The sequence below is a fragment of the Ambystoma mexicanum genome, chromosome 8, assembly GCF_040938575.1.
Source record: "Ambystoma mexicanum isolate Mex_15411 chromosome 8, UKY_AmexF1_1, whole genome shotgun sequence".
In the NCBI taxonomy this organism is placed as follows: domain Eukaryota; kingdom Metazoa; phylum Chordata; class Amphibia; order Caudata; family Ambystomatidae; genus Ambystoma; species Ambystoma mexicanum.
Genome location: NC_090929.1, coordinates 807,517,445 through 807,589,533, shown reverse-complemented (window position 1 = coordinate 807,589,533; position 72,089 = coordinate 807,517,445).

Here is a 72,089-nt window from a genome sequence, read left to right as displayed (position 1 = left end):
TAATCCTTAAAAGCACTAGAAGGAGGAGAGAAGCGGGGAGGAAAAGGTATGATGAATACTCCGGCCTAGGGCTAGATACAATAGAGGACCCCAGACACCCACACCAGTCTAATAAATGGTATGCATACATGAGGTCCACAGCAAAGCAAACAACAAATGAGAGTTGCTATGTGTGCTCATTGATCCCCATGCCTCAGGTACACCTAAGGTCTTGCTGCCACAAGAATTGCCTCTCACAGATGCCCAATGTCTCCTTCATCTTATCCTGTGCAGAATTAAGAACACCTTCCAGGCACACACGGTATCTTTCGAAATGATGCAAAATGAGAAAACATGCTACTCCAGAGCAAAAGAAGTGGTGTGCATGAAAGAACCTTTTTTCGTCATAAAAGGAACATTGTTTTCTGAAAATGCAAAGCAGAAGCGCTGCGAGGATTGCCAACGAAAAAATTACAGTGGATTGAGAAAACATGCACCCCGGTCTGGATCGAACATATCTCTAAGCTAACATGGGTGAGCGCAATCGAGAAACCATTCAAACTGCAAAAAGAATTGGACTATGAACTGTGCTTCCAAGGGGAAGGAAAAATGGACATGGGAAGAAACAAAAACTGCAGTAAAACCCACACGATTCCTGATATGAGGAAGGCAACGTCAGCACTCATGGACACTTACTGGGTGTGCAGCAAACGAGCATACCTGCACCTCCCGCCATCTTGGAGGGGCACATGCTCTCTTGCGACGCTGCACTCTGCTCTAATGGTAATACCAGAAAGCCACATCGGAGAAGGGCGAACACCAGCAGCTCGAGACACAGAGAGTGTACGACCAACTGAAGAGCCACCACTGTATGCCCTGTCGAAGGACAACATCCAAGAGGTCGTATCCAGGAAACGAAGGTCATCTAACTACATATCCAAGGCTTCATCCGAGCTACTGGCACAAATCCCAGACTGGTACAGACTGTTCAGCTCTGCCGAAACTTTCTTTGTATCCCTTGTCCCAAGCATCCAGGCACGAACGAATGCAAAGTGGCTCCAAATCACACGTTGGGAGCTGATCCAACTAGCCAACAACACTGAAGAAGGGTTCAACGTGATCAAGGTGGAACTAAGGGCTCTGAGGCTAATGACGATGCAGAACAGGTATGTCCTAGACCTGTTGACGGCGATGGATGGAGGTGTTTGCCGAAAAATCGGGAGCGCGTGTTGCACATTCGTGCCTTCTGAAGACGCAGATAATGGGACACTATTGCACGTTATCACCGCCGTGCACAACTTGGGGGAACGCATGAAGAAGGAAGGCGGCGCGGAGACAAGGACATGGTTCGACAATATCTTTTCATGGGTGCCTTCCTGGATGGGACTCGCTGTCAAAATGCTGATGCCCCTCATCGTGTTTTTTCTCTTGATATTTTGTGTGTGCCAGCTGGGTCTTCGCTGCTGTGCAGGTGCAGTCCCCAATGGAGCAATGATGATGGTGACAATGGGCAACGCTAGAGGAGTGGCACGACCGCAACAGGAGGCACACGTGCAGACTGGTGAGAACTCCGAGCCAAAGTATAGGATGGTCCCGATGTACTATGATGGGGATATAGTGGATAGGTTATATCACACTACGATAAAGGAGCCTTTGGAACTAGAATGGTACACGGAGGTATGGGTAGACCTGGAGGGAACAGGGGACTGTATATATATGACCTGCATGCCAGATGAATACGCTAGAAGGGGGGAAAGCCTCCGGGGAGTCTGCAGAGCCTGGATGCCTATAAAAGGAACATCAGCATGGGAGGAGGCAGTGTTAGATGAGAAGGAACGTGAACGGTTGGGGGAGCTGCGTTATTCGTTACTTATGTACCAAAAGGGGGAGATGTAGGGGAGGATAGGTCATTAGAACCCCCCTCACATACATCTCCGACCCAGGTGGAGACTCATGACTCGTCAGCGGCCCCCTCGCCCGAAGGGCCCAGGAGGAGGGGGGCTGCGGATCGACACGTGAGGCTGCACGACTACAATATAAGACATAGCATAGACCCCATTTTATATTAAAACAACTCCATTTTGTGTAAAAAGGCGCTAGAATCTAGTCCATGCAAAGTTACTGGCACACACAGAAAGATGCAGCCTGACCCATGCTTGACTGTGCTCACAGGAGCATACGCTCCCCCCCCCAGCCTCCACCTCATGGTAGATCCGCTGAAAGCCTGTTCTCACGAGCAACCAGACACGAACAAACAACAAAATAAACACTGTATCACTTGGCCTTCCGCAGTACATCATTTGCCCCAGCCGTGACCGGGCATGTTAGAAGGAAACTAAAACCAGCCCAATCCTGCATGCCCTGACCCTGTATCAAGCCCTCTAAGTTGGACTGTGTGGCGCCCCTCACCCCCACCAACCCCCGAGGCACCTTGCATAACGAAATAAGCATTTGTGTAATATATGTCGTGTTGAATAACGTTTGCTGCTATTCTGGAGACGTGTGATTTGAGAGTAATATGTGATCACTCCTGTACATGATGTAACAAAGCGCATTTGTAATGCACGATGATCAGCCGAGGCAGTGGAGCCAGATTGTACTGGGATGTAATATGCAGTGCTCTCTCTTACACACAACCCAACCTAATGCTACCTCATGTTCGTATGTCAACTACTGATGTGAAATGCTGTGTTAAATAGCAAAACCCTCTCCAGCCTGTGTTCCCATATTAATGTAAACATATGTGTATGAGACCAGAAGCTCCAAGTGTCGCCACCCACCCTTGCCAAAAGTACGGGGAGCTGCACTGTGCAGGGAAACAGGCCCAGAGCTGCAAGGTCGTCTCCCCCCTCCACCCTCCCAGGCCCGCCAAGGATAGCTGGTGTTCGAACAGCACAGCCTCGCCTCCCCTCCCAATCTTGCTGGACCCGCTTCAAGCATCCACCTCCCCCATGTCAAGTTGCCGCCACAGCCTGACTCTATGAATTACAAGTTACCTGGTCCTAAATCCCACCATCTGCCGGGCACCGGTTACATGCCCCCCACGGCCCATTGGTATCCCCGTTCACCCAAAGTTAATGGCCCGCGAAGGAGGGCGCCCACCCTTGTACTAACAGATCATAATACCATCGTCCATTATAGCCGCCAGGACAGGGCGATCGAGTAACCCCCCTCTGTACCCCTGGCCCTGCACATGGACTCATGGGACTACCATACTTGAACCCAAATGTTACTACAACAGATGGATAGGGATACCCCCTATCACATATCCATATCCCTGTCCCCCCCTTGGGCTAAGGTCAATGTGTCACAGGATTTACCAGACACCTGACATTGTAGAATGTGATGAATGATTGCGAATGTGTGGCCACAAGGGCAAGTGTTAGAGCAGCCACCAATCATCAATACATGTTATGTCCGGCCAGCAGCTCCACCCCAAAGAGCCCAGCTGACCCGTCTACCCCGCGTGGCACCGCACGGATGTCCGCCAATACTGGAACAGCAACTGTATACAATGTATATCACCTAGCTTTCACCACCCAATCCCTAAGACTATGTGCCCCCTATAGCTTGTGTCATGCGTGACGTTAGTTCTGTAATAAGTAGGACTGTCTTTGCTATTGTCAGACAGAGTGCTCTCGGAGTTTGCAGAGTCCTTTGCATGCCCTATATTGATTTATATAAAACCCTTTTTGATCCCACCCGCACTTGGTCCTGGTCTCATTCTCCTCCTGGGGTGTGTCCTTATTGCCTCTCACTAAGGGGGGTGTGTTTTTGGGGACGCTCACATTCAGCGGGCAGGGACTCGCAACCCACACAGAAGGAGGGCTTCTTGCTGCCAGAGCGAAATATGATTGTTGTATACCTTTTATCCTCATCGCCAGTTGTTAGAAAGGATCGTTACGCACATACAATGCAAAGGAAGACTTCCTCAACGAAGCTCCTCTTCCTCCTCCTGCCTCTCGGTCACGTTAACCCTCTCCATGCCGTTTCCTCCTCCCTCACAACAGTCCCCATAGGCGTCCTTAGTTGTTAGATATTGCTTTGCGCCCTCATGGAGCCCTGGGTGCAGGCCCTCCCATGCTGTGAATTACTACACGCACACATGTCTGCTGCCATTGGGCTCCAGGCGCATTCTGAACTGTGAGCACGGGAACGCCCCCTTTATTATCCATTGTGCGACGGCTCAATGCATGTGACCACATTACATTCCTCCCTTTTTATAGGGAACAAACTGAACATAATACATATCAGTCACAAACATAACCCTGCAATAGCTGGCCCAACGTGGGCAATAAACATGGTATGAGCCAAAATGGCTGTAGCCTTAAATGAATACTACATTCCCCTGGGTGTCCTGCTCAGTGCAAGGATCATCCAGTCCCCCTACACCGACATCACATAATCCTCAAACTGGGTCGGTCACCTTCTTCTCTTCAACGGGGGTACTTGCCACCTCTGCTCTCTGCCATTGCCTGTTTACTTACCAGGAGCGGGGTGTCAAGCTCTCGGGTGGGCTCTAGATTGCCATCCCTCTCAGGGCTCTAGGCATCTATTCCCTCCCTTACCTCTCCAGATGACATGATACTCTCCCACACCCTCCAAAACAAACGGAATTGCGTGTCACCGCGCCTCTGGCATCCGCAGGTGTGACCATGGACCCTTTCACTTGGACAACATCCATGGGGCACGGTTCATATGTGAGGGAGAGCTTCCCTTCGGGGTGTCTGTTCTTTGCCAATACTGTCTCCCCCACCACCAGGTCAGGTGGCTTTAGGTGTCTCCTCATGTTCTCTTTCTCATTTTGTATTCTCCTGTCCTCGAAGACTCTCTCATTGTCATTTTCACCAGGGACTCCTCCTTCTACCGCAGGAATGAGGCCTTGAGAGCACCTTTGTATGTAACAGTGCCTCAGCTGGTGTGTCTCATGTGGCCCTGTGCGGCCTAGATCTCTACTCCTGCAGAAATTGATACAGAATTCTTTTTGGGCAGTTTCCTTGTACTTGAGCAATATGGAAGACTTTGTTTAGAGTGTGCATAAAACGTTCTGCCTCCCCGTTGGCACGTGGCCATACCGGTGATATCTTCTGATGTATTATTCCACATTCTCCTAATAACTCAGTGAAACATTCCCCTTGGAATGGGGATCCATTGCCTGAATAGATGACCCGGTGGGAACTGTGTGTCACAAATATCTTCTCCATCACCTGTGCCACCTGCTTAAATGACATGGAATCTACCAGCTCCAACTCTGGGTATCTGGACCACTGGTCGATCATGACTAAAAAGTGTGACCCTCGGCCCGTGGATCCGAAGTCTATGTGTACTATGTCCCACGGTTTGTCACTCTGGGGCATGGACTCGATTTGTGGTTGTCTGTTGGTATGTGCTGCAGCCTGGCACCACACACACTTGCTGATGAAGTCATCTATGCTCCCTTCCAGATTGGGGAACCATACCTTCAGGCGCAATCTGGCTTTGGTCTTTGCCAATCCCTGATGTCCGCTGTGTGCCAGTTCAATCACCCTCGGTACAAGTGTCATCGGAATCACCACCCTACTTCCTCGCAGAAGGAGCCCCTCCTCGGTGGTGGGGAGCTCATGGTGTATCCTCCAGAGCTGTTCCAGCTCCAGTTGGGCCCCTTGGACTCACCTATTCCACAGCAGTCTGGACTAAGGCAAAGGACTCATTGCGATCAGAAGTGTTTATCGCCTCCTGGATTGATAGCGACACTGGTTTGACTGCTTCAACCACTAGCTGGACGTGTTTGTTGGGCACTCTCCATATCTTATTCTTCCCGGGGGTGCTGTGAGAGGTATTCCTCCGGGTTGTGTGACCCCGATCTGTACACTAGCTTTACCACATATTCTAACAATGCGAGCATCCACCGCTCAATTCTTGGGGGTGGTTTCGATGAAGAGCCCGCCATGATGGGTAGCAGCGGCTTGTGGTTGGTGACTACTGTCACTGGCTTGCCCAGAATGTAAATTAGGAAGTGGCAACACCCTCACAGGACTGCCAATGCCTCACGCTCAGTTTGGGAGTACCGTTGTTCTGTGCTAGACAGGGCCTTACTCACGTATGCCACAGGTCTCACTTTCCCTTTTGAGTCGCTGGCGTCCACCACAATTAATGATTCCTTCTGTGAATTTAAAAAAGCCATGGTTTCTCCCTGTTCAGGGTCTTCTTGGTGAGTAATCTAAGAGGCTTGGATATGGTCGCGAGGTTCGGGATGAAACATCCAGAGTACGTGACCATTCTGAGGAAGCTTTGGATCTCCGATGCATTTCCTGGCAGCCTCGCCTCTTGAATGTCCTGTACCTTGCGTGGATCTGGTGATATGCCCCATTCATGAAAGATGAATCCGAAGAATCCAATGCGCTTTTGCAAGAATTCACACTTTTCCTTGTGAAGGGTAAGACCCAGCTGCTGAATCCTCTCAAATGTCTTTTCCAATCTTTCCATGTGCTCTGCTTCCGAAGCGCTGAACACTAATATGTCGTCACTCAAATTAATAATGCCCTCCAGTCCTGCCAAAGCTCCTCGAACCACATTTTGAAACACCTCAGCCGCGGAGGATATCTCGAAGCTGAGGTGCTTGTACTGGTAGAGGCCTTTGTATGTTGTAAATTTCGTGATATAGCGGGAGTCCGGGTGGAGTGCCAGCTGGTGGAAGCCTGCTCTCAGTTCAAGCCTCGAGAACACACAGGCTCCCTGTAGTTCCCCCACCACATCGTCCAATGTTGGGGTCAAATGCATTCCTTTTGATGGCCAGATTGGGGAACCTCATATCTATGCAGATTCGTACCTACCCCGGCTGTTTCGGCTTCTGCGCCACCCCTATGAGAGATACCCACGGTGTTGGCCCTACCACCTTCTCTATAATACCTAGGTTCACCAGGTTTTCAAATTCCTGCTCCACCCATCCACTTAGGTTAAATGGTATTCAATGGTGTTTAGGTGCTACAAGGTGGACCGACTCGTCGAAGTGCAATTGAATGGGTTCGCCATAAAGGTTTATGGGGGATCTGAAGTGTTTTGCAGTCTTTATGAATCAATGTAATTTACATTTCCTGTGTCGACCCATTGTCTTTCCTTCAGATCAGGCTAAATTGGCATTTGTGTTATCATATTTGGGTGGACATGCTGCTGATTGGTCCATTCCCTTAGTCAATCGAGATGACCCATTATTAAGAAACTTCTCTGGTTTTCGGGAGGAATTAGAAAAACTCTTTGCCCATCATGCACAGGGACAGGCCTTGCATAATGAGCTGCTCTCTTTACGCCAAGGTAATCAAGAATTGTTGGCTTACATAGCTTCTTTTAATCGATTAGTAGCAGACACTAATTGGCCAGAGGAGAAGAGAACAACAGTCTTTTATCGAGGATTACAAGGAGAACTCAAAGACCTATTGGCCCAGGTAGTGAACCCTCCTACAGGTTGTGCCGAATTCATTGGCCTTACTATACAATTGGATCACTGGTTGCAAGATCGACGAACTGATCGTGCCAGATCAGAAAATAGATCACTCTATGTCCATTCAAAAGACAGTGGAATGCGCCAAGTCGCTCGCTAAAGGTCATTCAGAACCAATGCAGTTGGGCGGTATTTAGGGTCCTGTTAGGGAGAATTTTCATTCAATGGCTAATTTCCCTTACCTATAGAGTCCCCCAGCAGCTTTGCTGGATTTGAAGGGTTTGTTTCTTTTTACCTGCTAAGATTGAGACTCTTTTTCCCACTCTTAGGCATTTTTGCTATGTGTGTTCTAGGCTATTTTTGTTTTTAATGCCTATGGGATTTTCTCTCCCCCATAGGAACTATCTTTATTCACATGTGTTACACAGCACCCTCAGTGCAGTGACACAGGGGTGTCGTAGCGACCCCCAAACATAGACTCCATACCCTGGCACTGACTGCTGTCTCCCAGGGCATGTAAAGTCCCCATTGACTTTACTAGTCAATTTTTATGAACTTAACCAGTACAACCCATCTTACTATGGAGGTACTGGGAGGGGTTAATAGCTTTTCCCCTATGTTCATTTTCGAGGGGGTACCTTAAAGTCCCTCTCTCTAAAGTTTCTGGTGGCAGTGGTTACTACCATAAATATTCGACCATGAATATTTCTCTATGGGATTTTCCCATTGTTCGAGGCTACCACTTTTTCTGACAGCCTCTAACATACCGCCGGTGCACTTTAATATTAACTTTGCTCTGGTAGGTTTTATTTGCCAGAACTTTAATATAACTTCTTTCTCGAGTCTTTCTCTACAATCCTAACCCAGGTCGAGGATCCTTTGTTCGTCTGTTTGGCAGGCTTCTGCCCAGAAGCCCTCCTTCCGGCGCCACTGAGTCTGGGGTGGGTCCATTGTGTGGGAGGGGGAGTAGGACCCCTGGACAGGGTTGTCTCCGCAACCCATGTCGCACTCTATCCTGATAGGCTGGAGGGTCTCCCGCCAAGATGACCACTCCACTGTGTGAGTGACAGCTAGGCTGTATGAATGGGGATCTTTTTGCATAAAAGCAGGGTCCTGAGGACTGGAAGAGCAAGACGTTGCCACTGGAACTAAGAAGCCGAAGAGGAGAGAAGCCAAAGACATCTGCAACGACTGAACCACCAGTGAAGCCCTGCTGCAGCGTCTCACCACTTTTCTCCACACGACGAGAGAAGATCTTCACTTGCAAGAGCCTTCTTCCCTTGAGCTGGTGGGGCCAACCAGTTTGCCAATCGCCTTCCCGGACCTGCCTTGGTCGAATCTCCTGTACCCTTTACTCGGAGGCTGGATAGCCAGGCACCAGTCCACCCGGACTGCGATTTAAAGGAGCGTACCTTTTATTTGTTGGGCAGCACCGCGGCTAGTTTCATCCCTGGGTAGTGCAGTAACTCGAACCTTCCTCCACGACGAGAACCTCTCTTCCTCTGCTGGATCATCCGAACTGCAGGAACTACCAGGAACAATCGCCACCGCAGGAGCCACTTCTTCATTTAAGGTACATTATTCTGCCAGGCCGCACTTTCTTCGCGGTAGTGCTAAAGGTGTTTTAAATCCTTTACCTGCCTGTTGGGTTGGCCGCCCCCTCTCTCTTAACATTGTCTTGTCAACCTTTGCAACCACCATTTCGAATATTGTTAACCAAAGACTTGACTGCAGCTACGAGAACATTTTGCTCCTGGGCCCTTGCCCTGTACCACTAACTCTGGCATAGGCCTACTGACTCTGGTCACATTTGTTAGATCTGCCTTCTCAAGATTGATTCTCCATTCGAACTGTGTGGTGCACCCCTTTCTTATAACTACTCTTTCTTCCCACTGCATAATCATTGTGAAATGCCATTTTGCTCAGTTTTCATTCTAAGTATTGCTTATACTGATGCACTGTCTTGCTGAATTGGTTCACAACTGATTGGAAATGTTGCTAGGGTGTATAAGATCCTATTTCTAAATAACTTGTGCTTTCCCTCCCTTGTGAGGAATTTTTAGAGGATCCCTTGTGTGTAGTTTTCACTGGGCCGTTTTGCTCAGTTTTCACTCTGGTTCACTTGGTCTACAATTCATATAGTGAGTGTGTATATTTTTCCTTGACTTAATTTAACTTGCTTGATACTTGTGATACATGTGTTTGATTAGAAGTGTAAAAAATAAATATATATCTACTTTTTAACTACAAAGCTTTGGTCAGTGTTTCCTTGTTCCATAGTCTAATAGGCCTAATGTGTAAACCTTGAAAAATGCTCATCTCCCTCTTGAGATAAGTCTGACTGCTCAGCCACAGCTACCAACTAAATCTTTGTGGTACAGACTGACATCAAAGGGGATTTATTGCTCTCACCTGTAGTCCTAATCTGGTGTAGTGCTCCCTAAGGGAACCGCACTGGATTCTGCCTAACACTGGTGTACAGCGGTGAGGAAAAAAGTATTGGATTTACATTTTAGAGTTCTGCTAGTGCTTTGGTTCAAATAACTACAAGGCTAACTATCACAACAAGTTTATTTTAAACAAAAGTCAAAATCATGGAAATTTACAGCCAGGAGACCCTCCTTACTAATACTGCTGATTATTTAAGGGATCTGTGTAGACAGAAAGGTCTTCCTGTCAAACAAGAAATGATTGACAGACTGTTAGAGAAATAAAGACTGGATAGCGGTGCGGTAGTGCCCACTACTCTAGCAAATGTAGCAAACAGTAATTAGGATAATGTTGAAGATGTTATTATTGAGACAGATGAGGAAGAGGAGGATAACAATGTCACCCCCTCTGGTCCTCTGCCTTCTCAAAGGCCTCAGCCTGTGGCTACTGGACCCTTATCAGGTCCCACATTAAGTCCTGAATTTTTCTCTCTAGAAAAAATGAGACTTGAACTTGAATTCAAAAGAATTAGTGCCCAAACTGAACAGAGACATCAAGAACTAAGGCTCAAAGGAATGGAGCTCAACCATGAGCTTGAGATGAAGAAATTGTCTTTTGAAAATGCTTCTCTCCCCGAATCTTCTAGATCTTCCAGTCCAAAAAGACCTTGGATGCCTAAAGAGATTGTGGGTATGTATGAACCTAAGTTGGATGTATTAGATTGGCTTGCTATGTTTGAATACAATCATGGGCTCCATGATATTACAGGGAATCAGTTGATCCCCTGGTTATTCTCTAGGCTCCCCCCTGTTGCATCTGATGTGGTAATGGAGTTGGGGGAGGTGGATAGGATGGATTATGAATGTGTAAAGCTAGCTTTGATAGCTAGATTTGGGAAGACTCCTTCCCAGTACCTTAAGAGGTTTAGGACCCAAAAAAAGCATGATAGTACCCCTTGGGCTACCTGGGTGAATGAATGCTTGAATAATTTAGAGGGATGGATTAAGGGTTACAGAGGAATTATGAAGGAATGAGAAATCTTGTCATGATGGAGTCTACCCATGATGCCTGCTCTCCTGAGCTCAGACAGCTCTTGGCTGATTCAAAAGAATTAGATTCTAAGGAACTAGCTAAGGCTGCTGACTTGTGGGTTGCCAACAGGGCCATTCACGAGGATTCAGGGGTAACTCAGAAAAAGGATGAGGGAAAGCAGCCAAAGAAAGACAACAAAGAGAATTCAAATAATTCCAATTCCAAAGAGGGCCCCAAATAAAATTGTAAGGGTAAGCCACAAGGCAAACCAAATCAGGCTAGTGTACTTTCTGGTCCCACACCAGAAGGATGCCAGAACATGCCACCATTCATAAAGACATTTGGAAAATGTTATGTTTGTGGCTCTACTGATCATGTGAAAGGGTGTTACGTTCACCTGGGTTCCACAGAGGCGTCAAACGAAGCTGGACTGCTGCAGTCTCCAACAGTGTGACTCGTAGCGAAGTGATGATCGACTGCACTTGCCCACTCAGTTTCGTCTGCCTGGCCCGAAAGAATATTTTCCTAAAAGCAGTAAAGGGGATTAGCCTCCCGTGATAGAGAGGTTACACTAACACTATTTTCCCTGAAAACATCCATTATTCCCCTTCATAAAGATTCACCTTATTGTTTGGAAGGATGAACTCTCCATCCTGCGTGGAGTGCAGGGGTGCATAGAAGTTCAGTTACTTCACTGATCCGAAGGTATTTGGCAGAGTTCCAGACAACAATGACTCCGAGGTAAGTAGTGTGTAAACCGAATGTATAGTTCTTTTAGAGTTCAAATGTCTATTAGTTCACTCTTGCTCCTTTCATACCTTTTCCCTTGCAGCGTGATCCAAGGAGTGAGTTTGCCTCGATGGATGAAGGTAGCGCTTAGGTAAGAGTCAGTTTGTAGCAAGCACTGTCTAGCAAGTAATATTGTTCCAAATGTAATTAACCAATAGTTCTCTATCTTCTTTGCAGGTGCGGCGCCTTGCCGAAAATGTCTAACGTAGGATGGTGACCAGCGCTGCCTCGAGCGGTAAAATTCCGAGTAAATATCTTGCGGTAAGTAAAAGAATGCTTGCGGTAAGTAAAAGAATGTCTTTGGCGGAACCCCACTCACCTTTTGTTTGTTCTTGTCTTTTCAGATGCTGATGTTTCGGGCGGCGATTCAACGGGTGCTGCGCCGGGTCGTTGAGATCCTCTGAAGACAGGTGAGTATGGCGCGGCGCTGCAGCTGGCAATGCGACACGGTTTATTTTAATGTCTTTTTCCTTTATCCACAGGTGCGGCTGCTCCAGGAAAAGATGATGACAAAATGGAAATCTCCTTGTTCTAATCTTCTCTTCTTCTTTCCTTTTCTCTAGGATCGGCTCCGGACACAAGACGGGTGTGGCTGTAGACTGGATGCTGGACTGCAGACACAGTGAGCGTTATGCTGCTAAGATGCAGAATAACGCAAAGCGTGTGCTGCTCTTCGGGCATGGTTTAAATAGCATCAAAAAGTCGTTCCCAGGTAAGAAGTTCCAGTACCACACCCAAGCAGCAACATAGTTCCTAAAGGAAAGTAGTCCCTTCATGGCCCCATGATGGCCTGTACATGAGTTCTTTGCAGGATGACCTGCATAGTTTAAAGTTGGCAATATGAGCCTGGCGCCTACGCATCCCAGCTTACCCCCCTTAAATCCATTTACCACTCTGCTGTTCGTACTCTTTGTCTCCTTACCTCCCGTGATTCCATCTCCTCCTCGCTCTCTCATCTTCGTTGGCTACCTTTCCACTTTCAGTTAAAATTCTGTTTTCTCTGCCTTGTCTTTAAATCCTTACATGGTCTAGCTCCCCCTTATCTCACCTCCCTTCTCACCTTTTACTCCCCCTCACGCTCTCTTCGTTCTGCTGACCGTTTCCTCCTCACTGTACCTCCTTCCCCTTGTGCTTCTTCCAGGTTCCGCTCCTTCCAACTCCTAGCTCCTCTTCACTGGAATGCACTCCCTCTCTCAATCCGCTCTTCCACTACCCTTCCCTCATTTTGCACGTCCCTTAAATCCCTTCTCCTCCACTCTCTTCCTTGAAGATCTCCCTATTCTCTCTTCATCCCCCCTCTCTCCCTCTTCTAACTCCTTAATCCCCACTCCCTTCTCGTTCTCCCACCCTCCTATTCTTCACTTGTTGTATCCTTCTCTGTTCCCCCACACCAATCCTACTTCCTCTCCACTTCCCCTTCTCCCCAGTTAATTGCTTTTTGCACTGTTTTGCTGTCGAATGATTCATCATGTAATTTTGCTCACATTGTTTATTGTTTATTGTTGTTCACTGTATGAGTTGTTCCATTGTACATCGCCTTGGTATAAAGCGCTCTATAAATAAACAAATCAATCAATCAATCAATCAATATAGCCCCTAGGCAGGGTTTTGGGAATTCCTGTGTCTTCTTGGGTGCCTGTTCCCTGGACAGATGGACCTGTTCCGGATGTCTGGGGGCAGGCATCGTGACAGCACTCCCCCCCAAGACCCCTCCTAAGGCTGTTCTCCTCACTGGTCTCGGTTTGTCTGGGAAATTCTGGTGGAACCTTTTCACCAATCGAGGTGCATGAACATTGTCACTTGGTTCCCATGACCTTCTTGTTGACCATCACCTTTCCAGTCAACTGATAAAAAAGCCTTGATTTGACTACTTTTGAGTCCAAAATATTCTTTACTTCAAATTCTGGTTCCCCGTCTATTAGGATGGGGTTAGGTGGTTTAGTTAGCCTTGTCGCTGATTGTACTGGCTTAGAAGTGAAACATAACATGAAAGACTGGGTGAATTCGCATATTTGACGGTAACTCCAATTTGACGGCCACAGGATTAATAATGGCTTTAATAGTGTAAGGTCCCAAAAACTTGGGGTTAAAGGTTCGAGTCCCCGTTAAAGGTATGTGTCTTGAAGCCAGCCAAACCTGGTCTCCTATCTGATATTTCGGAGCTTTGCTTCTATGTTGATCTGCGGTTTCTTGTATCTCTCTTTAGCCTGTTCAAATGTTCAGTTGCCTTTTTAAAAGCTTGTGTAATAGTGGCGTGTAGATGATCAAGTTCAGAGGTTCGAGGATGTCACCCATATATAGTATAAAATGGACTTTGCCCTGTTCCTGAGTGCAATGAGTTGTTGTATGCATATTCGGATATCCACAAAATGTCTTTCCAATTGCCTTCGGTTTGGTGTAACATGCACCGTAGGTATTGCTGTAGTGTCTGATTGGTCCTCTCAGTTTGACCATCGGTTTGAGGATGGTGGCTGGTTGATAATCTAACGTCGATTTGGGCCAATTGACAGCATTTCCTCCAAAACTGAGAAATGAACTGACTTCCCCGGTCGGAAACCAATATGGAGGGGAATCCATGTATTCAGACGATATGTTCTAGAAATTCCTTGGCCAAGGTCGAGGCTGAAGGTAGACCCTTTAATGGAATGAAATGAGCCATTTTGGAAAAAAAGATCCTCTATAACTAGGATGGTGTTATACCCATTACATGGGGGAAGGTCAGTAATAAAGTCAAGGGATAAGGTATACCAAGGCGTAGGCAGAAGGTCCAAAGGTTGTAATAGGCCTGCTGGTTTCCTTTTCTGGGTCTTATTTTGGCCGCAAATACCGCAAGACAGTACAAATGACTTAATGTCTTTACGCCAAGTAGGCCACCAGAATTGTCTTTTGATCTTGGCCTCGGTTTTAGCAATCCCAGGATGTCCTTCTATCAAAGACTCATGGTAATTGGAGATAAAATGTTCTTGTAATTCTTTATTTGGTAGGCAAAGACGTCCTTGATAGTATGGTAGGTGATCGGTGACTGAATAATCTTTGCCTTTGTTCAACCAGCTTTGTAAGGCTGCAGGGTCGAAAAGCTGTTGAATTTTTTTTTGGATGTCGTCCAGAGTCTGTAGAGTGGTTATACCAAGAATTCTTCTCTCCGAAATTATGGGTACTGGTTCTGGATTTGAATATGCTTCTCCCATTCCAATACGAGATAAGGCATCTGCTTTGCCATTTCGACAACCGGGTCGGTAAGTAATCACAAAATCATATTCCGCAAAGAATAAGGCCCATCTAAGTTAGCGTGATGATTGAGCCTTGGCTGTCTTTAAATATTGTAAGTTCCTGTGATCCATGATTACGGTGATGGTGTGCCGAGCTCCGAGAAGATAATGCCGCCAGGCTTTGAACGCCGACTTGATGGCCAGTAGTTCCTTGTCGGTAACTGCATAGTTTAACTCTGGTGCTGAAAATTTCCGTGACCAGAACGCCACCGGGTGAAGTTGACCAGTTTCAGGATCCTTTTGGGAAAGGACAGCTCCCATGGCTAAGCTGGATGCATCAGTTTCAACCACGTACGGAAGTTCTGGAAGTGGGTGAGCTGAAGTAAATTTCTGTTTTAGGTCTTGGAAGGCCTTTTCAGCTTCTTCTGTCCACTGGAAGCATTTATTTTTCTGCAAAAGAGCTGTGATGGGGTGTACAAGATGTGAAAAATCAGGAATGAATCTGCGGTAAAAGTTCGCAAATCCAAGCATACTCTGTACCCCTTTAATCAAGGTAGGTTAGGGCCACTTGAGGATTGCATCCACCTTTCGTGAATCCATTCCAACTCCATTTGGGGTCAGGATAAATCCAAGGAATTCAACTTCCGAAGTATGAAAAATGCACTTTTCCAATTTCGCATATAATTTATGTTGGCGTAGTTTTTCTAGTATAGCACAAACATGCTTCACATGGTCTGATTCAGATGAAGAGTATACTAAGATGTCGTCTATGTATACAACAACACAGATGTCTATGAGTTCGCGAAGGACATCGTTCATAAAATACTGGAAGGCTGCCGGTGCGTTGCAAAGCCTGTAAGGCATCACCTGGTATTCGAACAATCCGTATTTGGTACGGAAGGCAGTCTTCCATTCGTCGTCTTTTTTCACTCGTACCAGATGATACGCCCCACGGAGGTCCAACTTAGTGTAGATATGAGCATCCTTTACTTGGTCCAGTAGTTCTGGGATCAGAGGCAACGGGTATCGGTTTTTTACTGTTATTTGGTTTAATGCGCGATAGTCAATACAACTCCTAAGGTCACCTTCCTTTTTAGGGACGAAGAATAAAGACGATGCTGCCGGAGACTTGGACGGGCGAATGAAGCCATTAGCGAGGTATTAATCCAAATATTGCCGTAAATGAAGATTTTCGGGTTCAGTGAGGGCGTAGATTCTGCTGCATGGAATTTGAGCGCCGGGTAGGAGGTCGATCTGGCAATCATATGATCTGTGGGGTGATAACGTGTTTGCTTGGTATTTCTGGAAAACATCCTGAAATTCCTGGTATTCCTGGGGTAGCTGAGTTATCGGATTTGTGACCATAGCCAGTCTTTTGATCAAAGTTCTTTCAGGGTAACAAGTGTGTGCACAATCCGAGAAGGTCACTCTCTTTTCTCACAGGTTAATACAAGGATTATGAGTTTCCAACCATGGCATTCCCAGAATTATTTGGAACTGTGGGGCCTTGATTAAGTCAAACACAATGCTCTCTCGATTCCCATCTTGACCCAACAGTGTCATCTCCATAGTTGAATGAGCTACTGGACTGGAAGCTATTCTGGTCCCATCGACGGTGGGGATTACATCAGTTGTGGGTTTTTTGCAAAGAGGCAGGTTCATCCTTGTAGCCAATTCTTGATCCATGTAGTTTCCTATGGCTCCGCTATCTATGTATGCTCTCACTGCGTGCATACGAGATGGTTGCCTTTGATCTATAAGGACCATTGGTATAATTAGGTGCGAGGTCTGAGTGTCCTTCTTCATGCTCGGCAAGCGGACCTCTATGCTTGTCGGGCGTGGTCGTTTCCCGGCTCTGATTCCATATTGACTTTGTCGGCGACTCCTACCACCTTCTTAGGTGGTTTCACTGGGCAATCCCGTAAAAAATGCCCTGAGGTTCCACAATACAAACACAATTGTAACTGCCGCCTCTTGTCCCTTTCTTTTTGAGTCAAAGGTCCTTTAACCCCACCCCAATTTGCATGGGTTCGATACATCAGTTCCTTTGGGGGTGACGTTGTCCTTAGGTCTTACCAATACTCGATTCTCGAATCTACCCTGTTCAGCCTTCAGATTCTGAAGTCTGTGATCCAACTGGACAACCAGGTCTATGTATTCAGCACAATCTTGAGGTGGATTCACTACTTGTGCCAAAACGTCTTTTAGTTCACCTCTTAATCCACGATGAAATAGCGTAATCCGCTTGACCTCTGGCCATCCGGTTTCTACCACCAACCTATTGAAGGTTGCGATGTAGGTCAGCAGATTCTGGTTACCCTGAAGCAAGGACAAAAGTTTGTTATCCAAAGCTTGGCCTTGGGAATGTCGGGCAAATAGTCTTTCCATGCTTAGTTGAAAACCCTGAAAATCCTGAAGAAGAGGGTCATCCTGGTTGACTAGTGGAATAGACCAATCGGCTGCACTGCCGCTGAGATACGATAGTACAAAGACTACCTTTGCTTGATCATTCGGAAAGGCTTCAGGTCTACATAAAAAAAGCAGGCGGCACTGGTTCATAAACACGGCAAACCTTTTGGGGTCCCCCGCAAAGCGTTCTGGCGGTGCTAAAGGAACTGTCCCTGGTAAAATTACTTGCACTGGATTACTTGATTGAGCTTGGGCAGAAGCTCCCCCAAGTCCAGGTAAAGGTGTGTGCCCAGCTTGAGCTTGAAGTAATTGCCTGGCGAGATCATCTGTACGTTCTTTTGCCACAATCAGTTCTCTCCTGAGAGCATTAGTCTCTTGACGAGGGGAATGCACTTCAGCCCTTAGTTCTCCCAGTAATTGGGCTAATTGGTCAGTCTCTGAGGTCTCCATAATGCCCGGGTGGAGATTTGTAGTAAGGCTTTGCATTCTGTTACGCTCACCTGGGTTCCACAGGGGCGTCGAACGAAGCTGGACTGCTGCGGTCTCCACCAGTGTGACTCGTAGCAAAGTGATGATCGAGTGCACTTGACCACTCAGTTTCGTCTGCCTGGCCTGCAAGAATATTTTCCTAAAAGCAGTAAAGGGGATTAGCCTCCCGTGGTAGAGAGGTTACACTAACACTATTTTCCCTGAAAACTTCCAGTATTCTCCTTCATAAAGTCTCACCTTATTGTTTGGAAGGATGAACTCTCCATCCTGCGTGGCGTGCAGTGGCGCGTAGAAGTTCAGTTACTTCACTGATACAAAGGTATTTGGCAGAGTTCCAGACAACAATGACTCCGAGGTAAGTAGTGTGTAAACTGAATGTATAGTTCTTTTAGAGTTCAAATGTCTGTTAATTCACTCTTGCCCCTTTCATACCTTTTCACTTGCAGCGTGATCCAAGGAGTGAGTTTGCCTCGATGGATGAAGGTAGCGCTTAGGTAAGAGTCAGCACTGTCTAGCAAGTAATATTGTTCCAAATGTAATTAACCAATAGTTCTCTATCTTCTTTGCAGGTGCGGCGCCTTGCCGATAATGTCTAACGTAGGATGGTGACCAGCGCTGCCTCAAGCGGTAAAATTCCGAGTAAGTATCTTGTGGTAAGTAAAAGAATGTCTTTGGCGGAACCCCGCTCACCTTTTGTTTGTTCTTGTCTTTTCAGATGCGGATGTTTCGGACGGCGATTCAACGGGTGCTGCGCCGGGTCGTGGAGATGCTCGGAAGACAGGTGAGTATGGCGCGGCGCTGCAGCTGGCAATGCGACGCAGTTTATTTTAATGTCTTTTTTATCCACAGGTGTGGCTGCTCCAGGAAAAGATGATGACCAAATGGAAATCTCCTTGTTCTAAGCTTCTCTTCCTCTTTCCTTTTCTCTAGGATCGGCTCCGGACACAAGACGGGTGTGGCTGTAGACTGGATGATGGACTGCAGACACGGTGAGCGTTACGCTGCTAAGATGCAGAATAACGCGAAGCGTGTGCTGCTCTTTGGGCGTGGTTTAAATAGCATCAAAAAAGTCGTTCCCAGGTAAGAAGTTCCAGTACCACACCCAAGCAGCAAAATAGTTCCTAAAGGAAAGTAGTCCCTTCTTGGCCTCATGATGGCCTGTACATGAGTTCTTTGCAGGATGACCTGCATAGTTTAAAGTTGGCAATATGAGCCTGGCGCCTACGGTGCCAGGACTGAACCCATATAGCCCCTAGTCGGGGTTTTGGGAATTACTGTGTCTTCTTGGGTGCCTGTTCCCTGGACAGATGGACCTGTTCCGGATGTCTGGGGGCAGGCACCGTGACAAAGGGTATCCCAGGTGTAAGGGTAAACCTTCAGGGGTCCACACTGTCTCCTTAGCCTTCGCTCCAGAGGAGGAAGTACATATGGTCAGTGGAAACTTTCAACTACTAGCTGATGATCCCATTGGAGTCTCAGCTAGTGTATCTTTAGTATCTCTTGGGTTGTGGGAACAACAGAATTTAGATGTGTATAATTCTATCCCTCCTAATACTAAAGAGTATTATAAAGACAGTGTCCTAGTCAATGGACAGGAAACCCCTGTCATTAGAGACACTGGGGCCAGCATAACTGTGGTGGACAAATCTTTTTTCAAGGTGGGGGATGTTGCTAAGGCACCCAAACGCCTCACCAAGTTAGCTGGAGGGCCTGTGCAAATGATTCCCCAATTACCAGCTCTCATCCAGTGCAATGAAATGACTGTCAGGATACCTGTGAGTGTACAATCTGAAGTACCAGGAAGAGTGCTGTTGGGCAATGATCTGAAAGACCTGGGAGTAGTGTCCAGTACTCCCAGACCTCCTAGTAAGAGATTACAGGAGCTTACCAGACCTGCAAGGGAGATGACCTTAAGGGGCTCTCCTGAGGAGATGATAGAATAATAAATCACTCGTACTCCATTGCAGTTACTAACTGCTATTTCAAAGCAACCAGAAGCAAAGGGGAAACCCAAGGCTTCCAAGATGAAACCAGCAGAAGGCACTCCAGTGCTGCCAACCAGGAAATCTCCTAGGTTGTCAAAAATCACACCTGTGATTCCTCCTCCAGCTGAGGCTGAGAGTGAGGTACAACCCTTTGTGGTTGAACTAGAGCCTGAAGATTCAGATCTAGTAGAAGGCCAGAAACTCATTGGAGATCTTGACCCTGTGGACCATCTTGAGCTGCAGTCTTTACTGGCAGAAGGTGGAACCCAAAGAGCAGACTTCAGTAAGGGACAAAGAGAATGTCCAACTCTGGAAGGTCTTCTCCACCAGGCAGCTTCTCAGCTTGACGGACAAGATCCTGGGAAGTACAGGTTACACTGGGAAGATGGCCTCTTCTATAGTGAACCAACAGAGTCACTCCCTGGGGACTACAAAAGACTTGTAGTACCCCAAGTAAACCGACTCCAATTCTTGTAACTAGCCCATGAGATACCTTTGGTTGGTCACTTGAGCTTCAAGAAGACCAAGGAAAGGCTCTCTCTCTCCTTTTTTTGGCCTAAAATGGGGGCTGAGGTAGATAGGTATTGCAAGAGTTGCCACACTTGCCAAACATCTGGTAAAAGTGGCTCCAAGAATGTGGCACCTCCTAGTGCCTCTCCCTGTGGTGGGAGTACCATTTGAGAGGGTAGGAATTGACATTGTTGGTCCCCTTGATCCTCCAACTTCTTCAGGCAACAGGTTAATACTTTTTGTAGTAGACCATGCTACTAGGTTCCCTGAAGCCATTCCTATGAGGATTGTTACAGCTCCGGCTGTAGCTAAGGACCTCCTTGGTATTTTTACCAGGGTTGGGTTTCCTAAGGAGGTAATATCCGACAAGGGTTCAAATTTTATGTCCCACTACATGAAGGGCATGTGGAAAAACTGTGGAGTTACCTACTAGTTCTCAACAGCATACTACCCTCAGACAAATGGGTTGGTAGAAAGGTTCAATAGAACCATGAAGAACATGATAGGAGCTTTAGAGGATCCCCTTGAGAAAATGTGGGATCTTCTACTGCCATGCCTTCTCTTCGCATATAGAGAAGTCCCTCTGGAGGGAGTGGGTTACAGTCCCTTTGAACTTCTCTATGGCCATCCGGTCAAAGGTCCATTGACCCTGATCAAGGAGGGGTTGAAGAGTGCTCCTTCCCCCACACCAGTCAGAGCCACTGACTATGTGATAGGACTCCGGAAGAGAATGTCACACATGATGGCTGAGGCAAGTGATAACTTGAAAGTAGGTCAGGCTCTGGTCAAGCATTGGCATGACCAGAAGGCCAACATGGTTGAGTTCGCTCAAGACCAGCTAGTTCTTGTTATGCTCCCAACAAGGCAGAGGGCCTTACAGGACGAATGGATGGGACCCTTCAAGGTTGTGGGGAAACTTGGAGAGGTAAACTATCTGGTGGATTTATGCAATCCTTAGGAGGCTCCTAGAGTCTTTCACATCAACCGTCTAAAAGCTTATGTCTCGAGACCAGAACTGGGAGCGTTGCTTCTAGCTTCAGCTCAAGAGGAGGAGGAGAGTGAACCTCTACCTGACCTCCTCAGAGGCAAACCTTTAGATGAGAAAATAGAAGGAGTTAATCTCTCTTCTAATCTGACACCTCAGCAACAGGAGGAGTGCAAAGTTTTGTTAAATCAATTTGCCCCTCTGTTTTCTCTAGCACCAGGCTTGACCCCTTGGGGCCAACATGATATTCAAACTGGTGACTGTTTACCTGTCAAAAGCAGGGGCTACAGGATGTCAGAAAATGTAAGAACCCACATCCAAGGAGAGGTCAACAAGATGCTTGATCTCGGGGTAATAGAGCCCTCTACTACTCCATGGTCTAGCCCAGTTGTGTTAGTAGCAAAGGCAGGATCCAAGGAGTTGAGATTCTGTGTGGACTATGGCGCTCTAAATGCAGTCACTAAGACTGATGCCCATCCTTTGCCAAGGACAGATGAGCTGGTGGATAGACTTGGTTCAGCCAAGTTCCTCAGCACATTTGATCTCACGTCAGGCTATTGGCAAATAGCCCTGACTGACCATGCCAAGGAGAAAACTGCATTCTCCACCCCAGTTGCCTTATACCAGTTTAAGGTTATGCCTTTTGGATTAAAGAATGCACCTGCTACATTCCAAAGGATGGTTAATCAGGTTCTGAATGGGATGGAGGACTTCTGCATGGCATACATGGATGACATTGCAGTGTTCAGCCCTACTTGGAAAGAACATGTTGACCACCTAGGATATGTTTTGCAGGCTCTGGAACAGGCCCATCTGACCATAAAGGCAAGCAAATGTCAAATTGGTCAGAGTAAAGTGTTCTACCTAGGGCATGAGGTAGGAGGTGGTGAAATAAGGCCTTTGCACAGCAAGATTGAAGCTGTGCAAAATTAGACAACCCCTTCTACTCAAACCCAGGTGAGAGCCTTCCTATGCCTCACTGGGTATTACAGGAATTCCATTGAGAACTATGGATCCATAACTTCTCCACTGAATGTCATCTCTTCTCCAAAGTTCCCTAAAAAGGTCAAATGGAATGAGGAGTGCAATCAGGCCTTTGAAAGCCTGAAGAAAGCCCTTTGTCAAGCTCCAGTTCTCAGAGCTCCTGACTACCACCAACCCTTCATTGTACAAACAGATGCTTCCAATATAGGTATAGGTGCAGTACTCAGTCAACTGTATGAGAAAGGTAGGGAACATCCCATTTGCTTCATCAGCAGGAAATTGAAGGAACCCGAGACAAGGTGGGCAACTATTGAGAGACAATGTTTGCCATTGTGCAGGCTTTGAAGAAGTTCAGACCATACTTGTATGGATCTACTTTCATCATTCAAACAGACCACCAACCCTTGAGATGGTTAATGCAAATGAAAGTGGAAAACCCCAAACTGCTAAGATGGTCAATCTGCCTCCAAGGGTTTGATTTTACCATTGAGCACAGGTCAGGATGTCACCACCAAAATGCTGATGGTCTCTCTAGGATGTTTATAACCGACTAGAGGTAAGAAACTCATCCAGGAGTGGATTAGATCCTCCTGTCCCTTAGTCTGGGGGTTTAGGGGGCGAGTGTTAGGGAGAATTCTGATTCAATGGCTAATTTCCCTTACCTATAGAGTCCCCAAGCAGCTTTGCTGGATTTGAAGGGTTTGTTTCTTTTTACCTGCTAAGAGTGAGACTCTTTTTCCCACTCTTAGTCTTTTTTGCTATGTGTGTTCTAGGCTATTTTTGTGTTTAATGCCTATGGGATTTTCTCTCCTCCATAGGAACCGTCTTTATTCACATGTGTTACACAGCACCCTGAGTGCAGTGACACAGGGGTGTCGTAGCAACCCCCAAACATAGACTCCATACCCTGGGACTGACTACTGTCTCCCACGGCATGTAAAGTCCCCATTGACTTTACTAGTCAATTTTTATGAACTTAACCAGTACAACCCATCTTTCTATGGAGGTACTGGGAGGGGTTAATAGCTTTCCCTTATGTTCATTTTTGAAGTGGTACCTTAAAGTCCCTCTCTCTAAAGGTTCTGGCTGGTGGCAGTGGTTACTACCATAAATATTCGACCGCAAATATTTATCTATGGGATTTTCCGATTGTTCGAGGCTACCACTTTTTCTGACAGCCTCTAACATACCGTGCACTTTAATATTAACTTTGCTCCGGTAGGTTTTATTTACCAGAACTTTTATATAACTTCTTTCTCGTGTCTTTCTCTAAAATCCTAACCCAGGTCGGGGATCCTTTGTTCGTCCGTTTGGCCAAGATGACCACTCCACTGTCTGAGTGAGAGCTAGGCTTGTAGGGTATTTTGTGGAGATTTGGGGCCTGACGGTATTTTATTACCGTCGAAAAATAACTTAGCAATAATCACTCTTTGTATTCAGATTTGGCCATGTGCAACAATAATACAATGGACATGCATTATTTCAGCACCCAGACCTGCATATTTGGTATACGTGGTTGGTGGTATTTTGGTGAGCATAATTCCCTTGTTTTATTTGTGGCCCCAATGTCCAGAATCCCTTATCTTTGCTTAGATTTTTCGTGTGATCACTAGAGAGACCTCAGACCTGCATTCTAGGAATACCACATTTTCCAGTGATAGTGTTGGTGTGCCACCATGGGCGAACTCACTGACTTATTTACGACAGAGAGCTATATATGGTAGTCTTGTGGTAATTTCCACTACCTTATATACGGTAGGGAGCTATGTTCAGAGAGTCTCTCTTCCCGTTGGCTCATGTACCTCCAACGAGCTATGCTACAGTCACTCACAATTATTCATACTGATTCTGACATGCACACATCTGTCTTAAAATGACCATTGCACTGTTTAAAAATCTCCCCACATCATCAGCATTGTAATGGTAAACAATAAACATCACCCGTCTGTTTTCAAATATTTTTCTGTATTATAAAAGTTGTATTTAAACACGATCTCATTCTTTACAGAAATAAAATGGTACAGTCAAAGCATTGTCTGTGACACACTGCAAAGAGAGTGGCGGAGAACAGAACTCAAATTGCAACATTAGCACTTGATTAAGACACGCACAGGAATCCTACACTGACTGCATATTACCGTACACACTCAGCTCCCACACTTCTCATTACCTTATCTTTTTAGTTGTTCTCTTTGGCTGTTCTCTTTGTGAATGTGGCTCCCTTGGATTAACTCCAGCAAAAAGGAACGCTTGCCTTCTCAAACCGGGGTCATTGCCTGGAATTCTCAGCTTTTGCAGATAGGAATGCCTCAGCCAGTGGAAAGGTCCTTCTTTCAGCTCTCCCCAATCTCGACTGCAGCAGGACACAGGAATCTGCATTCAGTCAGGAGCCCCACAGCCAGGTCTTCTCCCCAGTAGTGCAGAAAATGTCTCCTGTCTTTTTCCCCGTTACTGCCCACTAAAACTTTCCTCTCAGCCCTCTGTATGACGTGTCCCAATGAAATCCATCATCTCTCATCCTCCTACTCTTCAACAATAGCTTCGCTTATACATTTGCAATTGTTGCAAATCTGACTTCCTTCTTCCTGCAGTTACTGTGCACAAAAACACGGAGAATCAAGCAGAGAAGAGAAGAAAAAAAAATCTGCACACACATTTAAATGGTTTTCAGAGTATGCCTAATTCTGCAGTGGAGAACACATTTTATTAGTGGGTTATGTTAAATAAGGTTTTATTAGTCAGGTTAATGGTTAATAGGTTAGCTGTTAATTTTCAAATGTGTCTCTCGCACCATAGGCATTTCAGGTGAAAAATAGTGTGCATTTTTAAATGAGCACGTGTGCTTTTAACTGTAAAAATAGATTTGCATCTTATATGTTAAAATCGTTTTTGACTGAATAGCCTGTCTTTCCTTGTTAATCTGGTAACCCATATAGCAATGCACCGCACCCTTGTGGTGGTGCTGCAAAAAAAATGTGCTACTTGTGCAGTAGTGCTGTACTCTGTGCTGTAACATGCCAAATATCCTTACATATACCCTCCTTTTGTTTTTAGAACTTGGCTATAATCCAAGCCAATTCCTAAAAACAACTTGTTCTCTCTTTTTTTTTTTTTTTACAATATAGCAATCCAACAAAATGAATATTCATGTGCATCAATTAAAAAATTTGCAATCAACACTTCATCTGAGTCCATCAGTTCATAAAATGTTTCACATTTGCCTTCTCAGTGGAAGTGGCATTACTTTAAGTTTAAATTTTCCAAGTCAATTAAAAACAACGAAATAAAACAACTAACTAAAACAAATTATTAATATAACAAATTAAAATAAATAATTAAAATAATAAATACGTGGAACTTCATATGCCGGAACTTCTGTTTTGTCTCTTTTGGTATGTCCCGACCAGCGATGTTATTCGGTTCATTCGAGTATTCTTTCATCTTGGCAATCTTGAATCCACAGCAGTCATCTCTTTTGGCATTCCGGTTATTTTGTCTTCACCTCCACCTGGAGGCAGGCATCTTTTGGTCTTCATCCAGGGGACTCCAGGACTCCATCGTCTCCCGTGGCCTCTGATCCCGGAACCTCCGACCAAATAATGTTAATTGTCTAAATCAAAATAGAAAATAAACAGATTAAGTACATAGCACAATACTAACTTCCACCTTTTGCCAAAAATAAAACATGCTTGGTAAAAATATTTCGTTTATATTTTTTTCTGTTTTTTTTTCTGAAATCAAATACAAGTTAAAAGAAAACAAGCATATATAAAACAGCATTCAATATTTAATACACTTTCTCTCTGCACACCAACCACGAGCTTCCGTTATATGTGCATTTATTTATTTATTTATTTATTTATATTATATATTTTTACATATATTACAGTGTTTATGTGCCATCATAACAATCAACTTTTTTTTAACTTCTTTGTCACTGCCTCCTGATTACACCCATTTATTTTCTCAAGGGACTCTATCTGTTTCTACATGCTCAAGCTGCCTGATCTCATGCCTGGGATGGCATGGTTTGATTTGATTTACATGGACAAACTGCTCTATTGCTGTTTCACCTTCATTTTTCAAAATTTTATACACTACAGGAGAGACCTTATCTGTAATTCGAAATGGCCCCTGCCAGGCCGCTAGAAATTTAGAATTTTTCTGTTTACTTTTTCCAAAATGAAACTTGTACACCTGATCCCCTACACTGTATTCCTTTACTGATGTCTTTTTATCATAATATGACTTTGCACTGTCAGCAGCTCTTTCCAGATTTCTCTGCACAAAAGCAAATGCATGTTGCAAATGCCTCCTCAGTTCATCAATATATTCATGAACTGTGGATGCACTCACTAGAGTTTGCTCATGTGTTCTGTATAGTAGGTGTTGTGGTAACACCATTTTCCTACCTGTCAAGACCTCATGAGGGCTAACACCTGTTGCTTTGGCAGGAGTCGACCTGATTGCCATCAGAACCAACGGTAAACGTAAATCCCAGCTGGAACCTGCTTCTGCCACAAATTTCTTTAAAATATCCACAACAGACCTATTGCTTCTTTCAACTGTACCTGAAGACGCCGCCCGATATGCGATATGTAGTTTCCTTTTTACACCTAGTATTTGCCATACCTTACTCATTAGAGTACTTGTGAAATGACTTCCTCTGTCTGACTCAATTCTTTGTGGCAACCCAAACCTTGAGAACACATGGTTCACCAGCAATGTGGCTGCTGTTTGCGCACTACAATCTGGTGCAGGAATGCATTCAATCCACTTTGACATCAAACATACCACACTCAAAATATAACGGTGTCCCCTGCTCGACCTTTTTAAAGGACCTACATAGTCTATTTGCAAATCTGACCATGGGAGAGTTAGGCCTCTTTTCATCAATGTTGCTCTATGCATTGGTGAAGCAGGTTTAAATTGGGCGCATACTAGACATCCTCTAGTATATAATTCCACATCTTGGGACATATGTGGCCAGTAAGCATAATCTTTTAGTATTTCTAATGTTTTTTGTGAACCTCTATGGCCTGCAGTTATGGCATCATGTGCATGGTGTAGCATTAGTCCTCTGAATGAAAGGGGTACTACCCACTGTATTTGCCCTGTTATGGACTCTCTAATCATGAGTCCATCCTGTAATCTAATTCGTGTTTTGTTCTTTAATAACACCCTCAACTCTTCTTTTCCCATACAATCATTTTCTGTTAAAGGATTTTGTTCAGGATCTATCAAATGATTATAATAGATTCCCAACATTTGATCATTCTTTTGTGCCTCAATCAAATCTTGGTCTGGCGTGTCATGACTCCACTGCACCACCGGTTGATCTACCTCCTTTGGTGCTTTAGAACGTGTGACTGCATCAATTTGTATTTCACCCATTAAATAATCAATAGGTAGCAATTCTCCCATCACAGCCCCAATCTTAGCCAGATGGTCTGCCTTATCATTTCCCTCCTTATCCTCTCCTGGTGTTTTTAAATGCCCACGAATTTTTCTCCAGTATATTGTTAAATTATTTTCTGACACCAATTTGTCTATGGCTTGTATCATTTTTCCATGTTTAAGTGGCTTTTTGTTGTATGTAACCATGCCTCTTGCTTTCCAACCAGGCAAATACTCCACAAAGCTATTCCGTGCATAGTCAGAATCAGTCACCAGGACAATTTCACTGAACTTTTTATCAACTGCAGTAGCAATTGCTTTATAGATGGCTGCCAATTCCGCCACCTGACTGCTCCTATCTCCAATCCTCATCCCTATACTAGGAACGCCTTCACATTTCAACCAGACATTTCCTATTCCTGCCACTAATTGTTTATTATTGTCATTTTCAATGTGAAAAGCACAACCATCCACATATACAGTTGGCAAATCCTTGCATGTTTTTTCATCAAAAGCTTTGTGTGATGATTGTTCAAATTCCTGCAAACTAGTTTCCACTTCCATTTCATTTGGTATTTGTTCAGCTGCACAGTCATGTAAGTCAGCTAACCCTTGAGCAATTGGGCTCTTTTTTTTTTGTCCATATCTCACTTCTACGGGAAAACCTTGTAATGCCAGCGTCCATGAAGTGATTCTGGATTGCGCTAGATTGCCTGATCTAATCCTTTTACTCTCTAAAAATTGCAAAGGTTGATGATTTGTTTCAATAATCACCTTTTCTCCCTGAACAATGGGGCGGAAATGTTGTAGCGCCCACACAGTGGTTAATAGGGCCTTTTCACATTCATTAAATTTCATTTCAACTTGGGAAAATGCCTTACTTGCATATGCAATGGTTTTGTGATTCAAATCGTGTTTTTGTGATAACACTGCTGACATACAATGTTCAGAAAAACCTATTTCTATGAAGAAATCCCTGTCCTTTATGGGGTATGCTAAACATGGTGCCTTTACAAGACATTCCTTCAATCTAGCCACTGCATCAGACTGCTCTCTTTCCCATCTCCAGGGAGTATTTAGTTTAAACAGTTTAGTCAATGGTTGAGTGATTTCTGCATAATTCTCAATGAACTTTCTGTTATAGCCTGTCATCCCTAATAAACTTTTTACTCCTTTCACATTTTTAGGATCTTTTAATCTTTGTATGGCCTCTATTTTCTTCCTTTGTGGATTTAGCCCATGTTCAGTCACTTCATGCCCTAGAAAGTTCACTTTTTTCTTGCACCATTGTGCTTTTTGCAAAGATACTTTGGCGCCTGCTTTCTGCAATTGGCCAAGTACATGTCTTATTTCATCAAAATGGCTTTTTAGGCTTTCATTTTTTATCAGGACATCATCCACATAAACTATTGTTCCTCTTTCCGCTGCATCCGGCATGGCCTTTCTCAAAAATATGCCAAATTCACTCCCACTATTGATGTACCCGAACGGAGCTCTAAGCCAGGCATATTGAGTCCTGTCAAATGTAAAGGAAAATACGTGTTGTATCTCCTCTGCCAATGGCACACACCAATATCCAGATGTGAGATCTAACGTGGTAAATACATTTGAACCATGTATCTGAGCTAGGCCCTGATCAATGAATGGTAGTGGCCATCTAGATACTGGTACTCTTTTATTTAACTCTCTTAAGTCTGCACACAGCCGCCATTGACCATTTGGCTTTAACACACCTAAAATAGGCGTATTGGATGTGCTATGAATGGGCCTGATTATTCCCCGTGATTCGCAATTTTTAATAATCTCTGCCAATGATTCTAAACATGCCATCGGTAGTCTATACTGGCGTACAAACACTGGATTTCTGCTACAACCTTCTGGTAGTGTGGCCACATGTAAATCAGTTAAACCACAATCATAAGCATCTTTTGCAAATACATCCTTAAACTCCATAAATATTTCCCTCAGGTTGCGTCGATCCTCATCGCTGCCACATGCATCCGCTAAGGAGATCTGCTCTTCTACCATTCTGGAAAATTCTGGAAACTCTTCTGGTAAAGGAATCTCAGCGCTTTCCTCTAACTGTGTGGCTGTATCTTTTTGTAGAGCTGCCACTTTTAAATATTTTGACATATCAGCTTCCACTTCAATGGGCTGATTTCCTGTTTCATTTTCATTTAAATTAAATATTATGCAATCCTCTTGATGGCAGCACACTGTCTCATTTGAATCATAAGGATACACAGAATGAATTTTAAATATTCCTTTGGGCTGAGAGTCCAGGTGTTCTGGCAACTCGCCCTTGGCATCTACATATTTTTCAGGAATATTCCCAATCACCATGTTATTTAAATCTGCCGTATGATGTGATTTTTGTATGGCCATTCCTAATGGGGAGTTTTCCTCTAAATGAATATCCTGACAACCTTTGTTATTTACCATGATTTTTACAGATCCCTCACCAATGTCTACCAATGGAATGTATTCATAATCCAGGCCTTGCTGTTTTATGGATTCATTCAGGCATACAAATGCATCAGAGCCTTTCATCTGCTGTCCATTTTTGCATTTCAGTGTTATTGCAAACTGTTTTGTAAATGCAGGAATAATAGTATTTTTCCTCATTTGTAATTCGACTGCATAAGGAACTAGTTGTGCACAATGATAAGCCCTTCTTTTGTCTTCAAATTCAGGTGCCGGACCACCTAGGCGTGACCATATTTTTTGATTAAGGAAATCTAACACCATACACATTCTGTGCATGATGTCATTGCCCATGTAAAATTCATTTTGTGCTCCACTCACTATCCATACATTATGGTAAATTGTTTTCTGCCCAATGCTAATTTTAAGCATGCATCTGCCTGCAATTCGGTTTTCAAAGTCTGGACTGTCCAACCCAGAAACATATTGGTTTTTAATCCTAAATTTCGGGATTTCTTCCCTCTCCATAATTTTTTGCAACAATTTCTCATTAATGAAACTCCTTTCATGTTCAAGTGCTAAAGTGGCTTTTATTGTTTTAAGATAATCATTTATACCAACATGAACCCATGGTTGCTCATCTTCCATGTGTATTTCTGCCAGAGTGGTAATGTGCTTTTCTGAATCTGTTTTAGGAATAATATTCTGTTTGCATGTTTTCTCTTTTAAATAGAAACGTAATGTGTGCTCATCTATGGCAGTCTGCCAATCTTTCCTTGGGTCCAAGTATATTTGTACAGGTAGTTTTTCATTGTCGCTCTGATCTTTGTCTTGACACATTAATATAACAGTGACACTAGGTATGCAGCTATTCTGGAGATATACCTCCACAGCATCATTTGTTTTGCCAACGGTGTGACATTCATTTATATTGCTGTTTTGTGATTTTAGTTTCTTAGGCCTCAATGGTTTTTTGGTTAAGGACCACAGCACTCCATTCACCCCATCTATGAGAGGAGACAATCTTTTCAGGCAATCTGTCCCCATCAGAAATGGAATTTCACAAATAGATGTGATCAATACCTCTTGTTTCATTCTGTGCTTTCCTATTTTTATGTCAACCTCAGTTACACCTATGATGGGCACCTCCTCCCCATTAAAGTTATGCACTGGGCCTTGATTTGCCTTCACTGTGATCTGACTCTGTGGAGGCCTCCCTTCATTGATACTCTTTACCAGCTCCTTGGACATAATTGTGGCCTGTGCGCCAGTGTCAATCATAGCGAAGGTGTGGCACTTTTCTTCTACAGTGATGGGTGCATAATATCTGTCCGAAACTTCCTCTAATACACATAAGAAGTGTGAATTCTTACTGAGTTCAGGGCTCACCTTTCTCAGATCTTTCTCACTTTTGGCTAAGCACATTGGTAAATGAAAAGACATTTTTCCCTCCTTTTTACCCATTTCTGTGCGAGATATTTTATTCATTTCTCCATGTTCAGAGGTTTTTTGGAGTGTGGCCACTGTTCGCCCATCCATCTGGGTAACATCAGAGACCACATTACAATCCTCCAACTGAACATGTGTAATGACATCATTCAGCAATTTGCCATTTTTTAATTCTGTGTGTTTGTAATCATTTAGTGTCATACCAGCCCTTTCAGCCTCTTCAAAAATATGTGGCTCAAAGAATTCTTCAGGTGATTGACTTGTACCCTCCTTTTGAGTATTTCCTTTTTCTGTCTGTGTTTGGTCATTGTTTTGCTTGCCCAGGGAAGGAGCTATGGCATCCCCACTTACTCCCTGTTCACTGGTATTCCCCATGCATGAGTCATTTTTCTTAAATCTGTTCCTTTGTTCTTTTGGAATTCCTAATGTTTCTTTTTCATTTGTGCAAATCTTTACTGTTTTATTTAGCTCTAAGTTAAACCGTACCTCTTTTTTAGAAGTATTTGCACTTTCTATCACAATTTCATTTACTGGTACTTTCATTTTTAATCCATTAGGCATCTCAGAGTCGTTATGCAAAATTATATCAGAGCAATCTGTCATTTTGGCACTGCGATTATCATGAGTACTTAGTCACTTTTCGGAAGCCCCCCGGTCATTGCTATGGCCATCAGCCCCCTCTTTGGAAGGTTGTTTTTGCGCTGTATAGAGCTTTCCTATTTGCTCAGCTAACATTTTCACTTGGGCCTCAAGGCACTGGAACCTTTCCATCTCTCTAGGATCCTCTTTCTGTGGCCTAGGTCGATATTGGTTGTTTTCCCCCTGATTGGATCTATTCTGATACCTCTCAGGTGATTGATGCCGGTTGGGATGGTTTCTGAACTCTTGATTCATTTGTGGAGGGGAGCGGGTTGCACCCATCCTTTGATTATAGTCCCCTGGTGGGGAATCATTGTACTGGCGTGGATTGTAGTTCACGTTTTGCCTCATGTCCTGTCTCTCAGATTGTGGGTACTGGCCCCTATGTTGATTTCCATTATCAGTAAATCGATCCACATATCGGGGCCTATCCTGATTACCATATATCATGGTGTTGGGATCAAATCTGCTCTGTGTCCCCAATGACTGGTAGGGACCATCATTTCTTTGATCTTGATTTTGTCTCTGGTTATTGTTCATACCTGCCATATCAGACCGGTATCTTACCCGGGGTCTATCCCCTAAATACCTAGGGCTGATGTAGCTCTCTCTATTACTAGGATCATGTGTTTGGAATATTGGTACAGGAAATGGCGATCTTTGTTGATTACCCCTTTGTTCAGGTGTCACATTATTTTTACCTTGACTTTGAGCAGACTCAAGGGACATTTTGGCTGACCTGATTTCCATTACTGTGGCTGAGGGTTCTTTAGATTTAGGCCTGGTATCTTTCATTTTATCACTTTCTCTACCCTGACAATAGAGTACCTCATATAGCTTTGTGCTTTGATGTACAATCCATTCAAGGGACTTGTCACGGTCAAATTCACGGACCAATTGGGATATGATGTCTTTCTGTAGCCCATAGAAGTATGCAGTTTTAAACTCATTGGAATTTGAGTCAAAAGATACATCAAAGCGAGAGAATGCTCTTTTTAAGTCTTGTAAAAATTGGCGAGGGGATGTATTAGGTCCAGCAGTAATTGTGTACGCGACTTTCTTTGCCTCCTGCAATGACTGAAAAGGAGAAAAATGACGCCTAATTTCTTTTTCAAACTCCAGCCATGTCATATTCTGCTGTTCATTTAATCCCCTTATGATGCTGGCCGTCGGGGCATCTAAAGTTAAATGAAAATATTGTCTGTACTGTTCCCTAGGTATCTGGAGTGCTTTAAAAATGTCATGCACCGCTTCTAAGTGATCCTCAATGCAGCATTCACCTCCCCTTTTAAATGGTTTGATCAGGGCTTTAATGGATTTCATTATTTTTATGGGGCTACTTGTTGCAATACATGGAATTGCACTATTTTGTGAGTCAATCCTGTTTTCAGGTGTATGAGATTGGTGACTGCCCCCAATGGGAGTATCAAATCCCCCAAGGGCGCTGCAACCAAGTTCAGTCACCGGCCCAGTCACTGGGGCACTAGCTCTTTGGGCAGAGCTAGAATTCACCTCCACTCCATTGAATGTGGTACCCTGCCGCCTCTCCTGGGACCTGGGAATGCACATTTGCTGTTCTAAGTCCTTACACTTTTTAAGGAGTCTGTTGGCTTCATCATGCAAATAATTATTTTCATCACTCATTTTATTAATCACCTCCTGCATTTCGCATTTGCATTTGGCATTCATTGAACTCTTTATTTCTTTTGTCTCTTTCTTGAATCATTTTAATCATTTCTTGTTCTGCGCTCTGGAGATCCCGTTCTTTTTCACAGTGTTCTTTTTGTAAAATCTGCATTTCTGAAACAACCTCATCTTTATCCTGCCTAATGTGATCCACTAAGGCTTTTAAGTGTGCCAATTCTTGCTCACTATCTTCAAATTGTTTCTTGCTTTTGGATAACTGAGTATCAAAGTCTCTGCATTTTAATTGCATGTCTTTTTGGCATACATCCAATTCTGCTCTCAACATTTCCTGATTTTTACTTGCCCCCTCTAATTCAGTCTTTAACCTGTTAATTAGCTGAGTATCATTCTCTTGCATTCGCAGGGACTTGTTTAAAATAAACCATATTTTGCCGCATAGCCGTATTAAACAGTCTTTCTCTGCACTTTTATCGGCTGCATTCAATAATCTTGTAAGGCAGACCTGAATTATGCTGCCTTCTGTAAAAATACTGTCTAGTTTTTCTTTCTGCACCTCACCCTGAATGCGGTTACTCCATTCTAACGTGCTATTCGAAGACCAATTCCCATGTGCAAATAACTTTGCCTCTAAATATTGCACTAGATCTGAGAATGTGGTTTCCCTTTGTGACATTCTGAAATTCGTTTTTAGTGGCACACTGCTATTATAAAATGGGTTCCCTTTAATGTGCAAATGGCAGTGTGAGACACGCTTGCCACGCCCAGTAGGTACTCTATGATCACTTTCCCGGCCTGCAACGCACCATAAATATGTAGGGTATTTTGTGGAGATTTGGGGCCTGACGGTATTTTATTACCGCCGAAAAATAACTTAGCAATAATCACTCTTTGTATTCAGATTTGGCCATGTGCAACAATAATACAATGGACATGCATTATTTCAGCACCCAGACCTGCATATTTGGTATACGTGGTTGGTGGTATTTTGGTGAGCATAATTCCCTTGTTTTATTTGTGGCCCCAATGTCCAGAATCCCTTATCTTTGCTTAGATTTTTCATGTGATCACTAGAGAGACCTCAGACCTGCATTCTAGGAATACCACATTTTCCAGTGATAGTGTTGGTGTGCCACCATGGGCGAACTCACTGACTTATTTACGACAGAGAGCTATATATGGTAGTCTTGTGGTAATTTCCACTACCTTATATACGGTAGGGAGCTATGTTCAGAGAGTCTCTCTTCCCGTTGGCTCATGTACCTCCAACGAGCTATGCTACAGTCACTCACAATTATTCATACTGATTCTGACATGCACACATCTGTCTTAAAATGACCATTGCACTGTTTAAAAATCTCCCCACATCATCAGCATTGTAATGGTAAACAATAAACATCACCCGTCTGTTTTCAAATATTTTTCTGTATTATAAAAGTTGTATTTAAAAACGATCTCATTCTTTACAGAAATAAAATGGTACAGTCAAAGCATTGTCTGTGACACACTGCAAAGAGAGTGGCGGAGAACAGAACTCAAATTGCAACATTAGCACTTGATTAAGACACGCACAGGAATCCTACACTGACTGCATATTACCGTACACACTCAGCTCCCACAATTCTCATTACCTTATCTTTTTAGTTGTTCTCTTTGGCTGTTCTCTTTGTGAATGTGGCTCCCTTGGATTAACTCCAGCAAAAAGGAACGCTTGCCTTCTCAAACCGGGGTCATTGCCTGGAATTCTCAGCTTTTGCAGATAGGAATGCCTCAGCCAGTGGAAAGGTCCTTCTTTCAGCTCTCCCCAATCTCGACTGCAGCAGGACACAGGAATCTGCATTCAGTCAGGAGCCCCACAGCCAGGTCTTCTCCCCAGTAGTGCAGAAAATGTCTCCTGTCTTTTTCCCCGTTACTGCCCACTAAAACTTTCCTCTCAGCCCTCTGTATGACGTGTCCCAATGAAATCCATCATCTCTCATCCTCCTACTCTTCAACAATAGCTTCGCTTATACATTTGCAATTGTTGCAAATCTGACTTCCTTCTTCCTGCAGTTACTGTGCACAAAAACACGGAGAATCAAGCAGAGAAGAGAAGAAAAAAAAATCTGCACACACATTTAAATGGTTTTCAGAGTATGCCTAATTCTGCAGTGGAGAACACATTTTATTAGTGGGTTATGTTAAATAAGGTTTTATTAGTCAGGTTAATGGTTAATAGGTTAGCTGTTAATTTTCAAATGTGTCTCTCGCACCATAGGCATTTCAGGTGAAAAATAGTGTGCATTTTTAAATGAGCACGTGTGCTTTTAACTGTAAAAATAGATTTGCATCTTATATGTTAAAATCGTTTTTGACTGAATAGCCTGTCTTTCCTTGTTAATCTGGTAACCCATATAGCAATGCACCGCACCCTTGTGGTGGTGCTGCAAAAAAAATGTGCTACTTGTGCAGTAGTGCTGTACTCTGTGCTGTAACATGCCAAATATCCTTACAGGCTGTATGAATCGGGATCTTTTTGCATAAAAGCAGGGTCCTGAGGACTGGAAGAGCAAGACGTTACCACTGGAACTAAGAAGCCGAAGAAGAGAGAAGCCAAAGACATCTGCAACGACTGAACCACCGTTGAAGCCCTGCTGCAGCATCTCACCACTTTTCTCCACACGACGAGAGAAGATCTTCACTTGCAAGAGCCTTCTTCCCTTGAGCTGGTGGGGCCAACCAGTTTGCCAATCGCCTTCCCGGACCTGCCTTGGTCAATCTCCCGTACCCTCTACTTGGAGGTCGATAGCCAAGCACCAGTCCACCCGGACCGCAATTTAAAGGAGCGTACGTTTTATTCATCGGGCAGCAGCACGGCTGGTTTCATCCCTGGGTAGTGCAGTAACTGCAACCTTCCTCCACGACGAGAACCTCTCTTCCTCTGCTGGATCATCCGAACTGCAGGAACTATCAGGAACATCCGCCACCGCGGGAACCACTTCTTCATTTAAGGTACATTGTTCCGCCAGGCCGCCCTTTCTTCGCGGTAGTGCTAAAGGTGTTTTAAATCCTTTACCTTCCTGTTGGGTTGGCTGCCCCCTCTCTTTTAACATTGTCTTGTCAACTTTTGCAACCACCATTTCAAATATCATTAACCAAAGACTTGACTGCAGCTACGAGAACATTTTGCTCCTGGGCCCTTGCCCTGTACCACTAACTCTGGCACAGGCCTACTGACTCTGCTCACATTTGTTAGATCTGCCTTCTCGAGACTGATTCTCCATTCGAACTGTGTGGTGCAGCCCTTTCTTATAACTACTCTGTCTTCCCACTGCATAATCATTGTGAGATGCCATTTTGCTCAGTTGGTTCACAACTGATGGGAAGTGTTGCTAGGGTGTATAAGATACTATTTCTAAATAACTTGTGCTTTCCCTCCCTTGTGAGGAATTGTTAGAGGATCTCTTGTGTGTAGTTTTCACTGGTCCGTTTTGCTCAGTTTTCACTCTGGTTCACTTGGTCTACAATTCATATAGTGCGTGTGTATATTTTACCTTGACTTAATTTAACTTGCTTGATACTTGTGATACATGTGTTTGATTAGAAGTGTAAAAAATAAATATATATCTACTTTTTAACTACAAACCTTTGGTCAGTGTTTCCTTGTTCCATAGTCTAATAGGCCTAATGTGTAAACTCTGAATACTGCTCATCTCCCTCTTGAGATAAGTCTGACTGCTCAGCCACAGCTACCAACTAAATCTTTGTGGTACAGACTGATACCAAAGGGGATTTATTGCTCTCACCTATAGTCCTAATCTGGTGTAGTGCTCCCTAAGGGAACTGCACTGGATTCTGCCTAACAGGTCCAATTTCAAAAGAAGAAAGAGAAAAAAGAAGACAGCAGAATTTGTGCCTCTATTGTGGTTCAGCTGGTCATCATCTTCATAATTACCCAGTGAAACCTCCATGGAAACCAGTGGGAGCCATAGACAAGACTGACAGGAATATAACAAAAAATGAACTGACGGAAAAAACCAATGCCCGACAAGTGTAGAGGTCGACTTGTCGGGCCAGAAGAAGGAAATTCAGATCTCTCATTTCGTTGTTCCTGCTATCCTAAGTAGTGACCTTCAACCTTCCAAGGTATATGCTCTTGCAGCATATGTGGACAGTGGTGCGATTGGAAACTACATGGATTATGAACTAGCAGGCAAGATGGGTATTGGTATGCATCCAAAGTCTGTGGTAGAGAATGTCACCGCAGTAAATGGTAATCAGCTAATATCCAGACCAGTGACGAAGTGTACATCTGTCAGACTTTTGGACACATAAGTGACGATGACCCTGGGACTGTCCCTACCGGGCTTATGCTGTGCCAAGATGGCTCTCAGACTTACTGGCCTTGCGTCCACCGTCAGTTCAGTACATTTAGCCAGGTCAAAATAGGCCATGCACTCAGCAGATTCAATGGGCCTTGTTACAAGTCCAGCTGAACCCATAGACCTAGGGCCCTTTAAGACGAGGTTGCAATACTTGGAGATAGATGGGGTTACAGAATTTACCCAAACATCAATAATCAAACCGACTCAGGAAGTTGGGAAAACCTGGTCTGTTTTATTTGCAACTGTCTAAAACAGGGAGTTACAACGGACATCAACGGACGTTCGCTCGATTTCTCTCAGAGCATATCATAAAAAACACAACTCTTATAGCCAAAACTCGCCATCAATGACGTCACACTATATTGCAAACTACAAAAACCTACTTGGGGATGCGATAGGCTTACAGGGAACATCTAAGTATATGTTCCATACTGACGGGGCTGTGATTGGGTCTCTACTGTCAGGTGGGCAACTAAGCCCATCCCAAGTGCAAGTCATCTTCCGTGTCATACCAATACTCTACATTCTATTGGTTATACAAACAATAAGGGTTCTTTGATACGTGGCCCTCTACAATTGCTTTGGAATTTTTGTACCCTTCTGGAATATTCCACACGCTAGCAGCATGCAGGCTACTATATCAGGTGCAGGGAGGGTCGGCGTGATCATGCCTCCCCACACAATTAGCCCAACATCTATCATCACTCTTGCAGTCTACCAGTCAATTAAGGCTTTGTACTTGACCTTGCAGAAGCTCTCTGTGCCTGAGAATAAAAGGGAGTATCTTCTTGGTTTTGGTGTAACTCAACCCAATGTCTATTTTGATCTGACCATGTGACTTGGAGACCGCATTTTCAAGCTCTTTGCAGCATTTAATATTATTAAAAGATGAACTCTTGATGCCTTCCGTGTTTTTCCATTTCACCTCAAACAGAAGTTTGTTTCTTTATCACATTCATGTAACTACTGGATGGACAACCAGGCTCACAGTGGCCTTGACGTCTTGGTCCTCGAGCAGCCAAGCCTTTGTTGGATTTCTCCATCGCCTTTAGTTATTTTCCAACTACGCTACACTGAAAAACCATTTCCAATCACAGGGTTTCAGACCTTGCTTTAAAGTGCATTGTGGAATCTCCAGGGTCTATACATTCCTATGTATATACATTGGCGCATTGCCGCAGCTATTTACTACATAGCCATCCAAGATCACTTCCTCTACTTGCATTACTGTGTCTGTACAAGTTCGACATCAATCACAATCTTCATTCCTACTGCTTTCTTTGCAGTCTTTTTGCATTGTGTGATTATTATCCTGATCACACAAAATCCAAAAGTGATCATCACCAACAGGGCTCCAAGTAACTTGAAGATATTCGCAATCGATTGTGGAACCCACAAGAAGATTGACCCAAACCTGTCATAACCAATGTCTTCCATTTCGTCTTTCATCTTGACGTGTAGGTTTGTCAGCATCGTTATGGCCTCTGCCAAGGTACCATTCCTGTCATCATGAGAAGGTATGAATGTGCAACATGATTCTCTGATTTTGGCACAAACACCTCTATTCATAGCTGTGATCATGTCCAGGACATATCTATTCAGAAGAGTCATCAGTCTTATGGCTCTCAGCTCCTCCTTGATTGTATTGAATCCTTTTATAGTGGTGTTGATAGTCTGCAAAAGCTCCCATCTGGTTATCTGTAACCATTTGGTATTCACCATCGTCTGAATCCCAGGCATAAAGATAATAGTAAAAACTTGCTGAACAATCTGTATTCATATGGAATGGCATCAAAATCTTCTATCGATTTAGCTGAAAAATTGTTCTCCCTCTTAATTCAATTCAAGAGCTCAGCAGATCTCATCTTCCTCAGGTGACCATCTGCTTTTGGGAATTCGCCAATGTTCAAGTCACTCTTTGGAATCACCAAGGGTGGAACATGGACAATCACTATAGAACATAGTCCTCCCCAATCTCTAGGCAGCTTCATATATGTGTCATGATGCCTACCTCTAAGGAGCCAGGCCGGGCCCAGCAACCCCAGAGGCAGACATCATTTTCCCCAGGGAAGTCTCAGCGGGCCCAAGTCGGGGCCCTTTGGACTCAGTCCTGGCGCCTTAGGCGCCAGGCTCATAGCGGACCCCAGTCCTGGTGCCTTAGGCGCCAGGCTCATAGAAGAGGATATGTGTTTAAGTGCTTGGGTGCACACTTACCTGATGCAGACCTTGCTGCTTCATCCAGGCCCTCTTGAGGCCTGAATGGGACTACTTTACCTGTAGGACTACTTCACCACCCGGGTGTGGTCGGGGAAGGATACATACCTGATTGGTGGAAGGATACATACCAGGAACTTCTTCCAAGGCTATTTAAACCCCACCCGAACAGCCACACGTGCTTCGCGTTGTTCTGCACCTAGCAGCTGGACGCTCACCGTGTCAGCTCCTGCATCCTGACTTCAGCCACGCCTGCCAACACCCTGGGACACTTGCAAGGGGAGAAAGGAAGAGAATAGGAGAAGAAAAGCCCTTACCTGCTAAATCTGCATCCCGGAGTCATTTCTCCAACGGCCCTGAAAAGGAAGACATCATTTTAAAGGCATTTCGTTTCGATCGCTGCAGCGCTGCATTTTACTCACCTTGGCAAGGCGCTTCCATCTTCAGCAGCGATCTTCCGGATTCAGCTACGCCCCGGCGCCTAGAGGAAAAAAGACAAGAGCAAAGGTGAGAGAGAGAAAAGGAATAAGGAAAGCTCAGTTTCCTTTTAAGTCTTACCTGTTGGATTATTCCCACTGCATTTCGGGTCCTGCCGCTTCCTGGCATCTCCGGACCCTGGCCCCTATGGGGAAAAAAGACAAAGACATTGAATGAGCGAATGCAAAGACATTACCTGAGCGCTCATCGGTCGGCGCCATATCTCCGGCACTCCGAACCCCGGCCCCTAAGGGGAAAAAGACATAAGCATTAGCGCTTGCTGCAATTAGACAACAAACATTATTATTAAGCTTGAACTTTTGAACAGAACTTTTACAGCGCCTTACCTGAACAGTCAAGCTTACCTGAACTCCCATCAATCCTCAATCCAGTGAAGTAACTGGGTTTCAACGCGCCCCTGCATCAGAAGCAGGATGGAGAGCTCATCCTTCCAAACCCTAAGGTGAGGCTTCACAGGGAATCGTGGAGGAGGTATCGTGGAGGGTTGGAAGGGAGTGGGAGGCTTAAGCATTGTTCCACAGTTGGTAATACTCCCTTTTCACGCACAGGAGGGTATCCAACGAGCCAGGGAAGCCAGAATAGAGGGGCCCTTCCTGTCCATCTTCAGAGTTCTGCGCCTTCGACGCCGCGCCTCCGTGGGAACCAGGTGAGCGTTACAATATGCTCTTGATCCAAAGGCCCAATTGTGATCCATTATCACTGCTGTCCCGTCCTTCATTCCTGGTATATCAAAGATTCGTCTGCACTGCTGATTCTCTCCAACCTTTTTTGTGCCATTGTTTCTGAAACATAGTTCTGCACTTGCCAAAGGCACCATCTGCAATAGAACTCCTTTGTCTTCAACCCATGTCAGCAACTTTGCAAGCCTCGGCCATAGAGGTTTGCATCCATTTTCCACTTGTTCAATAACTGGTTTGTGATGACCAGTTACTGCTACAGCTCTGCATATGACTACACCTTCTTCCCATCTGTCTGGCGAAAGCACTGTTCCCCATATCTACATATGGCCTCTTTCCTTGCAGTTTCGAACCTCTTCATCAGTTTTTCCTTGACAATTGAGTCTTCTGTTTACTTCCCATCTGATTCCTCCTCCCTTCATATCAGGCTGTTCGCATCTTCTCACATGATTTCTGGTGTGTGCTCTCGCTCTTGTCTTCAAATCTTCGACATAATCATATTCATCTGGTGCTGACCATTCTGTCACCCATATTAAGGATCCCGTTAGACCCTGGATTTGACCTCATGTATGGCAGAGTGCAAGGTGAGTAACTGTAAAGACTGGAAGGGGGTGTCTGTACTCCTGCTCTCTATATGGCAGAGGAGAGGCACAGTGGACCCCAGCCAAGATTCTCTATAGGGTAGCGCAGATCGAGCAATCAAGGCCTAACTTCTCAGGAGGTGATGCGGGCTGGTTCTTAAGTTCAGTGTAGTCCCCAAGCACCCACAAAGGAATGTCCACACACTGTATTAGTGAAAACACAGTCTTTATATAATTAAGGTTCACGGTTAGATACAAACACAATGGGCCTCATTACGCGGTAGGAGGTAAGGGGAAAACGATGCCGGTAAAGGATAACCGGCATCGCTAACCGCTCCGGTCTATTACGACCCGCCTACCCGCTAATAGCGGCACCGCAAAGAACGGTGCCTCTAATAGTGGCATGGGTGCGGTCACGCAACCCCTCATGCCGGCATTAGCAGCATGGCGGAAATAGGAATACATCACATGTCAGGCGGACATGCAAATAGCGGCATGAATCAGGCCCAAAAAGCGGATACTGGCATGGCGGAAATACCGCCATCGTGAACCACCCATAAAGGGCCATGTGCAGTGTTCCCAACTGCCACAGGTGCACACAATCAGCACAGGTGGAGGCATTGTAGACTGGGCCAGCACAAAAGGAGCACACCACACCCCTTCCCACACCAAAATGATTCCAATACTAGTAGCAATCCTGGGGCTGGAGGACATGATTGCATTGCAACAGCAACAACAACAACAGGCAGCACAGAGAAGATGCAGGAGGAGAAGGGGGGCGAGACAGGCACAGCATGCCCCACCAGTGCAGGCAGTTGTACCACAGAGGCAGCCACCAATCCCCAGAATCAGAGCCAGTCCATTCAACCTAACCCCTGAGCAGATCCACACCCTGTACCGTCTGGACCGGGATACCATCACCACCATTGTGGACATGATACACAACAACATCTTCAGCCTCATAGACATCCGTACCACCATCCCCCCTCTACTGAAGGTGGTATCTGTGTTCCACTTCCTGGCCACAGGCACCTACCAGCAAACAGTAGGGCAGATGCATGGCAAATCACAATCAGCATTCTCACGCACGCTGAACCAGGTGCTCGATGCCCTCCTGAAGCACACAAGTGAACACATATCCCTGCCACGCACTGCCCAGGAAATCTCTAACACCAAAGTTGGCTTCCATTCACTGGCAGGCATCCCAAGTTGCATCGGGGCCCTCGACTGCACCCATGTGGAATTGGTGGTCCCACATGCCATGGAGGCAGTGTACCGAAACTGAAAGCAATACCACTCCATCAATGTGCAAATGGTATGTGACTCTAACAAGATCATCACACATTGTTGTGCCCGATATCCCGGATCAACCCATGATTTAATGGTCCTGCGGAACTCAACGATACCACGCTACATGGAGCGACATGCCGTACAACGTTCGTGGCTACTCGGTGAGTAGCATGGCAAGCACATGGTTGCGTGATGTGGGGAGTAGATTTGGGGGGGAGAGATGCATACTTCAACTGGGTGTGATTGGGGGAGGGGAAGAGATGCATACTCCAACTGGGTGTGATGGGAGGAGAGATGCATACTCCAACTGGGTGTGATTGGGGGGGTGAGATGCATACTCTAACTGGGTGAGATCAGTTGACAGACTAAACAATGCCCATACTGAAATACACCACTGTCCCCCAAAGCAGGCCAGACTGAACCTGACACATGAAAACAATATGCAAGACGTACGCTGCACAACAGTGACAATAAGCCATTACTGCAACCATGCCATATGCATCCACATGTACACTGCACATCATCAGACTGTACCCTATACAACACAATGCAGCAACATGCTGCCAATATGGCCAATGCAAATGTCCGCTGAACACCATCACAACAGAAATGCGACCTTGAGTGCATACAAAGGGATCACCTGAAGCTAATATACAGAATCTCACCCGTACACCACAACAGAGGTGCTGCATGCCAGCATGGGGACATCAAGTTTGGAATGGCAGATCACTGGGAGTCTGTTTCCAACGGTGACAGGACCAAAGGATACGAATGGCTACACATCACCTAGTTCATGGCAACAACTCCGTAGGCATGCACAGTGCATGAACACTTGCAAGGACTAGATCACCTTCCCACATTGCAGTTACTTTGATTACCTCCATGCATGTAGGGATATGTGGATGTCATCCCCAAATCAAAGTTGACGTGTGTGTGATAGGTACTGGTTCCATTTGATGTAATGGCTTACACATATCCATTATTGCACCCATGCAGGTGATGCTGGCTATCCCTTGAAGAGGTGGCTCCTTACCCCTGTCCGGAACCCACAGAACAGGCACGAAGAGGACTACAATCGTGCACATACCCGTACCCGTGTGGTGATTGAGCAGACATTTGGCCTTTTGAAGACACGGTTTCGCTGCCTCAGCAGGTCGGGTGGGGCACTCCTGTACGGGCATGAGAAAGTGGCCAAGATCACCGTGGCATGTGTCATGCTGCACAATATGTGCATCAGACGGAATGTGCCTGTGCCCCTGACATTGAACTGCAACCACCTGATGAGGATGAGGCTGAGGAGGGAGGAGATGGGGCTGCACGTCATGCAGGTGGCGATGCACAGGAGGGACGTGCTGTGCGCCAGCATCTGATAGACCAATATTTCTAATACACATGGATGAAGAGGGTGCAATGGATGTGGGACTCGGGGCACTGGGTGTTCTGGGGAAAAGAACACTGTGCACTGTCCGGCAATAAAGCACACTAACACAATGAAGAATGTGCACTCATGTGATTTTTCATGACACAATGGGTGTATTAAGTTTTATAAGATAATGAAGTGCATGGACCCTCCACCTCAAACACCCTTTCCCCCTCCCCCCACAGCTCCCCCAAACACCCTTTCCCCACTCCCTCCAAACTCCCCCAAACACCCTTTCCCCACTCCCCCCACAACTCCCCCAAACATGGTTTGCACTTCAGTGCAGCATTAGTGTACACAAGTCACCAACATCAGGCTGCCCCTACTTCCCACCTCCTCTACCAGCATTGGGTGGTTGCAAGTTTGTGCGCTGAATAGCCCGCACAGACCTGCGCAGGGGGCTGGTCTGCCTTGAGCTGGCAGAGGAGGAGGTGCTCGGTTGGTCCAGTCCCTGTGTGGGGCGCTGGCTCTCCATAGCATCTGCAATGCGGGTGAGGACCTGCCTCACAGCTGATAATTCATCACAAATGCGGTTGGTGCTGGCTTCAATAGCTTGTTTCATGCCCTTGGCATTTTCCCTGCACTCCTCCCTCGCCAGGGCAACCTCGCCCACATGCTGGCCAACCAGCGCAGTCAGCTCCTCCTGGTGCTGTCGTATGATGCAGATGCCATGGTCTATGGGCCTGCGTTTGGTGGTTCCTGACGCAGGTTGTGTCATGTGTCCGCCAACAGGTGATGACTCCATGGGACTCAAGCTCACTGCCACAAACTCACCACCAGACAGCTCATGGCTGCTGGCATTTGATGTGGGGGTGGGCTGTGTTGGGCTGACTGCTGCAGGCTGGGTGTGTGGTGTTCCACGGGTGCAATGCACGTTTCCTCGACATCTGACATGGGTGCCGTGGCTGCTCCCTCGCCAATCGAGCTGTTTGCGGCAGACAGTGATCCTTCTGCAACTGGCTCCTGCGTGGTGGGAATGGCTGGTGTGGGTGCTACCACATGGTCGGATGGCCTTTCACGCCTTGGTGACGTGGGTACATGTGTGGCTTTGGCCCTCTGTGGCAGTCCAGATTTCCCAGTGCCACTCGATGTGCTGGGCCTGGTGCCTACTACCATGCCCTTGGCCTGATTCTTTGGTGGTGGGGCCTGCGTCGCAGAGTCCTGCTTCTCACTGTCAGATTTTGAGCCTATGGGGGACCAAGAGAGGGATTGCATCGGTGATGCGTCAACGTGCATCATGCATATGTTGTTGTTGCTGCAGTTGTATGCATTAGGACTTCAAGTTTGGCTATACAGGTTGTTAGCCAGATGGGTGGGCCATGCAGGCATGAGTCTGGGTGACACGTGTCTGAGGTGCTGCATGCATGTGTTTGTGTGGGGATGTGCACAGCATATGGGCAGGGTTGTGTACATGTGTGTGTGATGCCCCCATCCATTAGCTAATTTCCAGGTCACATTTGGGGGAGAACCTCATGCTTTGCATTGCAGTGTTTTGTGTGGACACTCACCTCCATCTGACGATGACGGCACACCACGCTCCATTTCACCCACTCCCTCAATGGATTTGATGCCAATGGTGCTGGCCCATGTCTCCTCCCACTCTTGCATCTTGATTGGGGATCCTCCTCCGCCTCCTGTACCCATGGCCAGGCTCTTGTTGGTTGCTAGTATACTCCGTACACGGAGGCGCAGATCGTCCCACCACTTGCGTATGTCCTTTACAGTGCGGGGGGTGGAGCCCACCGCACTGACTTTCCGTGCCACCTCTGCCCAGATCTCCTTTTTTTATTATCAGTGCGGGACGCCGCATGTCGTTTGAAAAACAACCTCTGCGTTAGCAGCTAGTGTGCCTGCTAACATTGTCAGTTCCTCATTGGAGAAGCGTTCCTTGTGCTGGCGCGCTGCACCTTTCTTTCGGGCCTTGGGCATTCTCAGGTGTTGTAGGATTAACTTTGGCCAGCTGTAGTGTTGCTGCAGGTCCTGGGGGCAGAGGATGGCAATGGATTGTGTTTTTAAAGATGGCCGCCTTGCTCTTTCCCGTTCCTGTGCGATGATGCTACTTCCAGTTCCGCTTATTTACGGTCACCGCTATTCGCGGTGACCGCTAATGCCGGAATCATGGATGGCGCAAGTGCTATCAGCGCTTTCCTTGATGCCGCTAAGGGACTTTTTGGGGCCTTTAACGGCATGGCGGTAGTGTCCTTACCGGCATGGCGCAAAGCTCGTGCCCGCGTACTCATAATGGCACGCAATTAACGGGCTGGTTACTACACGGACACGTTAATTGCGCAATGCCGGTAAGAACTGTGACTTACCGCCTACCGCGTAATGAGGCCCAATAACTCACTTTGTGCTCAGTTAATCTACAATGGCAAATATATACAGTTCTAAGTGGTACCACAATTATTATCAGATTTAATTAAACTGCATCAACTGTACACTGGTCAAATGTCACACAAATCAATTAATAAAGGTAACCAACAATAGACATAGGGGGTCATTCCGAGGTTGGTGCTAAGGGAACAACGACGCTGGCAAAGGAATACCAGCATCGATTACCGCTACGGGCTATTCTGACCAGCCTGACCGCTATTAGTGGCATCGTAAAGTATGGTGCCGTTAATAGCGGTTTGGGCGCGGGCATGCGACCCATCATGCCGGCAATAGAGGCATGCCGTAAACTGGAGTAGATCACAAGTGAAGCGGTCATGCAAATAACCGCTTCATGAAGGCGGAAAAAGTGGTTACCGGCATGCCGTAAATACCGGCATCACTGACCTACCGTAAAATGCCTTGAGCAGAGTTTCCAACTGCCCCAGGTGCACACAATCAGCACAGGTTGAGGCAATGGAGTCTGGCCCAGTACAAAAGGAGCACACCCACACACCACACCCCCTCCCACACCTAGATGATTCCAAAAGCAGTAGCATTACTGGAGCTGGAGGACATGCTTGCATTGCCACAACATCAACAACAACAACAACAGCCAGCACCACAGAGGAGACGCAGGAGGAGAAGGAGGGTGAGACAGGCCCAGCATGCCCCACCAGTGCAGCCACCGTTACCACGCCGGCAGCCCCCAATCCCTCGCATCAGAGCCAGTCCTTTCAACTTAACCGCTGAGCAGATCCACACCCTGTATCGTCTGGACCGGGACACCATCCCCACCATAGTGGACCTGATACACGACGACATAGTGAGCCTCATTGAAATACGCACCGCCATCCCCCCTGTACTGAAGGTAGTGTCTGTGCTCCACTTCCTTGCCACAGTCACCTACCAGCACACAGTGGGGCACATGCATGGCATATCACAACCCTTATTTTCTCGGATTCTGAACCAAGTGCTGTATGCCCTCCTGAAGCACACAAGGGACTACATATCCCTACCACAAACTCCCCAGGAGATATTTGATGCAAAAGTTGCCTTCCATGCACTGGCAGACATGCCAAATTGTGTAGGTGCCCTCGACTGCACCCACGTGGAGTTGGTGGTCCCGTATGCCATGGAGGTGGTGTACCGCAACCGCAAGCAATACCACTCCATCAATGTGCAGATGGTATGCGACGCCAGCAAGATCATCACACATTGTTGTGCCCGATATCCTGGATCAACTCATGACTCTATGGTCCTGCGGAACTCCACGCTACCATGCTTCATGGAGCGACATGCTGGACGACGTGCCTGGCTGCTTGGTAAATTGCAGGACTGGCACATGGAGTTGAAATGGGTGGAGAGATGCACACACCACCATGCTGTCAGTGTTGATGTGACTGCACGATGTGCACATCACCGAACACTGTGCCCCAAACCATCACAAACGGTACATGACACCCAAATCCCAAAAGAATGAAGTAAGGTTGACACCTATCACTACATGACTAACAGGAAACCACCCCACATCCCACAACACGTGCACCACTCATCAGCGGCCATCACCCTCCATAGTGCCATCCAGCACCTTGCACCTTGCAGTGCATATGCACTATGTTGCGGTCTCCAGCATATCACCACACAGGACAAGCATCCCTGTGAGTGCATCAAACTGAACCAACTAGGGAATCCACTGTCTGTTACAGGGCCGGCACACCCACAGGAGTGCTGCATGTCACCATGGGAATGATCAGCGCTGATTGCCCAATATTGCACAGACTACTGCCAACGCTCCCTCTAAGTAAATCTCACAGAACACAACACCTCACTAATTTGACACTAACACACCTGTATGCGTACATGATGAATGTGCAACAAGACGTCAGTGCACACCATGTACGTCTTGAAGATGCAACCCACACCATTAGTCCATGGCACGGGACCAAAGGGCTGAGGACTTTACTGTTTGGCTGTGGCGAGTGTCTCTACCAGGAAGAGAGGAGAAGTGGAGATTTGAGGTGCGTGTGCCTGTACCTTTAACAACAGACCAAGTCACCTGACCTAGGTCACCTGGTACAAAAGGCCGCCTCCATCGCCCTTGCGGCGCTAAACCCTGAGGACAAAAGGGCTGAGGACTTTACTGTTTGGCTGTTTGGCGAGAGGGGCGGGGTGCCTGCCCTGCCGTGAGCTGCAAATGATGGATCCATCTAATCTAATCTCAAGGACTAGAGCCCAAGTAAAACGTTTGGCTACACAAGAGGATCTCCTTGCCAAACGAGCTCAACAACAACAGGTGAGCCAATACTTTTCATGTGGATCATTAACTGAAAACATAGGAATAACCGAAGATTCAATAGTGGAGCCGATAGAAGATGTTTTTGATTCTTCCAAAACAGAGGAGTACGTACGCTCCGTTCCAAGCTATGAAGTATTAGTGCCTTCTGTCTATCTACAAACACCCCCTACCACTGCTACGTTGCCCTCGCCCCCTTCTTCTATTCTCATTCAGTCAGCTGAAGGTATGACTCAGACTCAGACGACAAGTGCTATCAACAAGACAACCAACGAGATTGATAAGGATTTACCGCATGGCGAGTCCGCTCCGGATGGCGAGTCTGCTACGGATGGTGAGTCCGCTCTGGTGGAGGCCGGGGCGGGCATTGTGCCCGTGCTGTGGTCGTTGTCTGGGGATGGGGGGCAGGCTTGGTGATCGCGGCTCCAAGGTGTGCGAGTGCCGCTGCTGATTCGCTTTGGCAACTGTGTTGCTGGCCGCGGCCGCTTCTGATGACGCTGGTGGGCGTGGTCAGCTAGTAAGCGCGGCAGCCGCGAGCGACTATGATGTCGGTTCAGAAACCTTGCAGCGCCAGTTAGACTTGGCTGAGGCGCGATTGATCAGCCGATCGCTTGGCCTCACTAAGTTGGTGCGGCGCACCGAAGCTGTGTCTCTTGGAGGATGCCACGTTGGACCTGAAGATGAATCTGAAGTAAGTGCGAGTTTTGATTTACACAGGGGCATAAACTCGCACTTGAATGAAACATTACGTGTTGGCCAACGCGAGGTTCCTGCCTCACTACAGATAACCCCGACTACTACCCCTGATTTAAATATGATGGATTTGTACCTTAAACTAGCAACTTCCAACACAGTATTACAAAATGAATGTTGGCAGGGGCTTGAAGGGGATGGCCCATCCCATATTGACAAAAGAAACTCCTTAGAGGTGGTTTCCTCTGTACTATAAAACTTGATCAATTTAAATAAATCCTGCTCATGTACACGGATAGGTGTAGCTACCCCGGATCAGAGCTTGATACAAAAAGCCCCCCAGAAAAGGCAATGTTCTAATCTTACTGATATAAATAGAGACATATGGGGGTCTGGTAACTATAAAAGACTCAAGTCACGAGAGATTGTGGCTTCCGACGCTTCAGTACAGTCACAAGAGGGAAAGGTGGTTGACTCCCAGAAAAGACTGTCCTGCCATAATGATGCAGGGCTTGATCCTAGGACACGAAACCAAATGCAATTAAGTCAAACTTCAAACATTGATGACTCGTCAGAGGAAACGACCACTAGGGATTCATCGCTTGCTGAGCGTACATTTCCAAAAATTAGGAGAGAACGGGCTCGGTTTGCACGAGCCGCACGTGATACACAGGGGAAAGCTGGAGGTGGGTGCCCAGCCCCTTGCGTACACGTGCCTTCAAATGACCCCCTAATAGCCCATTGCTGCAATGGAAATCTCTCTTACACCTTTCACCAAATTGTATGAAACACTAAATGAAAATGTGAAGGATGTCACAACGCTATTGGCTATGATGAATTCAAAAATTATGCACCTAGAGGTAATGCACGGAGCACAGAAGACTAAACAAGGAGAGGTAAATCAAAAATTACTGGCGGGCATAGAATCAGCCATTGATGCTAAACGGAATAACATGATTGATAAAAAATTGTTCGCCGAAGTTGTGAAAGAGGCACTGTTTCTCTTTCGCAAATCACATATAGAACAAAGAGGCGAGGAGTTGGGTGCTGTTGGTAAAATGGAAGATACGGTAACGAAAGAACAGTCATCTCCCTTACCATTCCCATCCAGTACTGTAAAGTCAGCCGTGAAGACTGCTTGTCAAATACAGTCATCTCAAATCGAGAATCGGCCTCCCCATTCCATCATGCACTCTGAAAGCCACGCACCGGAAGCTAATAGCCCACTCAACAGACCTTCCAGGATTTTGCGGCATGAAATGGCAAATATTGCGGCATGAAATGGCAAATTTTGCGGCACAAACCTTTATTTATTGCGTCATTTTTGCGGGACATTTTGTATTAACTGGAGGGTGTAAGATTGCCACATTGCAGGAAATAGGTAGAGTGCAAGGCTAGAAGAGAGCCAGGGTATCATTATTATGTGTCTTTTGTATTAATTTAATAGGAAGAGTCCCAGATGTCTCTGGCTTGGCAGAACAGTGTTTGATTTGGCTACATTTCTGGTTTAATGTTCATGCCTATTTAATAGTATTAACTAAATTGATCATTATCAATTGTAATGCTGAAAATATTCCCCTTCTATGTTCTCCAATCCCCCAAACACCCACAAACATCTCACCAACTCTCCATCATAACTTACATTCCTTAACCTCTCACTCTGTCATACAAATACTCACGTGCTATGTCACACTGTCAAGTCACAATCTGCACTGCCCAGCCCCTGCCACACTCCAAATCATACTCCCAACTCACACCTTACACTCTACAATTCCTCCCGCAATATACAGTCCTTCATTCTTTTGTGCTGCTTCTGCATCTTGCATCTTTTCTCCCATTCTATCACATTCTTCCCTCATCCTTTTTCCCAATCTGCAGCTCACTGCCTCTTTCTGGCCAACCGCTTCCTCTACTTTCTGTACCTCTGCTCGCTCTCAGATTTCTGGCCCACCGCATCACTGCTTCCTCTGCTCTCTTGTGCAGCACTTCCTCCTCTGACCCACTGCTCTTCCTCTGCTTTCTTGCCCATCACTTCACATCTCACCCATCACTCTCCCTCTCTCTCATAGTGTAACCATTTTTATTATTTTTTTTAAAATGTAGATTTTGTCCCAGTTCCTCAAATGAGGGGGCATTTAAAAAAAGAACGGAGGATATGCTATTTTTAGACAACCCATTTTTGGAAATGAGCAGGTCACCTTATTCTCAAAGGTGACCGGCGCATTTCCACAGGCTTGAGCTGTAGCGCAAATTGTGCGCTGGCAGCTGCCTTGAATGGTGTTCTGGGTTGTTTGACCGAAGTGTAATTATTTGCGGCGGAATTGACCGTAGTCAATTTTGCTGCAAATTGATTTGCACTTCAGCCAAACAACCCAAAATGTACCTTTCACCACCACCCGACCCCCTCCCCTACTTAACCGCTTGGTCGCTGCAGCTTCCCCTGTAACCCTGCGGTGCCAGATCCGTCCCTCTAACGCGGGTCGGATCCGTCCCTCTAACGCGGGTCGGATCCGACTCTGCAGGGTCCTTTTTTCGTTATTTTCCTTTTTTTTCTGTCCCCGCCTCCAATTTTGAGGAAAAAGGGGAAAACACTTCTGCAACCACCCTAGACCAAAAATACTAAACAAGGGGAGCGGGTGACACCCCCGAAACACATGTTCAGTATTTATAAAAATCGATCGAATAGTACTGCACGTAATTGGTCAAATTGTAACATTTGATAGATTTTTTGTCATCAAAATGGGGAGTACTTTGAATAGAATCGCTCTCCCGACAGTGTTCTGCAAGCTCCCAGCGCCTTTCACAGGGACAGGCACTCTAGGTGCCTGCCGCTGTAAAATGTGACCCAAAAAATGCATTTTTATCCTGTTTGAGGAACAGAAATGCAAGCGACTCAGCAGCGGTTCATACCTTAAAAGAAATGCATGACAGGGTCAGGAAAGACCCTGTCATGCAGTGGCAGCCCCACATCCCGTGCGCGTAGGGTTGCCTACAATTTCTGCACATTTAAAAGTGCATCTTGCTTGGAAATGAGGGATGTGCTTTTAAATTGACAGAAACGCCACTTTATTTGATCAAGGAGGTGAAAAAGGCCATCTGAATGGGCGCGCATATAAAATGTGCCCATTCATGTGTCCCTTGTGGATTGGGCTGCAATTTTTGGGGCGCAAGTGATTTCATTTCTTGTGTAAATAAAAACAAAAAAAAAAAGTTGAGCACCTGGCACCCTGAGGATTCTTTTTTTCAAAACAGTAATTTTTGCAGATTACTAAAAAAAAAAAAAAAAAAAAAAAAAAAAAAATTTTTTTTTAAAAAGATGCTGTTTTTGCACAAAACGGCCATTTTTGCGGCATTTTGCGCAAAACGGCCGTTTTCGCGGCATTTTGCGGGATCGCAAAATCGCAATAAGCTGGAGGGTCTGACTCAATGTGGTGCCTAAGGACGCTTTTCCTCAGGTAATAATTGAGGTGGAAAATCCTAAGAACCCCAGAGCTGTACGTAGCTTAAGTGATGGGCAGACCAACTTACTTGAAACGTTGTTTCACACAGCCTTTCTGCAAGCTAAAAACGCATCAAATCCAGCCTTGTTGGATTGCCAAAAGGCATCTGGATCATCTCCACCCTTGAAAGTGGTGGATCATGTTTCTGGCCTGGAAGATGTCCCTGTTGATATCACAAAGTCTGCAGGCCTTTACCCCATCTTTGGAAGTCTAGATGTTGAAGCCCAAAACAAATCCAATGGGGAAGCAAAAAAATCCCCCCCAAATGAAAAAGCAAAAGAACATGCCAGCCCGCAAAAAATCTCAAGAAAAAGGAGCCCGAAAATTCCATTGCAACATTAATATGATCCAACTCGTCGATAAAGCAATCACAACCAGTTTGAAACTAGCTGACTCAATCAAGGAGAACAAAACGGCCCAAGTAGAACCAGTGGGAAATAACATGAAAGCTGCAGAAGTTCTGCAAGACAAAGCCGAATTGGCCGACCATGATGAGTTAATGGAACTATCAATTTATGAAGACCCTGTGCAAGAGGCATTCGAACTTAAAGCACCTCTCAAAGTTCCAATCAGTCAAAAAGTAGTTATGTTGCCCTCAAGTTCAAGACCGATCAATGAGCCTAGGAACTCGGGAACAGGTCCACTAAATTTCAACCTGCATATGCCGCAAAAGCATCAAGTATCACCAAGTAACACAATACGAGCGACCAGAGACAGGTTGTGTGTGTTAGTTCCTCTGGAAGTAGAGGCAAGGGATGGGGATCCAGGGCCCAGTAGCCCGGAGTTCGTTACGCTACAAGCAAAACAGGAATGACTGAGGACCAACTTGCAGACAATGCACCAGGATGTTGGTGGACCATGTCAGCTTCTTTTGAGTGGGGTGAACTTTGCAAGAGGAAATGGTGAGTCAGCGGCGACCGTGTTGGCTGCCGATGTACCCTTGCCCCAGAAATTTCACCACCATCAGTCAGAGACGTCAGTGAAAAAGAAGAAGGTCAGGAATAGAAAGGTAACAGCCCGACCCTTAGAGCCGACTCCATCGATTAAACTGATGCTGGAGAGGCTGGAAGGCAGCGACAAACTAATCTTGAACAGAACAAACGTGTTAAGACTGCTCCATCACATACCTCGGTTGCGATCCCTTGGTACGAAAGACTTGAAAATTGTCGAATTCCCGGACGATCTATGTACGGATAAGGTGATTCTGCATATTAACTCCAATATAATTGCAAATGTAATCTTAGACGCAGATGTAGAGCTGTTGTCGCTGGGATTCGACACTTATAAAGTAATGGAACCCGAAAGGTGTAAAAAAGTGAAGATGAAGGATGGAGCAGGCGAAGCACGGGCTACACAAAAGGGTAACTCAACGTCTCTGGAGAATTCTCAAAAAACTGCCCTACGTGAACAAAATCAGCAGGAATAGCCTGGTCAGAATGGGCCTCCCTTAAAGTTCGACTACCCGCACTCGCGCTCCAAAGTGTAGTTGCAGGTGAGCAGGTGCCAATACCCAGAACTAGTCCAATGGCTAATATTAAAATCACCATAAATAATGGTGACTCAGCCGTCAAGCTCTCTTGCACAAAAACAAGCAGTTTAGTGGAACAAGAAATTACGCAAGAATGAAATTGGCTGGCTTCGGCTTTGAACGCTAATATTCGCAGCTAATGCCCGAAGTCCAGCGTGGTTCAGGATTGTTCCTTTGCTTCATGGAACACGCGTGGCTTCATAAATCTGCTAAATAATGACTGGCTAAAGGATTTACAATTGATTTGTCTTCAAGAAACCTGGCTGTGCGCCTTGCCAGCGATCTCAGAATTTGAATGCGCTTTGAATCCAGCTATCAAGGCTGAAAAGGGGCGTCCGCTAGCAGGGCTCTTAACGATGATCAAACGGTCCTCAGGCTACCGGTTGCTAAATTCAAAGAATTACACGCCCTATATTCAAGTTTGTGAGATATGAAAAGAGCTGGACGTGATCCATATAATCAATTTATATTGGAATCATCGTTGGACCAGGACATATTCATTCATCGACCAGGTTACTTCAATAATCGATAACCTGCTGGAGTCAAGCAGTGGAAGTGGCTTGATAGTTTGCGGTGATCTAAATATTGATTTTTTTTAAACCACAGAGTTCTGCCAAAGGGCAACTAGCTAAAACCTGGTCAGAAGAATTGAACGCAAGAGGTCTATCAATGCTAAACGGCTGTACGCAAGGAGATATTCCGGCAAAGCCCACGTGGCAGCATGAAGGCCAACGGTCTACTATCGACTACATCTTTGCCTCTGATACTATGCATGCGAGGGTAAAGTCCATGAAAATACTCACAATGGCTAACAGTGATCATGAGATGTTAGAGTTAAAATTTCAAGTCAACACCGGAGGAGATTGAATATGTGTCTATATTGTTGCAATTTAAAGCCAAAAATACTGGGCTGAAAAACTGGTGATTTCGGAAGAAACACTGCTTCGACCTGACAGTGATGCAACGCAAAAGAATTATGAGAGCTGAAATCCGGAAAAACAAACCAGGGTCCAAGGAAGAAATAATGTCAAGAAACAGAGTAATCAAACAATCTTATAAAAATTGGATTAAAAGCCATACATTTTTACTACACCAGAATAATGCTGAGGCAATGCTGAAGACTAACTAATAAGAACAGTGGTGAATTCTGGCGAACCATTAATTGTATGGAAACACCGCAAGAGGCATTGCAAGTGTGCCTGGTACCAGAAATTGAGTGGGTGCATCATTTTACCTCTCTATATCATAAAAGTCTGGCTCCTAACTTTGCAACATCCAACCTAGTATCATGGAATTTACACTTTACAAGGGAGGAAATCTGAGAGGTAATTATGAGAGCTAAGAATTCTAGGGTGCCGGGCCCTGACGGCTTGTCGAACTTTATGATCAAACAGTTCCCTGATCTTTGGGCTGATTTGTGCTTTGATCTATTTGCAAGAATCAACACACAAAAAAAAGTGCCAACTTCATGGAAGACATGGATAATAGTGCCGATCTTCAAGAAAGGAAACAGATCATCACTGGAAAATTATCGTCCGGTGGCTCTACTCGACGTCCTGGGCAAGATATACGCCTGGCTGCTTCAAACAAAATTGATCAACTGGGCCAGAACTGCAAAAAGGCTGGATGAAAGACAAGCAGGGTTCGTGAAATTTGTCGGGTGTTCTCTGAACCTGCTCGTCCTAAACTTACTGAAAATGGAAGCCCTGCGAGCAAACACAAAAGTGTATCTTGCTTTTGTCGATTTTTCCATGGCCTTTGATATGATTGATCGCAAAGTGTTGTGGCAAAAATTGTAAGTGTGGGGTTGCCCAGCAGGTTTACTTGCCGCGATTAAAGAACTCCACACCAACACTTCGATTGCAATTCGTCTAGATCAATCAGGTTCCCTGTCAGCACAGATTAAGACGCACAAAGGGGTTAAACAAGGATGCCCGTTGGCAGCTGCAATTTTTAGTCTTTTCATTTCTGACATCGGCGAGGCGATACACTCTGTGAGAGCGTTTCCACCTAAGCTCAATTTATCGCAGATAAGCTGGTTGTTGTATGCCGACGATTTGGTAATCTTAGATTTAATCCCGATAGACCTACAATATAAACTTGAGGCAGTGCAAAGATATGTGAGCGAGAACAATCTGAAGATCAATACAACAAAGACGGAAATTTTGGTGTTTGAGAATTTAAGAGCAAGTCAAAATTAAAAAGGCCTCAAAATACATGTGGACAGTAGATCAAGACCAACTATGTATATCAAAAAGTGTAAAGTACCTGGGTATGATACTGAACTCCAGCATTTGTGATGAGCCTTGGGTAGTCGAATCCAAGAGGAAATGTGGTCAGCTGGCATGTCAGGGGGGTGTGATACACAGAAAGTTTGGGCGATTTTCGATGCGTCTGCTTCAAAACTTTTACGAACAGAAAGTTGTACCGATCCTGACTTACAGCGCAGAAAATGCCTTTGGATGCTCGGCAAATTGCTGGGCTTCACTGGAACATACGCTCTGGACTAAGGCTCTAAGCCTACCGATCGGAATCTCAACAGCCCGCATAAGGTATGAACTTGCCTTAATTTCGCTGCATGCCTGGATCTGCTGGAACCAACTTGCTTTATTTTGGAAATCCAGAGCAGAGGAAGGAATGTTGCAATTTAAGATCTTACACAATGCATCATCAAGAGGCCCTGACGTTCTATCTCAATGGGTGAAACGATGCGAAGATCTCTTGCTAATATACAATATCAGCCTGGAAACTCTCCACTTAAATCCTACAGCAGCAAAAGTGATGATCTGGCGTGCCAATTGGAATACAACATGTAGTGAGCGCTATTCTGCCAGTGCTATGAAAGACTCTCCTGCCGAAGCAAGAGGTTACAATGTGCTTCAAAAATACCTGAATCGTTTCCCAAATTCGAAAGCCAGGAGACTATTCATGCTATTCCGGCTAAATGCTATTAAAACCAAGGAGCTGACCAGCCATTGGGCTTGTAACGTAGGATTAATTTCCATTTGTCGCTTTTGCGACAAAGAGCTGGAATCACTTAAGCATCTCGTGCTTTTCTGTCCGGAAATAAAGGATGTAAGATCAATTCATCTGGGCCAGTGGAATGATGACCATCAGACTGTGTGCGCGGAAGAATGGTGGCAAAGAATGTGGAATGGATTGGACATGAAATTAATTATGCCCCTGACTTCTTTCTTGGCTGTAATTGAAGAGAGACTAAATGTAGTTGAACAGCCGTCAGCTAAAGATGTTAAGCAAACTTAAGAATCGATTCAGCTACGTTAAAGCCTCAGTTATGTTCAGTCATTTGTAATAATACAACATTGGATGTAAGAAGGGAGGAGGTCTCTTCGGATACCTTTTAATGTGTTTTGTTAATTGTTGTCTTGTTTTGTTTTGTGTAACATTTTAAAGGTTTGAATTTAAACCAATAAAATAAAAAAAATGTTTTTAAAAAAATGGCATCAATCTGTAAGTGATTTCAATCCAGCACTCCAACTAAGTCAATGCCTAGGATGGGATGCCTGTCATGATCCCTGCTTCCAAGGGGTCAGGACTTGCCTCACATCCTTGGAAGCAGGCCCATAACCTTGATCCTGGGTACCAGCCAGTCCCTATCGGGACCTTTTGGACCTTGTCCTGGCGCCAGTGGCACCAGGCTCATAAAGATGACCGGTCCCGGCGCTGGAAGCGCCGGGCTCATAATGCTTAAGAGTGCTTGGGTGGACCTACCTGCAGCAGACCTTGCTGCTTACTTACCAGCTCGATGGTCTTCTGATCCTTCTCTGCCTGGAACTACTTTTCCTGTCTGGGTGGGGCAGGAGCCACTCCCTGGAATCAGAACACAGGAACTCTTTTCTTACCTGGGCGAGGCTGTGGAAGAAGATGCCTAAGCACTACAGAAGGCTATTTAAACCACACCCGATTGATGAAACGTGCTTCGCGTTATTCTGCATCTGCAGCAGGACGCTCACCGTGTCAGCTCCAGTCTTCCTGAGATTCTTCAGCTCCAGTTCCTGTGAAAACGAATTCCTTACCTGCTAGAGATCTGATCCTCAGCTGCACCTGCCAAGACAAAACAACAGGTTAGCAGAATTCAATTCCAGAGCAGCGCTCTTACTTACCAAATACAGCGTCATCTTCCAAAGCCTTCCGCCGCTTTCTTCGGCTCCCCATCGACATCTGCAAAGAAAAGGACTTGATTAAGCATTGCATTCTTGAATTGGTTACCTGCGCTCCGCACGTTCTGAACTTCAAGAAGTGCTGCATGCCGGCATCTGCAAAACAAAGGGAGACATTTTAAGGCGCATTCTAAACCAACCATAAACTTTCTACTTACGCGCTTGCATGTTCGCCGGCATCCATCTAGCAACGCTCTCTGCATCCACGATCTGCAAGGACAAAAGAGACATTAAGGCGTGCTTTTGAAACAAACAGCAGTCATTTTACTCACGTGCACCGCGCTTCATCTTCTTCGTACATACGTGCTTGCACGATCCTGGGCACTTATTCATCAGCGTCCATTGCACCTAAACCTGCAGGACAAAGAGAGACATTAGAAAGGGTGACAGCAACCGGTCATCTTTCCTACTCACCTGCTCGCCGCATCATTCCTCTACAATTTCAATCTTGACACCCTGAGACTGAGCAAGGGACTAAATTAAGGGTGCTCCAATAACTATCAAGAAACCGCTCGTGCAGTAAACGGCGGTATCTTCCAACATCAACCTCTGCAATCAAGAGGATTGTCAGTGAACCAGTGAAGTAACTGGTACTTGCGCCCCTGCAAAGACGCAGGATGGAGAGCCCGGCCTTAATATATCTAAGGTGAGCAAGCCACGCCCTTGGTTCGAATAAGAGGACTGAGGAAGGAGAAGTTCAGTCAATCCAGTTCCTAAATCCTTGTTCTTCCGTCTGCAGACACCTCACTCTACACGTCCGGTACATCGTGAGAAGGGGACCAGCCCTAGGAGAAGGCCGAGATCTACGAGTCACACTAGAAGACACGGCGACAGCTCAGTCCAGCCCAGCGCCTCCGTGGAAATCAGGTGAGCGTTACAATGCCCAATGTAAACCCTTATTTATATATTTTTATGTCAAAAGTTTGTTTAATTCTGGATGATGTACCCTTATATAACAACCCTCTCTTTGAATTCCCCCGGTCTCACTGAACCAAGAAATAGGTTTGTTTTGCAAATTAAAATATTTATTTGAAGAATTGAACAATATATAGATTATACTTTTATGAATATGAATAATATCTGAATATCACACTTATGAATATGAACAATGATCAGCAATCGGTAATATTACAATATCAACAATCTCTTTAATCAATTAGGAGTAGGAATATGAAGAATAATCTAGCAGAGAATACTTTGTATGGGTTCAAGAGATTGCAATGATAGGAAGAAATGCAACACAGAAATAAAACTAATATGATCACTCTTTCCCCTGTTACTACTCACTCCCCCCAACATGCAATATGAAGATATGGAATGAGGGCACACAGGTATCAGGAATAACAATCAACAATGCAGTTTCAATCCCGATTCCCCCAGCAAGCTTAGAGAGAATAGGCATGATTTTAAACAGGTCAATTGCTTTTAAATGTGGTTTGAATTGAATGGGAAAAATGCTAAAAATGATTTTAATTCGCTAAATGAGATTCAGAACTAGTGAGTATATCTGAGGCCAACTTTATGTAAGGAGAACAAGGAGTTCATTATTAAATGGGACCAGATATTGAATAAATGTTCATTGGACCTCATCCTCTTGACCATACAGGAACTCGCTAATTCCTTAGATTCTATTCAGAAAGAAATTACTGATCTGACTAATCAACTTTTAAAGTTGAAGACTGAACAAGACCTTAAGTGCATTTTGGAGGATATCAATCTGAAGCTCGCTTCATACAAACAAGATATTGAACAGCGTAAATTGCGTAAATTTAGGAGAGACACTTTTGACTATTACAACGATATTGTATAATTGTTAATAATCAGGTCAAAACATCACTCTTTCATAAACCAACTGATGTTAATAATTTATTGCATTTTGCGAGTTTTCATCCAAAGCCAATGATGGCTAGTCTGCCATATAGTCAGATATTGCGAATTAAGAGAATTGTTATGGATACTGATGAATTTAAAGTTGAATGTGAGTCGCTCTCTAAAAAATTCTCTGAAAGAGGGTATCCAGTACAACTTTTGAATGAGGCCCAGAACAGAGCGCTCCCGATTACAAGGGAGCAATTGCTTACACCTAAGGTGAAGAAGGAGTCTGATGCAATTTTGCATATTTCCAAATTCTCTCGACAAAGTTGGCATGTTAAAAAAATCATACATAAACACTGGTCGATTCTCCATCATGATCCTACACTTCTGGGATTGTTTCCATCTCCACCAATGATGGTGTATAGAAGAGGTAGGAACCTGAGAGATAGGGTTGTGAGAGCCGAAAGAGGCCCGAAGGAAATTCAGATGACATTGGTGACTAAAAAAAAGGGAACATTTCCTTGTCTGTCGTGTAGTCATTGTAACAATGTGGCTAAAGGAGAATACATTCTTCACCCGCAGACGGGCAAAAAAATCACTCTTAGAGATTTTGCCACATGCAGATCCACAGGGGTGATTTATAGCATTAAGTGCCCGTGTGGATTAATGTATATTGGACAGACAGCCAGATCCGCATGTGAAAGATGGACTGAACATAAATCTCAAATACGGTGTAAAAATTAGAAATCTTCAGTTGCTAGGCATTTTAATATGTCTAGACATACTATTGCACAATTGAGGTTTAATGTTTTGGAAGTGGTGAAGAAACCACCCAGAGGAGGTGACTTTTTGAGAATATTAGCTCAGAGAGAGATGTTTTGGATTGACCTCTTGGGGACTTTATCTCCAAGAGGGCTCAATGAAGAGTTCTCTTTGAATTGTTTTGTGTAGGTGTCGAGGTATGGTTGGTGAATGGTTTAAGTCGTTCATAATGCATAAATTTATATGTGTTTGAGGTCACATGGAGTGATTTGTGTTTTCCGGGTGTTACATACTGGTTGTTCCATTAGAGGTGTATGGAAGAGTAGTTATTGGGTTTGTGTAATGAGTACATAACTAGTTTACTTGGTTATTTCTGAATTTGCCGCGTAGTTCATAATGCATAAATTGATATGAGTTTGAGGTCACATGGAGGGATTTGTGTTTTCCGGGTGTTACATACTGGTTGTTCCATTAGAGGTGTATGGAATAGTAGTTATTGGGTAATTAGTACATAACTAGTTTACTTGGTTATTTCTGAATTTGCCGCATAGTTAGGTATGGTTGATGGACAGCAATTGTTTTAAGGCACTTATTCATTATTTTTTCAATTTTTTCAAAAATGTAGTCTTTCTTCTTGTCTATCTTCTTTTTAAATACACACACATTTATCTTTAGTACATAACTAGTTTACTTGGTTATTTCTGAATTTGCTGCGTAGTTAAGTATGGTTGATGGACAGCAATAGTTTTAAGGCACTTATTTATTATTTTTTTTATTTTTTCAAAAATGCAGTTTTTCTTCTATGTCTATCTCCTTTTTAAATACACACACATTTATCTTTGGTGTCTTTTTTTATTTTGTTTGATTTACTCACTCAGTACCTGTGTGCTTAGTTAGCATTACCTGTGTATTTGGCAGGTTGCAGGGAGCTTTGTGCATTCTTTTAGTATTCAGTGCCGGCGGGTCACGTGACTTTATCATGTGACTACCAGGAAACAGTATAAAATGAGCCAGGAAGTGTGTTGTGAGTTGGGATCTGTTACTTGTGAATTGGAGAGGAGCCGTTGAATCTGAAGTGAAGAGGTGCGCTTCTGGAAGTAAGTTTAAGCTGTGTGGATGTGTTTATATTTATTTATGTTTGTATTGGAAAGGTGGTGTTAGTTTGTAAATGGTATATTTTGTGTTTGTTTTTTAGTTGCATTATCCATTTCTATAATCAGCAGGATGCTTTACATTGCATGTGGGGTACTGGAAGTCCTGAATTTGGATTGGATTGGCTATTGATTTGCCTTAGGTAAATAATATATGTTGGAAGAGTTGCACAATTTAAATTTTGGGTTTTCTTTGAGGATTTGGACTTTTTAACTTTCTGTGTTAAGTTGATGTGTTGGCACAAAGATGAGGTGGTGGCGCAAGGTTGTGGATTTTGGTGATCGTTGAGCTGCACAGATTAGTTGCCAATGAGTAATAGGTGTTTTTTGAACTAGTTGTTTAGTCATTAAGGTTTGGTGATTTAACTACGTGTAATTGGAGCTGATAGATATGCTTTGGTATTCCAGAGTTGGGCAATCACATTTCACTTGTTGAGGACGGCAGGAGTATTCGCAGGGATCCTGGTTCTGTGTACGTCGTGCACAGACAGATGCACAGACAGAGACTCTATTTTCTTTGACAACATTCCCACTGTGAGGTACATACGAATAAGTTTTTTAGGTTTTAATGCATTTTGAGATTTACATTTGGAGCCATACCAGTTGTACCACTGTGAATATACAACCACTTGTGTATGTTATGTAGAATTGTGGTTGGATTTATGTGTACATAATTATTTAATGTATTCTCTTTATTTAATGTGTTTAGTTTGTCCAAACTTTTAATGATATGTGAGATGTCCTCTAATTGTGTATATATATCTATACTTGCAGATATTTTTGCTCCTGAAGAAGGGGATAGTCCCCGAAACGCGTAGAGCTTGAAGCTGCAGTTCAAAATTGGGAGCTTATTTCTTCGTCTGGTTTGATTTGTTTTTCATGCTGGCCATATTGGAAGTCAGTTGATACTTTTTTTCTGTACCTTTATGAAGATATTTTGTTACCTATGTTCTAAATTGACAATTCTTTCTATATATAAAAGTGCAAATGTTATGAAATTTGACTGATTTATTTCAGCTTGTAAGGTGTGCAGGGGACGGGAGTGTCTTTAAGTTTAGACACTTTTTTTTTTTTTTTTTTCTTTGTGGGTAGCCCAATGGTGGGTTTTGGCAGTGGTCTCCTGGGTTCCCTGAGATAGGCAAAAGTGGATGGCGGCCTATTTTTCAGATTTTTACTGCGCAATTTTGGGTGATTTTAGCAAGCAGCATGCTTTCCAGTGGCCATTTCTGAGGTTTCTGCTGCCAGCAATGCACACTAATGTTGCAGGGCCTGGACTAGTGGGTTGAAACATCCCAAAAGCCCCCCTCTTGCGATTGGCGTTGATTGCCCATCAATGGAAACTGGCAAGACTGGGATGTCAGTCTCATCTCTTCTGATTCCACAAATGGCAAAGTTCAGCATCTTTTCCTCCATCAGGGGTGGATCACTCAGTTCTGCTCGCCAGTCCTGATATGAGTATTGAGCGATACTCCGGGCCCCTCGGATCTTTCCTCCCGGTCCCCGGGTAATCCTCCTTGGTTAGTCTCCATGGTTTATCTCTCTCCTAGCATGACAAAGCAAAAACATATTTGTAGACATTTCCCCACCACTATTAATGTAGCAGGGCGGACACATACATTTTATAAATCAGGACACATTTTTATTACTGTATTTTATAGACTATATATGGAATATTTTATAGTTGGAGTTTTATGGATCTGGAGTGGCCTCCTCTGCTGTTCCAGAAGACTCCTCCAGTTGCTGCAGAGTGTGCCTAGGATGGCAACATTTTAGTTGATTAATGTGGACCCACTTATCTTCCCCCTCTGCCAAACTGCCTTTACGGATGCAGATCTTGTAGGCGACTGGTGAGATTTTGTCTACAATCTCAAAAGGTCCCCTCCAGGTAGGCAAACATTTGCAATGTTTGGCCTGGTTCCTCTGCAAATTGTATAGGTATACCCGGTCTCCTACATTGTATTCTTTTCTGGTAGTCTTCAAGTCATAGTGGGTCTTCATGCTATCGTCTGATCTTTCTAGATTTCGCTGAGCATAGGCAAAAGCATGTTGAAGGTGTTTTCTTAGATTTTCAACATACTCATGAGTTGTGGAGGCATTGATCAATGTCTGTTCTTGGGTTCTGTAGAGCAGGTGCTGGGGAAGCACCATCCTGCGTCCAGTCATCAGCTCAAATGGTGACATTTTAGTTGCAGATGGGGTAGATCTGATGGCCATTAGGACAAAAGGTAATCGAATATCCCAACTTGGCCCAGAATCTGCCACAAACTTTTTTAATATGCTCACAATTGTTCAATTATATCTCTCTACTGCACCACTAGAGGCTAGCCGGTAAGCAATATGTAGCTTCCTTTTAACCCCAAGTATCTCCTACATCTTTGTCATTACTTCGCTGGTGAAATGTCTACCCCTGTATGACTCGATCCTTTGGGGTAGTCCAAAACGTGAAAAGATCTGGTTGATCATCAGGGCAGCTGCTGTTTCTGGCTTGCATTTTGGGGCCGGGAGACATTCCACCCATTTAGTAAACAAGCATGTAACGGTCAACATGTACTTGTTTCCCCTAGAGGAGCGAGTCACGGGCCCGATAAAGTCGACTTGCAAATCTGACCATGGCAGTGTCAACCCCCTCTTTTGGAGATGCACAAGGTGTGTGAGGGATGTTGGTTGAAATTGTGCACGCACAAGACACCCCTTCAAGTATTGGTCGAGGTCCTGTCCCATGTGTGGCCAGTATGCAACCTCTCTTAAGATTTCAAGTGTTGTATGAAACCCCCTATGACCGGCTGTGGCCGCATCATGGGCGTGACTTAACATCAGGCTTCAGAATGAGGTAGGAACCACCCACTGATCATGGCCAGCTAGGGATTTCCTCACTAACAAACCGTCTTGGATTCAGAACATTTTTGGACATTTCATTAACACTCGGAGGTCCTCTTTCCCAATGTAATCGGTATCCGTCAGGGGAAAGTTCTCAGGGTCCTCAATGTGTTGATAAAACTTACCAATTATTGGATCCCCTTTTTGAGCGGTAATCAAATCGGCATCTGGGGTCTCCTAACTCCATTGTGCAGTTGAGAGATCATTGTGAGCATTTGTCTCGGACCTAGTGATAGCAGTGACCTGGATTTCCCCCAACAGGGACTCGATCTCTATTAGATCCCCTTGGATGGCCCCGGTTTCGGCCAGCTGATCAGCTAAGTCATTTCCAGTTTTGTCTGGTCCCTCTACTTTGGAATGACCCTTGATCTTTTTCCAGTAGATGGTCATCCCATTCGAGGTGACCAGAGCATCAATATTTTGGATTAACTTCCCATGTTTCAAGGGTTTGTTATTAGTACATAACATGCCTCTGGTCTTCCAGTTAACCAGGTGCTCCACGAACCCGTTCCGTACATAATCCGAATCAGTGATTATGACCAATTTGTGGAGTTGATGTTGGACAGCAGTGAGGATGGCTTGATGCACAGCCATCAACTCTGCCACTTGACTACTGCGGGGACCAATCTTGTACCCAGCGGAGGGTTCTGGGATCTCATTCACCCATGCATTCCCTATGCCAGCCACAAGTTATTTTTCCCCGTTGTTGTCAACATGGTAAGAGCATCCATCCACATAGACAGTGGGCATTCCCTCACACTTGTCTTCTTCAAAGACTTTGTGTAGGGAATTAGGGTATGCCTCCATGTTGTCCTTGATTTTTAGACTTTCGTCCTCGAGACAGTTTTCTCTACCACAATCATGCAAGACAACCAGACCTTGTGCGAGGGGACTCTTCTTGTTTTGGCCATATCTGACCTCCACAGGAAAGTCTTGCATTGACAGAATCCAGGAAGTAATTTGGGAATTACTCACATTTCCAGCCCGGATTCTGTCACTTTGGAGATATTGCAAAGGCTGGTGTGGAGTCTGCACTTTGATGTGTTCCCCCTGAATAAACGGGCAGTAATTCTTCAATGCCCACACTGTTGCCAGGAGTGCCTTCTCACAATCGTTGAATTTTTTCCTCCACAGAGGATAAAGTTTTACTCACATAGGAGATTACTTTATTGACCTTGTCATGCTTTTGGTATAATACTGCAGCCAAGCATGTATTAGAGAACCATGTCCCCAAGAAGAACTCCTTGTTCTTGACAGGGTAAGCCTGGCAAGGCGCTTGTGAGAGGCTTCTTTTGAGTTGTCTTACTGCCTCGGCTTGTTTTGGACCCCATTCCAACTTGACCCCCCCTTCAAAAGATGAATCAGGGGTCTGGTGACCTCTGCGTAGCCCTCAATTAACTTTCTGCTGTAATTAGTCAGTCCAAGGAGGTTCCTTAATTCCTGCAGAGTTGTGGGGTCTTTTAATTTCTGGAGTGCTTCCACTTTCTTTTCCTGGGGACAGAGACCCTGAGGAGTAATCTCATGCCCCAAGAAATTTACACGGGTTCTACACCACTGTGATTTTTTAAAGGAAAGTTTTGCTCCGGCGGCCCTCAACTGTGTTAGAACATAACGGATCTCTGCTATGTGTTCCTCCACAGTTGAGCTTTTGATGAGAACATCATCTACATAGGCCAGGTTACCCCTCTCACCCAGGTCGGGCATGGCCTTATGTAGAAAAATGTTGAATTCATTGCCGGAGCTGATGTATCCAAAGGGAGTCCGGGTCCATGTGTACTGCTGGCCCCCAAAGGTAAAACGGATGGTGGAACATCGTAGCTGTATAAAGAATCAGATTCTTACAGCCCCCATGGTCAAACATTTTACACAAATGAAGCATACACATGAGGATTTGAGATGGGTAATTTTGAAGAAAGTGGTGGGTAAGAACAAGTGTAAAACAGATAGGAAATTGTTATTGTTTGAACAGAAAATGATATTTAAATGTCAGAGCCACGTTGTGGGACTAAATGAAGAAGTTGAGTGGCACCATATACACGAGTAATACCTTCCATGAGACAATCATTGTGGTCATAAATTTGATGTAATGTGTAATGCTATAGTTGAACTTATGTGCAGGATATATGTCCTGGTGTTTTTCTGCAGTCTCACATGCAATCCAGCATCATCGTGGTTGCCATCTTTGAATGTCCTGATTTACTTGGTATAAGAGGTAGTGTGATTCGGGTAGACATTCTGTGATCTGGCCACTCTACAGTTATTTAATATTTTCATATGTGTTTTTCACTTGTATTTAATTGTTTGATTTGGCGTGAGGATGGTACTCGTTTGAGGTGACAGGTTATTTTAATCTACATTTGGGCAACTGGGCCTGTTATGCTGGCCCATGCGGTGGCCCACCATCACGTGTATGGCATTTCAGCCCATCTTTCATCTTTATAGCACTCCCAGCTTTGCCTTTCGGGGACCTTGTGTAAATTGTAATAGCCATATGTCCCGAGCATAGAAGTCCTTTCTTAGTGTTCCTTTCCTAAGGCACTGCCTCCGTAGTCCTCTTTCTTTGTCACGCTACACACTTCCGGGTTGAACGCGAGATCAGATAACCGAAGCACAGTGTGTTTTACATTGGTAGGTCAGACACGGCTATTCCGGAGCATTTTTCGCTACGCGTGTCACAGGTATGCCTCTTGGGGTATTTAGTCCTATGTGGTACAATTTGATGAGCGGTCTGTACCGGGGCCGTTTGATACTTTTATAAATAAATGAGTATAGCGGTACGGAGATGTTTACTTTTACAGAGGTTATCCGCTTCATTTTCCATACAGGTGTTTAGCCGTGGATACTTTAATACAGCGATTTTGATCCATTTCTAAGAGGAGCAGGATACATAATGACACGGCACACATTGGAAAAGGAGGTACGATGTATTGTTTTTACCACTGTGGGGATACCGCACTGTATACTAGAGATTACGGTTTCACAAATTCAACAGGTTATGGCGCTGTCATACCTAGGCGAAATGAGTGGGGTTGTTGGGCACATGTCGGCCATGGAATACTATCACGGTCTGGTGTTAGTACACTTTGGTGCAGCTAAAAGGGCTGTTTGGTGACATATTGGTGTTTGCTGGTAAAGGGAGAAACCTTTTGTGGTCTAATTGTGATGAATTGTATGTTTTGACTGGTTTGCAGCATTGAAGTTGACCTACAGCTACTAGGGAGCTATTGAGTAACCAAGACTCGACTTTTTGGAGTCAACGGCCAAATTGGGGTGTAGTTACACCGGCGCTACTGGTACCAATTGAAGAGGTATGTAGCTTGTTATTGGGGACAGGTTGCGTGCAATCATGTCCTAATTTTATCAGTGCTTTGTGATTTATTAAACAAACTGCACTGATGTATGGAATTTGTTTCTGAGCTTATCTGACTGATGTATATGGGTGGTGACGGCCCCCTTTGTTTGTTTCCTGGTTTAGGAAGCGTGTGAGTACCCATAATTGTGACCTTGGATTGCATGGTGGGAACCTTGAAATTGAAATATTCCCCTGAAGAAAGTTCATGCATCTGAGCAACTAAGAACTGAAACATGTCGGGAGTTGTTTGTACCTGAGTCATTACACTCAGGTTTTAGAAAATTGTTAAATCCATTTATTGTCTGTTTTTGTAATTCTTTTTATCATTGTATGTGGATATATGGATGTGTAATTTGTGATTTGTATTGTTTTTTATAACCATGCTGTGTGAGGTTGGGTTTGACTCATACCAAACACTTTTATAAGTGTTTTTATGCTTGTGAATTAATGATTAAAAACAAAAAAAACTTTTTTATAACAGAAACAACAAGTACCGGGTCTATTTTTTCAGGACTGAAGGCACCAGTATTGTGGGGTACACACCAACACATATGCACAAGATCAGAAAAATGTTATATGGTGTAATGATCTCCTTTACATATTAATATATTTGGGTCATCCCCTGACCATGTGGGAACGTTTGAAAAGGGGTTTGTTGTGCCTTATATAAAGTGGCCCCAAAGGTAAAAGCCAGCTTGTATTGGTCCTCCCTACTGACAGGTACAGTCCAGTATCCATTGGTCAGGTCTATTGCAGTGAATACCTGTGACCCCTGGATCTGGGCCAGCCAATGTAGGGAAGAGGCCATCAGGAAGTATGGACCCGTTTGTTAAGCTCCCTGAGGTCGGTGCAGAGTCTCCACTGGCCGTTTGGCTACAATATCCCCAGCACTGGATTATTGAAGGTGCTGTGGACTGGACGGATTATCCCACAGGACTCAAGGTTCTTAATTATTTCAGTAAGGGACTCCATTGATGCGAGAGGCAAGCAATATTGCCTCACAAACACTGGAGTCATGCCAAGGTCCATGGAAATCGTTGTTGTGTGGATGTCGGTGCGACCACAGTCATATGAGTCCACCGCAAAGAGATCTTGAAAATCCAAGAAAACTTGTTTCAACTTTTGCTTCTGCTCCAGAGTCTCACAGGCATCAGCTAGGTTGACTCTCTCTTCAACCATCTCCCTGAAGCCTGGAAAGACTTCCGGTTTCGCTATCTCAGCGGCCTCCTCCAGCTGGGTGGAGAAGTCCCTGGTCAAAGTGCTGATTTGGACTGGTGGCTTCAGGTGGGAAAGGCAGCCCTCATGAACCTGGAAAATCACCTCATCCCTCCTGAAGTCACAAGTCACATCTTCCTTACCATAAGGGCAGGAAGTGTACACCAGGAAGTTCCCCCCATGCCGGGTAAAGATCCTGTCTGGTGTTGTGTTGTCATCACTGTCACTGTCAAAACAGTCCTTGGGGATTGGTCCTAACAGTTCATTGCCTAAATCAATGGAAAAATGTTGGTCATCAACCGCCATTCCAATAATGGTGCCTGCGGCTAGAGTGATACTCTTTAAGCCGCTTTTATCCACCTCTATTTGAATGGTGTCATGTTCTATGTTGACTAGTGGTGTTGGGTTTACCCCCAACCCTTGCTGTTGGAGAGAAGCATTTAGATGAATATAAGCATCAGGGTTTTTCAATTTCTGTTCTCTTTTAACTTTCACTTCCAGGTAGAATTGTCGGGTCCTTTCTGGGATGGTGACTTCCTCTCCAATCTGAATTTCAACTGCATAAGGCAGCAGTTGAGCTGACCTAAATGCTTTCTCTGGGTCATCAAAGCCCATGGGATTATCCGTTAATCGGGACCAAGCTTTGAAGTTTATTAGGTCCAAACTAATGGCAAAGCGATTGAGAATGTCACAGCCTAAGTAAAAGGCGGCAGTGACGTCTAGCACAACCCAACAATTATGAACTATGCTCTTGTTGCCTATGGAGATTTTGAGCATACACCTGCTTGGCAGGAGATGTTTGGAGTTGGGTGTTTCCAGATCCATTTGCCATTTGTCTTTCAGTCTAAATGTGGGAATGGCTGGATCTTTTGGGAGTTGGCGGAACATGGCTTCGCTGATTAAGCTCTTACACACACTCGGGCGAGAACAGAGTCCTTCCCTTCATTTAACTGAACAGGGATGAACAACTGCTCTCCAATTTGCTGAATATCAGCCAGGCTCTGATCTGATTTCTCATCTTTCTGAACTATAGGAGTGGCAATGTCTGATTGTGGATTGGTAAAGAATTTCAGAGTGTTTCCTTCCAGTGTGGAATGCCACCTTAGACTGGAAGGGAGGTAGATTTTCAGAAATAGAGAGGACCCCCCATCACCAGTCCGTTGTCCTATTGCTATTACTGTCACTTTTTGAATTTGGTTGTTCTGGAAGTGAAATTCTACTTGGTCAGATTTTTGTTCAACCATGTGACATGTGCCGTTTAAACTAACATGGTTGACGCTCTGTTTCAATTTTATTGGTTGGCTAGTCTGGGTCCAGAGGACCTTGTTTATGCAATCTATTAGGGGTGACAACCTTCTCAGGAGGTCATTCCCTAGTAAACAAGGGGTGCCCTCCGGAGTCACAACTATGACCGGGTGCTTCACCTTGTGTCGCCCAATTTTAATGTCCAAATCTGCAGTCCCCTCGACAGGAATTTCCTTCCCGTCAAAGTTCTGAAGTTGTCCGGGAAGAGAGGTGAGAGGAATTTGATAAT